We start from the raw sequence: 69,880 nt of genomic DNA on the forward strand, positions 1-69,880 counted from the left end.
TACAATAATTTCCATCCAACACTAGGAATAACAGACTTCACTCCAATCAATCTGAATTCACATAATTTCTGTAATCATAGACTTTCTCTGTCCAAAATACTCATAGCTCTCAATAAACAACAATCATAATCTTCCAATAACTCCTCATATAATTCAATCACTCAGTGCTCCAATTACATAACCAATAATTCATAAATAAATCTCTGATTTATTGCATAGATTCACTTCTCAGTATTCAGAAACTATCCATTATTCTTCAATAATAAAGAAAATAAAGAAACAAAGAGGTAGCACCAAGCTTACCCCGGCTCATGACTATCACAATCTATTACCCCAACAAACTTCTACAACTCCTATATAATTGCTCCTGATTTCCAGATTCTAACCGTAATCTTATAATTAATCACTTTTAATAACTAAATCAATCATCTGTCCTCCTAAACTGACTATTCTATGGACTATTAGTCTATTTTACCAATATCTTATAGAAACGAATTAATATCTATTCTACAAAAATCATTTAAAAATATTATTTTAATATCTAATTGATATATTTCTACATTAAATTGAGCGCGTGAGGTAAGAAGAACTTTGATGGAATTAATTTTGACTATGGAAGAGAATGTTTTTGTGTAATGAATACCTTAAATTTTCATAAAACTTCTTATAATTAGCCTTGCTTTATACTTGTTAATACTTCCATCAGCTTTAGTTTTGATTTTAAAAATCCACTTTGAATTGATTGGTTTTTTATTAGGAGATAAATTTATTATTTGTCATATATTGTTTTTGTTTAAAGAAATAATTTCAACATTGATTGTTTTTTGCCATTCTTTATTATCATCTCTTTTTATTACTTTTTGAATTGAGTGTGGAGCTTTTATGATGGTAGAAACAAGGTGGGCTTGTTCATATCAATTATAATGGCGTTTATATTCTTTTTTTCCTTGTATAGATTCTAACAACCATGTGGATGGTTTAATAATTCTTGTTGGTCAAGAATTAGAAGGAAGATTTGAATCTTGCAATATAGAAGAGATTTCATCATATTCAAGGAGTAATATCTTATTATCATTGAGTAATGATAGTTGAGAGAAGTCTTTGATGACATTAATGTGAGAAAGAGGTTGTTCTCTCATATTTTGAGAAGTGCTATATATTGGATGTTGATTAAATACATAGGTATCTTAGAGGTATAGCATTGATGATAATGACATTCTTTGATTACAAGGAATGTTTTGCTCATAGTTCTTATAGTCATTGAAGGATGCTTAAATAATTTTAAGTCTATTAAGATCTCTTCATTGTCTTTTTGTAAGTATTTTGCTTTTGAATTATATAAATTTTCATTGAAGAAAACATCTCTTGAAATGAGAATTTCCTGATTTTGTATATTCATAAATCTATAGGCTTTAGATTCTTCACAATAGCCTAGAAAGATAGCGTCTTGTAAATGAGAGTCTAACTTCTTTCTTATTTCTTTAGAAATGAATACATAAGCTTTTCATCCAAATATTCTTAGATAGGATAAATTTAGTTGGTATTTGTACTATAATTCAAATGGTGTTTTGGTACCTTATATAGGTTTAATACGACTCCTATTTTAGAGGTAAGTGGCAATCTAGACTGCTTCATCTCAAAAAAATTAGTAAGTTTGAATAAAAAAGCATTGCAAGAATTGCTCCTATTAAAGTTCTATTTTTCTTTCAAAAATACCATTTTATTTTGATATATAAGCTATAGTTTATTCTTATTTGATTCTTTTTTGTTACATAAATTTTTAAATTTATTTGATTTATATTCTCTTCTTTAATCAGATATTAAGGTTTTGATTTTGAAACTTGTTTATTTTTTCACAAATTTTTTTTATTAGATGAATTTTTCAAATGCTTCAGATTTGTATTTCATCAAATATATTTAGAAATATCTTATTAGATTATCAATAAATATGATGAAATAAGTACATGCTGAATGTTTGCCTACTTGCATAGGACCACAAATATTAGAATGTACAAGTTCTAAAAATTCAAATACTTCTTTGTGCATCTTATGTAAAAAAAATTTCTTTATGTTGTATACTTTCTATGTGAGATTGATATAAGGTAATTTTCTTTTTATTGAAGAGATTAATCTCTTTTGCCATTATTTGTATTTTTTAAAATCTTTATTGATTTATATATCCTAGTCTTAGATGCCACAAATCAGCTGTATTGAATTGTATTATTGATAGAATTGCAATTTGAAGCTTGTTTAAAATTATTATTGTAACTAATTCATATAAATCATAGTTCAATTTACAAATTCTAATGGTGTTACCAAATTTATTGATAAGTATAGTTGTTCTAGTTCTTATGCAAATTCCTCCTCATGCCTTATCCAATTGTTTGATAGAAAATAAATTCTAGGCAAGTCCTATTATATATAATACATTGGTATGATCTTCTCATCACTATTTATGAGTTTGATATCTACTTCATCATGTCCTTCTATGATGTATATTATAGTATTATCTCCTAAGTAGACAACTTCTTTATCTTCATTTTTGATGTATTTAACAAATCCTACTAATTTATGACACATATGTTGAGTTGCTCCCAATTCCACATACTACATTGAATTTGAGTTTTCTTTAATTATTAGAGCTATTACATATAATTTATTTGATTATATAATAATATTTGTTTTTTTTCTATTATTATAATTTTTAATTACTATTTTTGTTCTACAATCTTTGATTAAGTGATCAAGTTCTTTACAAAAAAAGTACTTTTTGTTAATAGAAAAATTTTTCTTTTCATATGGCTTAGAAGTACTATTCTTTTGTTATAGACTCTTTTTAAAATTCTTATTAAAATAATATTTTTTATCATTATTTTGAAATTTCTTGCCTACATATAGAATTGAATTATTATCAAATGTTAAACTCATGTTTTTCATGAATGTTTCTTCATGGATCAAATTTGTTATCAAAGATGCTAATATAATTCTAGGCTGCCTTCTCAAGGAGCTAATAAAGGATCTATAAATTAAAGGCAAACTTTTCATTAAGATCAGAATTACTTTATTATCTAGTACTGCTAATCCTACTGCCAACAATTGTTCGATATGTACTTTAAAGGTATGTATGTGTTTAATAATACTACCATCTTTTCTCATTTTAAGGTATATAATTTGTCTTTTAAATATATCTTAGTTACTACATCATGTGATTCAAATATTTTTATTAATTCTTATCATGTTGAATTTGCTAATAAACAAAATTGTATATGTGAAATAATATTGTTTTCTAGGAAATTTTTTATTATGATGAAAGACAAGGTATTCTTGTCTATCCATGGGCTTTTACTCCCTACTCCCATGGTAGGTAAAGTTAGAATTTTGATAGCAACTTTAGCTACTGTTGGTTCCACATGTAAATACTCTTCACCACTTATTATGGACCATAACTTTTTAGCCTTGAAAACTAGTGTTAATCTATATTTTCATATATTAAAATATGAATCATCAAATTTTGGGAACATGGTTGATGTCCACTTTCTATGTCATCTTCAATACTCTTGATTTGAAGTTGAATTGAAACTATTTATCAATTCATTCTTAATCAATTCAATTTTATATTTGCTCATTGTTTGTATGTTTCTATTTTTAGATTTAGAATTACTTTTCATGGTTTCAAGAACTTTAAGTTCTTTATCAACCTTTCCTATTACAATAGATTGTATTATTGTTGTTATTACAATCTAGTTTGTATTTTCAGCAATTCCTTTCTAGGTGAAGCATTTTCTAAAGCTTTGTAAGGATAAAAAAAATTTATTGCTCTGATACCATGTTAGAAACATCTTTATTGTTAATATGATCAATTCACACAATATATTGTGTGTACAAGTATGACACCAATAGTCACAACTCTTGGTGTAAGGTCAGAATTAAGTAGATAGTATTCTACACAGGAGACTAGTGTACTATACTAAATATTTCTCCCTTTTAAGTCACTGTTAGTAGTTTCAATGTAATGTATTAGGCAAGCTTGATTAGAGAAGCTGATTCATCCAGATTCTTTTCTGCAGGTGTTTGCAGATCATGCGAGTTGTCATGACCCACAGCGAGTTTCCCGAACTATAAAGTGGAGCTTGAAGCGCAATTTGTTTATTTTGGCACCACTGTGACCAGCACATTTAGAGGTCAGGGGAAGTTAACAAATGCCTCCCACTTTAGACTAGTTGCCTTGGTTTAGTTCTACAGAAGTGAGGTTATTTGCTTCCTTACAAAAGGCTCTGACACTGAATGGTGTTGAAACAGACATGTCTCAAGGAGAAATCTAATGCTGCTTCGAGGAAAGTGAGTTGAAATCTTAGGATGCTGCATTTTCTCACTCTAACGAAGAACCTGTGTATTCCAATTATGTAGGATTTCGCGGCCGATTACGACCAATAGCATCTGAGTGTCTATCATTTCTTTGTTTCTTCTTGGAAATTGTACAGTATACGCATACGTGAGAGCATTTGATCAAGCCACAAAGAAACTGAATTCTGTCGCACCCACGCTTCATCAATCAGCAGCTAAAATTGTGGCAGCCCGCACTGAGGTGCAGAGATCAGGATGATGGGCAAGCACATCAAGACACATCAAGGTTCACGAGCAATGGCCACCACAATCCATGTGGCAAAGCAGTAGAATCTCGTTGATTTATTTCACTAGTATTGCTGTCTCCTTCATTGCTAGCCAGATTCATGAGTTCTAAGATGCTCCTCTTGTGGGTGACTTGGCATGCAGTGTGGAGTACGTCTCCAACGAAGTAACTGGCTCTCAAAACAGACTCTGTCTGTGTGAGAAAGACTTGCTCACTTGTACAGTTTGGTAACTATTGGACACTGTGAGTGTTGCCCTATGTCGGTCCAAATTTTCTGCGATCCCGGTAATATCATAGAGCCCTAAGATCTCTTCTGCTACCAGCTCGAAAGAAGCAAGAGGCAAGATAATAAGTAGCTCAGCATTAACCGACATAAATCATTGATGCAGAACAACTATTCTCTGCTTCATTGGACAAAAAATGTTTTCATCTACGAAGATTGCACTCCGAAGCACGAGACTCTCCTGAAACAGTTCTGTATCAGAGTAAAATTGAAATCCTAGAGCGTTCCATGTGCTTGCAAATTCACCCACCCCCCAGCCAGCTGAAACCAATTTCCATTTTCTAATCAAACTGCTATTACCTATATAGTTGAGAGGAAAATAAAAGTTGTCAAGCTGAATTTCACCAATCTCAGTTTGACTTACAAATCGCCTCATATCCATCAATTTGAATCCGCTGGAAAATACAAGTGTGGAACGAACAGGAAGAAATCGAACAAAAGAATCGCCTTAAAATCAACTCCTGAAGCACCTGACGACTATTATCTTTCCTCCCAACCCCCACTTACTTCTCTAACTTGGCAGCACGCAGCGGGCAGAGATTCACGCAATTGAGCTGCTTTCGCACGCAGCCGAATACAGAAAACTCAGCCGACGTTTGACCACCAAGAGCGAATTGGAAGAAGGTGGAGATTCAGGCAAAGAGGATCCAACTACGAACACTGACTGTGCTGAGCGACGAGGACAACGTCTGAGGTCTGAGGACAGGGTCTGAGCGACGACGCTGGAGCTGTGCGGGACCCACGACAGCGATATTAATGGGAAAAAGCGGCTGCACGAACAGAACTGCGTCCCGAGGCTGGCTGACAGGGGCTCGCCGGGACCTGGAGACACCCACGGCCCGTGTGCGGATTCAGGATTCTGGCGAGCCCGTAGTGACGAGGAGGGCGGGAGGGAGGGTTTTTTCTTCTTCTTCTTCTTCTTCTTCTTCTGGTTTGTGTGTGTGTTTGTGCCTGCCGCGCTTGGATGCTCGGGGACGAGGTCTTGAGGAAGCGATGCCTGGCAGCATGATCTGAAGGTGAGTCTGCTCTCGTGTGGGTGTGTGTCGCTTGCTCTGCATCGCACCCAGCCATGGCCGACAAGGACGTTGCCACCGACAGAGTCATTGCTCCCACGCGGCGCCCTGATGGTAGTCTGCGCAAGGAGATTCGCATCCGCGCGGGCTACACTCCCCAGGATGAAGTCGCCATTTACCAGCCCAAGGGTGCTCAGGTGCTTGCTTCTCTTCCCCTCACTCCCCTTTTCTTCCTTTTTCCCCATTACCCATATTCGTATAAATGGTGCTCTTTCCCCAGGCGTGTGCTTCGTTCTTAACCTAGGCCGTGTTGTTCAATCTGGGATCGAACATGTGCGCCATTCTTTGTTGCCTCTTCCTTAGTGACATTGTGGGGTGCAGGGTTCTGCTTTTGATGGTTAGCGAGGTGGAAAATGGCACACATGAGAGATTGTTTTTCACTGAGTAGTTGTTTTCGTTTAGGATGCCCCTACTGCATCCCTCCGTGCCCCGTCGTCGCGGCTTCTTGAATGTGAAATTGAAGGCAAAACATGTGCTGAATGAGGGAATCAGGTGCTGAATGAAATTGTGGTAATGCAGCTTAGAAAGGGACTTGACGTCCCCCCTGGCTATGATCCCACTTCTGTAGCAAAGCCAAAGACGAAGGCGGCTAAGAAGAATGAGAAGAGGAAAGAGAAGAAGCAACAGGTAACTCTTTCATTTCATTTGTCGTTTGAATTCGTTTGATAGCCCTACTGGCTGAAATCTTCGCATTGTATTTGGTCCTTCTCAACGTAGTTATCGAGTCTCGGAACTAGCAGCGGCAACAGGTGGGAAGACGTGCTTTAAGAGGGTCGCATTGTCCCTTTTAGCAGTCACGAGAAGATAGTGGACAAGATTTGTCTATTTGATATGTAAATACATTTTCACGGAATGTTTAATCCTATCTTAAACTTAACACTAGTACTTGATTTTACATATCCCTGTCCCAGCTGATGGCACCGTCATTGATAAGTCGAAACTTATTCAAGATGATCGGTGTTACATCTTGTAGCTTTCTAACGAATGCTCATGCACTCGTGTGTGCAATCCAATGAGTGATTTTGGTCTCATTATAAACTTGAGTATTGTGTTCAATAATTTAAGTTTTACATGTTAGTTAATGTTGTGACCCCACAATTCTTCTTTTTCTCTTTCTTTTTTTCCGTGGGTATCTGGAAGGTTTCTAAGGAGATTGGAGAGAGTTTAGAGTTTTGTTAAGAGTTCGAAACTTCATTGTAACATTTGCTTGTTTTTGAAGGAGCTGTGATATTTCCTCTTTGGAAATCGCTGGTGCTACTAACCCGGCCATCCTTGCATGCAGAGTACCGATTTAATGTGAACTTAGTCATTATCCATCACTTTGTCCAGGACATCGAAGTCTGAAGCTTGATTTATATATATATATATATATATATTTTCCAACCTTCCTGTTGTTTTCAGTAGGAAACTTCTAATTCTAGTGATCTGTCAACCACACAGACTGTGAATGCACCATCTAGTCAAGAGTCTCCTGCTAGTGATGGCGTCAGCAATATCTCCGATCATCTCAGTACGTTGAAGGTTTCCACAACCGGTGAAGGGCAGCAACTTAATCCATCTGAACAAGCTGATTCTGCAAATGTAACGTTGGATAAGCGGATCCGAGCTTTGAAAAAGAAGATTCGATTGATGGAGCTTAAAGAAACTTCCTCACCAGGTACTTCATTGAGTTCTGAGCAAACCGAAAAATTAGAAGCCTGGCGTCTAGAGTTGCAAGGTCTCGAAGCTTCACTTGCTTCCGAATAGAGAGCACTAGGCTCGTGAGTGGGAGTAATATAGATGCAGTTGTAAATAGGTCAAAGTTTGGCTGCCGATTTCTAGAGTCAGAAGAGGCTCTTCAAAGGTTTACTGTCGGTCTTAGCAGACAAAATCTGATACTTTATCTGGGGTATGTTGTATTGGTTTGAAGCTCATATTCTTGCAGAAAGAATTTTTTTGATGCAACTGCGTTAGTGAAGGTGCCGCTGCAGGTTTGTTCTGAATGTTGGCTACACGGGCTTCATATATGTATATCCCCTAGTTGTGGTTGTTATTGTCTTGTGTATGATGACCTTATGTACTGAATTCATCTGGATGTACGTATATCAAATGTGCTAATACACACAGTGAGCTCCTATCGTGCCTACCTGGAGTTGACTCATCTCCGGTTATCGTCCAGACTACCTTCAAGAATGCTTAAAGCAACTATCAAATTGAATATGAACAATTTGTTCATTGGGTTGAACCTCCTTCATTTTAATGGATGGAAGCTTCGTTCTGAAGCACTCGAGCTCCCATGAGAATCTTACAACAGGGATTTCACTTGAAGATCAAATATACTAAACGCTCATACAGACGTTACAAAGGGTGGAGCTGTTCTACAAATGTCTCACTTTTTGCAGCGGTTGGTCATGACGGAGATGGTTAAATCATGGATGTCCAATGGGCCCAAGTTATTATCATCTTCCCCCACTGCATCAGTTGCCCTGCGAACAGTCACAAAAGCCCGTCGAGTTTGTGACAACGCATCAAATTGGGCACGCTCATTTCAGATCGATCAGCGATCTAGAACATGCTACAAGTACAGTGGATGTAGTTGAAGTACATGCGTTTTTTATGAAGCTGAGAAATAGCCTGGAAATTATTGATCTCTTCGTTTACTCCATTCAGAGGCATACTTCCTGCTCTTCTACAATCTACGGCAAAATTTCCAGATAGAGCACATCAATGTCGCACGAATTCGCCATGGCAGAATATTGATCTGCAACGGGGAAGTTGCAGTGTAGAATGACCTAAATCAAAGAGAGGATCCGTCTTACTCTTACATCCTCGCATCAAAAATTTATGAGTAGGAACAGGACGGCAGCGTTGAAAATTATTGAGTGTCTAAGGCTCTTAGATCCGTTCTAACCAACTTTTTAGTGGCTATCAGGCGAGTTCGACGTTTGATGGAAACGACAATGAGGTGAAGGAGAGAGAACGTGCCGAGCATATGGCCATGAGTGAATGTCTGTTTCTGGTTTGGATCACCCTCGACGCCATAATCTCCTCACTTGATTGAACTCCCCAAAATTTTGTATGAAGCTGTACAGAAAAAAGAACCCATTCAACAAGGAGTTCTTTTTGGGACCCCCAGCTCTTAGGATTTGTTTTACATATTGCGAGCTCGCGTCACTGGATGAAGAACGACATCAAGAACCCCAAACTCAAGAATCCTTGAATCTGCATGTCAGAAGCTCTTAACCTATATTCCTTCATCACTATCGAGAAACTAGTAGAGACTCATCTCCATCACCAAGTTATATTGCAACCTTCATCAGAAGCCCAACCCACTGAAGTAACCACTCTAGAACATAGAATGTCAAAACTATAAAAGCAACAACCTGCAACCTATATACATTCTGGAGGTAAATACTTGTGTCAGAAACGGGACTATGGAATTGAAATTTGTCCTAAGAAATCACGAAGTCCGTCACAAACAACTTGCAGCCTATCCTTCGCATCCATATACGCAGTGCAAAATGCATATATTAGGACTTAAGGATGCAGATGCAAGAGTTTTCTTCTCGTCCGTGATATTCTATCCAGTTCAAGGCATGGGCTCTGCGATCAAACTTGCTGGGATAACTACGAGCGAGGTACTCCGTTTCGTTATTTTAAGGGAAAGGGATATGACAGTGGCCTCTGATATGAAGACTTGATGCAAACAACAGCAATGCTAACAATCAAGCATTAACAGTAAAAAACACTCCTCGAGGCCCCCTCTTCAACAAATGCAACTATGGTGGAGACAAGTAACGAAGAACGGAACTGCATGCTTCCACACTCAGATCGAAGCTGTTGATGCTGCACCCCTGGACCTCATTGCTTGATAATGGTTAGTCGTTTCTTTGGGAACTCTTAGCATTCACACCCGATTTGCTTCCTCCCTTTGAACGAGAATGAAACACGCATCCGCTGCGGATGGACGTTCAACTCATTCATTTCGCAAGTGTTGATCACGATTTTGGGCAAGATTTGCGTATGATTTGTCCGAGTTAACGTCATATGTCTGAATTCATGGCTGGTCATCATGGTTGCCTCGCGCTTTTCTCAACTCATTGCGGGTCCTCTTCTGCCACCACTACAGTCAGCCGGCTATTCTCGTCTCCACTCGCCCCTGTAGTTCCTTGTATTCCCTATACGACTCCTCCTCGTGCCACCCTTGTATATGCCCTTGCCTGGACCCGGCCCACCACATCGCTCCTGGGAATTTGCAATCGTATGTCTCGTAGGCTCCGTTTCTTATCTCGCTCCGGCTTCAGTTTTTGTGAAGATTCTCGCAGGGTTGGTGTGATGCAATTTGTGTGAACGTGAAGGTGTGGATGATGGTTGGGAATTTAGGGTTTGGAATGTTAAGTAGTTGCGGATGGCGTTTTCTTTTGCAGTAGGGATGAACAGGAGGTTAGGTTCGGCCTTCGTAGATCTTCTGACTCGTGGAAGCGTGGAATTTGATGAGTCTTTAGATTATAATAGTTTTTTTTCCCGGATAAGAAACGATCCGATGCGGTCCGCTAGGGTGGTAAGATTTTGATGGCCCGAGGAATATTCATCATAGTTTAGATGTCAACAGCAACTTGTGTGTTTTGGAGGTGCTAAAGCCGGAATGTTTTTGGGATGCACTTGCAATTATTGGATATATTGGGGGGGGGGGGGGGGGGGGGGAGGGGATCTGCGACGCCTTGCTCTCTGGGTTAGATTGATCCCCAGCCCAACGTAAAAGTCTTCATGAGCAACTTAGTTTGAATTCAACTGTAGCTGGGCTAATCTGTGTGTCATATATTTCCCAGAGTCTATGAACATGAGGCCTCTTAAAGAAAATCAAGATGTCACCGGTGACTTGGCGGCTCGATTCGCGAAGCTCGGTGTGAAGAATTCTTCTGCCCGTTCAGAGATTTATCCTCCTATTGAACCCAACCGCACTGGTTTTCTTCAAGTGTCAGATATTCATTCGCTCTACTGGGAAGAAAGTGGTAATCCAGAGGGGCAGGTGGGTACAATCTGAACTCGCTACATGCCTCTGGTGTCCATGTTCTCTAATTTACAACTTTCCAAGTGTGGAAATGCTGTAGTTAAATGATTATGCTTTCTCTATTATGGTTTCATGAAGTATTGATTTGAGGGTACTGTATTCTGCAGCCGATCTTATTCCTGCATGGCGGACCCGGAAGTGGCACAAGTGGTGGCAACCGGCGATTTTTTGACCCAGAATTCTACCGCATCATTTTGTTTGACCAGGTAGGGTGTTCTCCTGTCTGCTATACCTTTAATGTGTATTACAAACTCTCATTGGAGTAAGAACCAAGTAATCAATGTTGAGGACTGGTATAAATGGTGCGATTTGGTTAACAGAGAGGGGCAGGCAAGAGCACTCCACATGCGTGCTTGGAGGACAATACAACATGGGCCCTGGTTAGTGACATCGAGAAACTTCGGGGGCATCTGAAGATTGAGAAATGGCAGGTGAGTAGCCTTCCTGGTTGGTAAGCTCATTTTCGTTCACTCTGGCTCTTTGTCCATATGCGGAAGTATCTTCAAGCCTCAAATATGGAACCCTACAAGATACTTCCGGCTATTGAAATTATTTTCCACATGATGAGCATTTACAGGTCTTCGGGGGGTCGTGGGGAAGCACGCTGGCTTTGACATACACACAATCGTATCCAGAGAGAGTGGGTTGCCTTCATCCTTTCATTTACTTACCATATATGCCTCCTCTGTGCAGCTTAGGTCTCACCTTTGCATGTACCATATATGAATGTTGTATGAATTCCTGTCATCAGGTCTTGTTGAAGTCTTTCTTGCTGCCAATATCAATAATTCTAATGATTTAAAAGTCCATGGTGCGGCTTCACGAACACATTGGTACTCAGGTAACTGGGGTCATCATGCGAGGGATATTCTTGTTGAGGAAAAAGGAGATCGACTGGTTCTATCAGGGAGGCGCAGCTGCAATCTATCCTGATGGTGGGGAAAAGATCCTTTTACTTCCTCCTTCAATCTTGCAGTGTAGATAATGTTCGTCTCTGCAACTTCTCTTGAATGTGAATTTGTCTTGCCACTATTTTCGATGTACATCTTAGGTACTGCTGTTTCTTTTTTCTTTTTTCTTTTTTCTTCTTCTAATCTTATTTAATTTGCGATAGTGATAGTTTTCTGATCACATGCAATGAAACTCCTTCTTGCAAGGGGGCATGCAGCTTGGGAGCCATATCGTGGCCATATTCCAGTAGAAGAACGCGGCGACTTCTTAGAAGCCTACAGTAAGCGTCTAAATAGCCCAGATGAATCAGTTCAGGTATCCCCAGTCGTACAAACTTTTGGATCGTCATTCCACATGATTATTTTTTTCATTGGTTTCAATGAGATATCTAGACCTTTGTTTGAAAAAATTCAAAATTCAAAAATTCAAAAGTGATTGGAATTGAGTTACAATTACATACACTGAATGTGTCTTGTTTTCTCAGCTTGCAGCGGCGAAGGCCTGGACTAACTGGGAGATGGCAACTTCATATTTAGTGCCAAATGATGAATCTCTGAAACGTGGTGAAAATGAGAAATTCGCCTTGGTACGTCATTTTTCACCTCGAAGTTGCTTTTCGTCCCTGACCGATTGGGTGAATAAATTACTTCCCAATACCAATCTTGCCGTAATCTTCCTGATAATCAAGCGCTGTGAATGAAGTGGTGACTATCGGTGATATCCCTCTGCGAATTCTACAACGTTTACCAAATTTTTCTTTTGACTTGGGATTTGCTGCAGGCCTTTGCACGAGTTGAAAATCATTACTTTCGGAACAAGGGTTTTTTCCGAACCGATTCTTTCCTCTTAGAGAACATCGACAAGATTCGGCACATTCCTGCTGTAATTGTTCAGGTTAGCAACGACTCCCTCCTGGTTATCTGTCGTCAGATGGTCATGCATGTCAATTTTATCTTTATCACGAAATATTGCTCTCCTAGAAATCTTCTACGAGTTTTCTATTTATTTTAATCCTAATCAGTAGCTGCATGTACAGGGGCGATATGATATGGTTTGCCCCATGGTATCGGCATGGGATCTACACAGGGCATGGCCTGAAGCAGACTTCAGAGTAAACACCTACCCTGCAAATTCTTAAGTGTATGTGATAGAGAACCGCATTCTTCTACTGATGTTGAAGTTAGCTAACAGATTGTTTTGCCACTAGTTTGTCTTGTAAAGAATTTATTGGTATATTTTGGTAAATTTCGGACCTAATTCTGTATGAGGTTACAAACAATTCATAGGATTCTCATGTTGCTAAAATTGCCTGTATGCAGCTTGTAACTTCGGCCGGCCACTCTGCGAACGAGCCCAGCATCGCTGCGGAGTTAGTCATAGCTTGCGAACTTCACAAGGCCCTCACGCAGAAGCAGCTTTGAAATTCTGCTGAGCATTCGAGAAAAGACGGGAGTAGTTGGAGCTGGTTGCTGACTAAAGATTTATGTTAATAAAAGTTGAAATCCTTTTGAACTTGTGATGTTTTATACTCTGGGGCCTGCATCGAAGCCAACACACAGGGATATGATGTTTTTATCGCCTAGCCTCATCTTTGACTTCGAAGGAAAAGTATATGAGGATTTTATTTCTTTCTCTCACCCGTTTACAATCCATGTACTTCACGCTCAGCCAAAATATTGCAAATACCAGTCCCGTTTATTAACATTCGATTCCATTTAATCGATCTATTGAAAAATAATCAAGTTATTGATATACTTCTTGATATCTGCGTTAAAAAGGGCATGGACTGTCCACTTGAGGAGGCCTGGAGATTTGAACGACTAGCTGATGGCAAGGCACGTCTCCTACGGTGCCTGAGTAGTGCTGGGGCTGCTTGTCAGCTGAGGAATTCTTTGTGTTGTCTTGAAACATGATGTCTCCAGCGACGTACTCATGCCGAGTGCCGTCGCTAGTCTTCGTAAACCTGTGGAATTCGATCGAAAAACCACCCACAAGAGCAAGTAAGAGCAATTTCAGATACTCACGAATACAACGCTTTTGCTTTCGTAGTCCCATTCAGTATATCTAGCGACGAAGGAATTGGCGTCAGGTGTTGGCACGTACCAGGATCCCGAGAGAGTGATGACAAATTGAACCTGAGGAGGGCTGTGCAGTGGCTGGTCTAATGCCACGGGCAGCTCCGTAAACACCATCTCGATCGGTTCCCCGCCGAAGTCCGTCCGCAAGTACTGCGGCAACGAAGCGTATGGCGTCAGGTTGAAACCCTGCATGTTGCATGCGGCGAAGTGGGTTTCGCCATCCTGCGACGCCCAGAGATTGTAATACGGAAACTTCTCCGGCTGGGCGGCCTGTGCTGACACGATTCCACCAGAAGAATATGTGAGAAAGATCCACGAAAGAAGAACCAACTCTGCGACAATCCGTGCTCCTCCTCCGCTCCTGAAGGCCGTCATCGATCCGGAACGATGCCACAAAACTGCTAATGTCATTCGCTGTCAAGTTGATCACACCACTGTGCTCCAAAGACGACGATTCAATGCAAAATTCTTCTAAACGACGCGAGATGTGATGCGATTCCTTGTGATAATTGCCCTATCAAGTTCTCAACTTGTAGTTTTGCTTGTGTTATGTAGATAAGCTTTGCCACTCAGACAGACGTACATTTTGTATTCTGTTACCTATGTACATATAAATATCTACCTTCATATCCTCATACGTCAACTTCTCTGACAACCTTTTCGTAGGAAGAAGTTTTAGTGTCCCTCCTTTTCTCCATCTCATTGTCAACATGTTTGTGCTTTGCTAATCGTTTTCCGGACCACGTGTTTGGTTTGTTTGTGCATGGGTTTTCATATTCAATGAGGAGCTTTTCGTTGCTATGGGGTAAAAAAATATCAAGTTGTGGAGTTTTAGTCTCGTGTTCTGGGGTGGTGTGTTTTCTTTATCTTTGAAGTATAGCTATTGAGCATGCCCCATTGATTTGTTTGTGGAGTTGGATGTACATCAACTACAAGTAAATGTTGTTTTTCATGGTTTGATCTCTATTTGGCAATACATAAGAAATTAAACTGTTGTGTTAAGTATTTTATTATTGTACTAATTCTTGATGATGAATTTTAAGAACAGCCTTTATATTTGGGAGAGAAGGTAGGAAGTTGCAACTTTCTAAACTTGGGTTTTCCTGCGATTGGGAAGTCGCTTTTGGTTGTTTTTATATTCAGAAAAATTACTCAAAGAGACGTGAGAAGAAAAAATGAGATGACGTGCTCTTGGATGGTGTTGCCCTTTAGAATTAATATTAGGTCTACCCCAAAAGAGATAGTTGTTACAAAAAGTAAACAAGTAATACCAAAATTTGCTTTCGATACCCGATGCCAATTGAAAAAGTCCCTTTTATGCTTATTTTTATTTAGTAAAATCAAGATATTATTTACCAAATTTAGTAATGTAACACAATTATTAAGAAATCTAAATTAAATGATTTATCCCATAACATAGCTTCCTCTCAATTTGAATTATATCCAAAAACTTAGACTTCTAATAGACCACTCTATTTTCCCAAATGAAGTAAAGTACGATCTTAATTATTTTACATTCAAACCATGGCCTTTCAAAATTGATTCTGAATATAAAAATCTTCTGCAAATTACATGTTTCGTAGTAATCTATTGCCTAGCCATGCATAAACACCCTATGTTGAATTTAGTATTTGCAAGCATTTCATTGTAATTTGATGCAAGATTAATGTCAATCTACGCGCACAGGCTGTAGCTATTTATTTTCTATGTGTTAGCTATTGGTGCGTTAAAGAAGCTGACGGAGTCGTATGTGGTTCGTGTCTGATTCGTGTACTAGAGCATTTCTGAGTAATTGTGTTGTTACTCTGTACCTGATTTTCGGACGATGCGATGTAAACAACAATGTTTATGAGTTGGTACTTGAATGAAGTAGAATATGATCTTTCTGTTTGTAAATCTAAATATCACAGAATATAGGGATTTTACTGACTGCAGCACTAGATTGAAAAACCAAACCTCCCTTTCTGGGTCCAGGAACTAACAAGAATTCACTAAGAAGACACTCATTTTGAAAACTCACATTCGCACGCATGATCTTAAATTCAGTGTTTTGATATTGATGTTCTGAAGAGGACTAACAGTCACAAAAAAGCGGTTGTGTTGAGTTGATGACACACCAAGGACTACGAAGCCATGCATGTGGAACTAAAATTACTTCTTTTCGGCTAGGTTTGGGGTCAGCCCCCTATAGACTCGAGTTAGAATCAATAATTTAGCCATTACGCAACTGCAGGCTATTCCGACTCATTACCTTAAACCAAGACAAGAAACTTGATACACAAATATAAAGTGTTAGACTAAACTGAGAAAATTCATAATTTGACACATTGAAATAAACCAGTTGAGTAACACGCATTGAAAGTGCCGTAAAAAAAAGAAGGATCAACAAAGGACACCCAAAAACAACTGCGAACCTCAGGTACGTGTTACAAAATTTGCATAGTGCACTGAAATTCAATGCATGTTATCAACACTCCAGACTCTAGTTGGACCTGACGTGATGCCTAGAAGAGCTGAGTACCCTTGCCCTTCTTGTCTCCTCCAATCTCGAAATGCTTGCATCGCTGCAGAATTTAATACTACGTATTAGGCCCTTCAAATTGAGGGGTGATCATTGTGAAACCGCTTGAGAGAAATGAGACGTAACACCCCAGAGAAAAGGAGAGTGAGGGGAGGAAAGGGGAGAATATGACTCAAAGAAACTTAAAAAAACGAAAATAACTCATTAAATATGAGATAGCTGATGACCAAGACTTCCAAGGTAATCCTCGTCAGAAACAGACGAGCCCTCGAAAGGACGAGAACTTACTTACCTTGATAGGATGTTGTGTCACGTGCTTGCAGGCCTGGCATTGCAACCTAAGCACAATCTTCTTCGTGGTCTTAGCCTGCACGCACAAGATTCTGGTGAGCATAGTCAAAAAGCAACATATACAATCACTAAATTAAATAGTTAAAGTATTTAACTGCATGAGATTTAGGCAGCCACTGAAAGGAGTCACAACATATTGATCCAAGACATACAACAGAGTTAAGCTAACCTTTTTATGAAAGACGGGCTTGGTCTGACCTCCATATCCGGACTGTTTCCTGTCATAACGCCTCTTTCCTGGCAGAATACAGGGCAGGGTTGATCATTAATGATGTAGTGTGCATTGCTGCTCAACTAGTAACATTACTTAGGTATTAAAGTCTAGACTGTTCAAGAAAAGTCTGAATTAAGGGCAGGATAGTCACTTCGATATCAGCAAAATCTTCGCCACGGCGCAAATCTTTCAGGTAAAAGTCCATTCAACTGTAACATGCATCGACGTACAAAAGCTACGATGTCCATCGTGATAGCAATTCAAAAACTCTTACAAGGTTCATTTTGTAAGGGAGACACCAAGACAAACACATTTCCTTGGCTAGGTCCTGTATGAGCTGAGTAACTGTCAGTACATACCTTGGACGTACAAGCTGTCCTTCCCCTTCTTGTACTGAGTCACCTTGTGAAGGGTGTGCTTCTTGCATGCCTTCCCCGGACAGAAGGACTTCTTCGTCTTCGGAACGTTCACCTATTCCATACCATCAACAAAAGTTACGAGCCCCAAACCTCAAATTCAACATGCACAATCACTCAGACAAGATAAACTAGGGCTCACGCATCCGCCATTCAATCCTATCAGATAACACCAACAATCCAACCACTAGCTCAATGCGAAACCCTAAAAAAACACTGCACACGACAGATATCAACAACTAAAATACATTCACAGTTACTATAACGAAAACACACAAAGATCTGCCTCAAAATTACAAAACCCTAACCCTAGTCTCGCCAGTTTCGGCCCAAATAGAATACCCAGTGGTGTGTAAGATCCAGTAAGGAACTCGATTGGCAACAAAAATAACATCCCAGGGAGAAACGCAACAAAATCGTACCATCGTGGCCGCGACTAGAGCGCTCCTACTGCGACGCAATGCAACGCTACGGTGACTGGAAGCGGAAAGGAGTAATAGCGTACCCTGCTGAGGGATTTGTTCTCCTCTCCGCCGCCGAAGACGGGTCACCACCGCAGGTTCCCCAGCCAGGCCCAGCCACACGCTCCATCCCAAGTCCCCAACACCGATTTCATCTGTTCAACAGCTTTCGTGGAATTAACGTTCATTCATCGCTTCAGGTTGACCCTAATAACAACACCATGTGTTTCGAATTGAACATGTCCGCCCCGAATCCTCGCGATTTGCGACGACTGTAGCTTGTGCAGTAATTGTGGGTTTTGCCATTAAACTGTGCAACCAGACGCCGCCGAGCCCGATGGCTTCTACAATTGTCAATGGAAGGCGATGTTCTTGTTGCACAATATTCTGCAGAGCTCCTTTACATGGGACTTTAGCCATTGTTTGTCCTCTCGTGGTGCGCTTCAGGAGGGTTAGTAGGTATGTTGCGATCGCAGTCTGGATGGCTACTGTCGGTATGAATGGTGGAGTCTCCCGCTTCTTGGGGATTGAACTTCAAATTTTGTTTTGGTGGAATGTGATGGTTGAAAACCCCAGTGATGGTTACATACCGTTTGAAATGAAGATGATGTTTGCACTGTCGGAGTCGTTTGCAATGCAATGGTGTCATCGTCCTGTACTTACTCTGGGGTCTGTGGTTGGACTTGCTCCTCAACTGTCGCAGAGACTGTCTTCGTGGCTGCATGCCATCCGACCGGGTAGAATTCTATCTGCGATCGCGCGTCTAATACTGCTGATTCCTTCACGATGACGAGCAATGGTATGGGTGCGAAGCATGTTCTCCTGGTCAGCGTAGTTGTATTGTTGCTAACAGGGGCGACATACTTCACCATCTCTCCACATGGGTACACTGTTTCTTTTCCCGGCCGCAAGGCCTTTCCGGGGTTTAAACTCGTAAAGAACATGGTTTCCGAAGGTAATGCTTCTTACACTTGCTCTCGATGTCAACATCTCTTTCTTGTCACCGACTGAGGTTCATTTTGTAGTTTTGTGATATTGTTGAAGTTACCCCACGTAATGGACGTTTACCAGATTATGTGTAGTAGCTACTTATCCATGAAGTGACTTTCATAGTATTTGTTATCATGAAATCATTTGATATTCGGATTTGCATACAAAAAAACAAAACAAAAAAAAAAAAATCTGAATGTCATGTCTTCATTGTTGGTAAAAGATAATGTTCAAGTGGAAGGTACGATGGACAGCACGGCAGACTCCACAGTCGTCGGAAACGTGGTGGAAGTAGTGGAGCCTGAGCAAGAAGGCACAAGTGGAATTGAAATCGTGGGACCAACAGATGCCACTGATTTCAGCATTGTGATTGTGGAATTAGAAGCTTTGACTGCAGAATCTGTCGAGTCTGAGACAGTCTCAGAGGACACAAGTGAGGGCGACCAGCAATGGAACCAGGAAGGCCAAACTGGGGCCGTGCAAGCAGAAGACAATATGGATCTTTTTCTAGAAATTCAAAAGAATGATGGGAAAGTTTCACAGCTGCAGACTGCAACCAGCACCGAAGAAACTTTAGTTGAAACGAGACCACAGAGGGTAATGTTGGAATCTGATGATTCCAGTACGCATGCTTTCATTCCCGATCCTAATCGCAGACCACAGGAATTTGTAAGCTACCTCCAAAATCTGGATTTGAAACACAGGAAAGTGGAGGCGGTCATTCAAAAGTGTATCAAAGAGGAAGGGTGTGGCACGGTTGAGTAAGGGGTTGAATCATCCACAGCAGTGTTGTCCTGGCTTGATCACAAGCCTGGCAGAAGGTTTGTTCTCATGTGCTTGCTGGAGGATGTTCGTAGGCTTCCGCATCGATGCTTGAAAGATTTTATGCGAGGTTTGCACTGTAGAAGATGATAAAGCTGCTATTCGACAACGCTGGATCGAAGACAGCAGATTTCATGTGGATATCAGCAAGAATCTGCCGCTGGGATTAGCTGCATAAACTGTCAAGCGTTAATTGAAGAAAATTGTTTCTTCTTGTGATGTGCTCACATGATGCTAAAGATTGAAATTGACATGGCCGAAAATTTGCTTGAGGACCATGACATATTTGTTTGAATTGAGAATTCATTACATATCTTGGCCCACTTTCTGTTTGTTCACTGAATAGAAATAAGATTGGTGGCTCCATAATCGTACGTGCTTTCAAAATGATTTTGGTACGTGCAATGATTCACGGCGAGTGATTAGCCTTCAACTGTTTTGAATCCGGTCAATTACTGAACACGTCCCATGCATCAGCCGATTTGAATGTGAAGATGCAAGGTTCATCTTGGGACTGGGGTAATGTTGATAGAGATAACCATAAGTTCTCGGGGATTCTTTGCATATCTTGGGAATGGGATCAAACACAATGAAAATAAGAGTAGAGGCCCGAAAGTATTATGCCGCGGCGAAAGGTCTGTAAAGCAAGACGAGTGCAGCAGTGACTGCACGAGAAAAGGAAACTAAGCTTGAACCGTTCAGATTTAGACAGAAGTAATGATTCTGCGACATACCCTACGGGTAACTACAAACGGCAACCCATTGTTCACATGACTCCTTGTCTTCCTCAGCTAAATGCTGCCAGAAAAGTTAGATGGTCATAATTTAGGGATCGGCAGGTATACCACCTATGATCGTCAAATTGAACTTATCAATACAGAAAGTTTTTTGTACAAATACCCTACCAATGTATTGAAATACGCTCAAATTCTCACGTTTTCATTACAGATGTTCCCCACTGAGCTACTCTTCATACTTCGTACCACCAACCACTTGAAAAGTTGTGCCCACTAATACTGTCCATAAAGTTCAATGCAAGGCCTAAAGTGAACTGGCAAGTAAGAAATATCTACTTCCTGGACTAAACTACTGAATGAGCCTGCAGTATCTTCCCTGGAACGCACATGCACGGACTTCGGGTTTAGTCATAAACAACTAAACGCTTGACATGAAGGCTGATTGGATTGTATTGCTCATTCGAGAGGTCAAAGTTGAGGCCGCAAATTGCTGGATCTGTTTCTTCGCATCTGCTCAAGAACAATGCCTTAGGTCAAGGAGAGATGGCAGGACCATGAATGGGCTATACTGAACCCAAGCAGGAAAACATAAATACGATCACCCCACCAAATGAGAAGTACGCACAATGGGGGATTTTAGGCGCCGTTCCGCTTCTCTCTAACAAGCTAGTCGTAAAGAGCACAAAAGCATCCATCTCCAACGGACTGACTGCCACAAGAGATAAGCGAGATAAATTACCTTTTCGACATTTAGTGAATCCGACTATGTTGGCTGCATTCAGGATTATGGCAACGCCAACTACAAGTAAGTAATCAAAGTTGAACTTGATCACAGCAACTATACCAAGCGCCACCCACACCATAGGCTGCAAAACAAAGAAACACACACTTAACTTGAATCAGAATACGGTCACCTAGAACTGACAGAATTTCATCAAAGTACTTCTGATACACAAATGCACATGTGGATTTGACCTTAGATTGAACAAATAGAGCACGGATTATTGTCATGTCTACATCCGGTAAAACAGGTTTCTAAGTCAAGTGTAGAAATGGAATAATATACTTAGGGGGTTTAAGAAACTCACTGTGAGATACAACGTCCACCAAAACAGCCAAGCATCCTTCTTGTTCAATGTCTCTAAAGTCTGCAGACAGCACCCACAATCACTCGAGTCAACATTTCGCAACTCTCGGTCGATGGCAATCTTAAACAATGCTGAACTTTTCCTTCAATTCCTTAAAACTAGCATTTCAGAATCACAGAACAGACACAATCCAGTCCCACATGCGCGTGTAAAACACTAAGCTCGTGTATTTCGGCGCAGCATCGCGTAATAACGTAGTTTCGACAGGAAACTCGAAGTATCAAATACGTCCCACAAAAACAACCAGGACATATGCGGCACCTGCGGAGGAAATAGTGAACTCAAAAGAAGCACAACAGCCAACCTGCTGGTCCAGGGACTCAAAGTGCCACACACTTTGACCTTGCTCATCCACTTCGTTCCACCACCGCAGTCCCACCAATATTCGACCACTAACATTCTTGACAGTCCAGAAATCCAACGCTATCAAGAAAACCGTGACGACAAATTGAATCACGAAGCTCTGAATAAATATGGAGCACAGAATGTAAAACACGAGTGCTGAAAACTGCATTGCAAACAGAGGCAGATGTTAGGAAAGCCTACAAAACCATTGCATAGTTCCCGTGCAGTCGACTGCATCGACCGTCAATAGAAAAAGAACCGAACAAAAGGTCCGGGACATTGCCTACCTTGAACAGAACAGTAAACAGGCATATCCCAGGATGCGCATACTGCTCTTCTGCCTGCAAAACAACATATTCAAGTGAGAAGCATTCATTAAATCATGTTACACTTATAAGCGACCCAATCGCTACACTCGAACCTGTCAGAAAAAAACTACATCACATGTATCCGCATCTAGGTAGGTGCAGTGAAGTAAGCCACAAAGGATAGACATTGTCCAAGTTATTCTGGAAGAATAATTACACTGCAAAACATGTCAAACATGCGAATAATGAGACAAATGCTCTTAACCTAGAAGTTAAATTGACTGGTAGAACAAGAGGAAGCTGCACGAACAGCACTAATTACGGTGACTTCAGTTCATTAAAAGTAACTGAAAGGAAGAGCATGGAGAGACAAAGTGAATCAAAACGATTTCACACCACATTGATTCTGCTAAAAGTACGCTCAATCACCGATGCTCCCTATTCGGCACCTGTAACGTAATATATTACAACTAAGAACTCGCACTCTCCGCACCCCACTACAGCTCAGGGTGTGTGGTTCTCAATCTAGTGTGATGCTAAAATTAGCAGAATCGACATCTACAATTTAAGGCGATGTGAACGACCCGTACATTGCGAGTAAAGACCTTCGAGGACCTAGACCATATCTGTAACGATTACGATAAACAAGGTCATTAAAAATTACGCTGTTCAACGTCAAACAGATCTTCATTTTCCTGGGAGAACTAACAAGACAAGGTAAGGCGCAAGGGCAGATCATATGAACCCTAGATGCACCCCCCGATTTGTGAACCCTGTCAATATCCTACAACCCAGAGAAGTCATTCACACAGACTAATCCAGTAGCCTGCGACACTCCACCCCCATTCATCGACACTCCGATTGTAGAGATTTCCAACACAGCTGATACGCACAACTCATCCTCAGTGTACTCGCTCTAATTCACGATTTGAGAACAAGCAGCAAGCGCCTGGCTGGGCTAAGAGAAACAACAATAAATCGAAGCCCTCAACCATTCTCCTCAGAGGAAGATACCCATCACACAAATCTGCTTAATATCAACCCACATTGTGCGATCTACAACTTCCCAATAATTCTGCGAATGTGAGATCCACTCAAGAATCGACAAGAATGAAACATCACGGCCCGCGAGTGCGCAAAACTGACCATGGTGGCAGGAGCAAGTGCGGCACAAGCGTTGGCGCCCGATCCGACTTCCGATTCCAAGGTGCAAATGGCAACAAGCAGGAGACTGTGGAGGAGGAGGAGGAGGAATCAGGGGGCGATGGCGCTGCAGAGAGATGAATCGGCGAGCAGGCGAGGAAACAAGAAATCAGAGGCGCTAAGCGAGTCGAGACATCCAGCGGCGATGAATTTGAGCCCATGGCGACGAAGCCCGTTCTGCCAGTGTGAACGCTACCTCGTTAAATTAGTCCTACGTGGCACGCTCGTACCAATAAAACATAAAATGCTCCTATACTAATCATTGGTATATATATATATATATATACAGACATAATCATCAAAAATGATATTGTTAACACTAAAATTTAACAAAGAAATTGTATACAAATAAACACTTGTATTTAAAGCTAAATGTGCAAATTATATAAAATACTTATAATAATTTTTTTTTTATATTTATAATTAGGTATTAATCTATTTTATATTTTGAAACCAATCATTTATGAATATTTTTTATTTTTATTTTTGGGTTTTTCAAAGATCAAATCAATTTTAGTTTAATATTTCATTTGATTCAATTTAAATATAATTTATTAACATCTCCTCATTGCATAATTACACATATTCCAAACCATTTCACCTTCTTCAATATCTTATTATCTATTTTCTTGTTTCTTGTTACAAACATGTATACTTGTTATTTGATTGAATATAAGTAAATAGTTTTTATTAATAGCCTTAAATCAAGTATAAGGTAGAAACATGATTAATGAATAAAACAAAATGCATTTGTAGCTTTTTAAGTTAATACAAAAATAAAATAATGACCATATTTAAGAATTTATAGTTGACACAATCAATATTTTTCTTTGAATTGTTCTTCTTTGTCAATACATGATAGAAAAAAAAAAAAAAAAAAAAAATGTAATATTAATACTTAGCCTTAGGACATTGTATTTTAAAATTGGATACATCCAAGTAAAGAGCAACAAGTAAAGATTACTATTATTTTCCAATGATAATGTTATCAAATGATCTAAAGCATATTCATCTAAAATTAACTCTAAATTGATACTCTTCTAAAATCAACCATTGAAATATCATGATCCAACACCTAGACACTTGACTAATAAATAATATCTAATTTACTATTAGATTGTAATGATGTTACATCAAAGAGACTGCCAAATTAGTTTGTAGCTTAGTGTTGGTAGTTCTTCTTCAACTAAGACAAGGATAGAATTGAAAGGAGGTCCATAGAACTAATATGATAATATAATAATTTCAGCATTTTACATTTATTGCTTCATTTGCAATAAAAATAAGAATGTCTTCTATAATGTAAACAAGTCAAAGAAATAAATATATATATATATATATATAGATAGATAGATAGAGTGAGAGAGATAAATAAATATATAAATAAATAAATAAATAAATAAACTAGAATAACAAAAGCAAAGGTAATATTAAAAAAAAATAAAAAAATAAAAAATAGCATTAATAGTCCATTATTAAGTCTACATAATGAATAAGATGAATAATTGAGTGTTATAGACATACATATTTACTCTAATAATTACCTATATGATTAAGTAGAAGCAGGTAAAAGTAGATTAATTTCATAATATCTTCTAGAGAAGCTTCATAGATGTTGCTTTGACTTTACATGTATTTGTAGTTAATTGATAGGTTAGAAACCTAGTCAACAAATTAGCCACATATCACATGTCTTAATAGCTTATGGAACAAGCTAATTATGTGGTCTACATATAGATAACTTGCCTTATAAGTTAAGACATATGTCTAACAAAGTCAAGATGTGTTGGAGGTCCTACAGCATATCGCCACATAGCTCCTAGTTAGAGAGTATATATGAAAGCAAGAGTGAAGCCTTCTTTATTCTTGTCAACGTCTTTCTAATCTTTAGTCTTGTTTCAAGATTTTCTAGTCTTCTTGTCTTTTGATAACAGTCATTCAAGTTCAATATATTACCATCTTTGAGCAATTTCTTAATCTTTTTGAGTGACATAAGAGTGTATTGGGATTTTTTTTCTTTGAGATTCATATCTTTGATATGGAATTTTGATTAAATATTTTAATTTGATGCCCAAAGGATGTGGAATTTATAAAGCCACACCCCCCTCTTACTATCTCATCATTGATTCCTTCCACTCTTATCTCTTCTCTTGTTGGCAATTTCTTGGCCCCATTTTTCATTCTAAATCTCTTGTCTCTCATCCTTATTCTATATCCCTTGTCCCTCATTCCATGTCCATGGTTCTTCATTCCTTATTTCCATCTCTTAGGCTCTATCTTCCATTCCTTATTTCCATCTCTTGGTCTCTATCCTTCATTCCTTATTTCCATTTCTTATCTTCTATCTCTCATTCCTTATTTCCATTTTTTAGTCTCTATCCCTCATTCCTTATATCCATCTCTTATTCTCAATCTTCATTTCTTATCTCCATCTCTTAATCTATATTCCTTATTTCCATTTCTTATTCTCTATCCCTCATTCATTGTCTCTTGTTCCAACTTCCCTCCCCCCTTCCTTCTTCTTCATCCCCTTTATAATCCATTGCTGATCCACGGTAGCTAAAGTCCAATAATAGTAATTATAAAAATATCTTATTATTATATTAAGGGAGATTGAAAGATAAAAGAAAAAGAAAAAACTTGCAATACTTCTACCTCTTCATAAAGAGAGTTTCATATAAAGCCTCTTACAAGGGATGGAAGGTGAGTGAGAGACAAAGAACTAGGGATAAAAAGTGGAGATTTGAGACAAGGGATGGAGACATGGAATGGACAAAATCAATAATGAGATGGCAAGAGAGGATGTAGCTTTAACAACATTATGGCGTGGCTTTTATCAAATCCTTAAATAAATATATAGAAAAATTGTGTTTGAGTATTTTCAACACTGTTTGTTCTTTTGAATTGTAAAACTCTTTTTTATATTTAAGTTTGATTGTTTTGTTAGTCACATATTCCTTTGATAACCTAATAGATTTGTTCATTTATAATTTTAGTTCATTTGAATGATTAAAAAATTTACAAAAAAAAAAAAAAAAAAAAAAAAATACTAAATTTCAGTTGCAGTATATTAATAAAATATCCTAATTAATTTGAATAGTGTCATAAAAGAGGGAATTTTAAAAATTGACTATGTTTCAAAGTTTGCATGACATTTCAAGTTCCTAATTTATTTTCATAACTTGATATGTTCTTTGGATAAGCTATTTTAAATTTTAAATAAAAAATTGAAGTTGTAAATCTCTGTATACAATCATATTTTAAGAAATTTCAGCTTTTGGTAAATTCTCATTATTGTTTTGGTTGGTGTTTGGTTATAAATACACGTAGGAGCCTCAATATTTCAACATGTGATATCACACTAGTACTATTAAACTAATTTGAAATAAAAAATGAAAAACTTTTTCTAGAAAAAAATTAAAAATATCTCCTACAAAATATTTATATTGTGATTTATTTTCTGTTTTTTATTTTTTGGTATTTTTATGTGTAGTTTTATTTTATACTTACTCAAGTGCAAAAAAGGTTAAAAAAGTATAAAGTGAAGTAAAATAACTATATTTATATTTATATTTAAATGGATAAATTAAGTAAATTCAATTTATTGTGATAAAATAAAATATATATATATATATATATATTTTTAAAAATAAACATTTATCTTATTAAAAATGACTAGAATCAAAAATTATAATTTTCTAAGAAAAAGAAGTGTAAAAATTTATCCAAAATAATGTAAATCTTATAAGATCTTACAAGTTATGTTATACTTTTAAGAACTTTGGAAAAAAACCCAATTTACCAAATAATTTAAAGTCAATAGGTTTTTATACCTATGATCTTACTTTGAAAAATCGTGATTCTAATGCATTTTATGGATTTTTTGCTTAGTGAAGAAAATCTCTCTTCTAGAAAACTTGAGCTTTGGAGAGTGTACAATTGCAAAAATGATTTTGAAATCTACCAAATCATTCTTTTATTTTTAGTCTAAATATGTCACCTCATATCTTGATTCCAGCAAATATAAAAAATCTTCAATTTTTTATTTTTTATTTTTTATAATGGTTATTCTAAGCATTTTGGATATGACTTATTAATTTTATCTCAAAACCACTTCAAATGGACCAAGTAATTATTGTAAGAAATAAAATTGCTCATAGCATGCCAAAAAAAAAGTGCTTCTATTTCATTATTTTACTTGTAGGACCTTTGAATTAATTTTCTAAGTATAAAAATGATTCAAAGAAGTGACCTTTCATCTTATCTACTAAGTATAAAGATCCCTTAATAAAAATAGTTCTATGTACTTTTGACTATTCTATATTAATAAATGCCTTATCTTATAAATCCAAAAGAAATATTTTTATAAATCTCATTAAAGAATAAAGAAGACTAATAATAACATATAATAAAATAAGATACTGATTTTAAAAAACTGATTTTTACATGTTCATTAAATCATTACCAACTTTTTACATATATTGTTTAAAATTCAATATTTATAATTAGATAGGAAAAAATATTTATTCAATTATTCGGAATAGTGCTTTCCAACCACTAGCACAACTATGCAACGTTTAGAACTCAAGAAACATGTGATAATATATTTGTATTTATATATGTATTTTTAAAATTCTGTAACATGTACAGGTCTTCACCAATTGTTACCATATATTTGACTGAATTGATACCAAATCAAACAACGGCCTGGATACTTTGCACATGTTGAATGATAACAGTTTAGATTAGTCACACTTTCGATTAACACGATAAAAGTTACCTATCTTTCGGCTTTAAAATACCCGTTTCTCTCATCCTAGAATTAGCCTACAAATATTGAATCGCATGACAGTTAAACCACAAACCATGAAAAGTTTGAGAAAATTAGTAACTTAATGTTGAACTACACTAATTCATATCTTAGAGAGGGGAAAAAAAATAAAATAAAATAAAATAAAAATAAAAATCTAACTGAACTTTTGGTGTGATGACATCCCAATACAAATTGAAATACTTAAACAATTGAAATATACTTATCTGCAGGTAACCATGTTCTGGAACCTCATAATAGCGTTGTCAACCAAAAGCTTGATGCTAATCAGCCATACTGATATCAACCAATTACCTGACACATTGCCATGTTTGAACATTCTCAACTATTACGGAGTACTGAGTAACACATTCACCACCTACGTGCCGCCAATGCAGGGATAGCATGTAGCTGAAAAAGCTGGAAGATCTCACATTCTCATTGAGCTCTCACACAAAGATAGTTGATCGTAGCAAGCGCCAGTTCAATCAAATGCATTCAACAACAATGCATCAACTCCGAAAGACAGCACAAGCCACGCCATCTACTAACCGTTCACACCACCAACATCTCATAATCACTGCCAACTGATCATTCTACAACTTAATCCCATTTTCTAAATGGCGTGCATCCTATTTCTCACATCAGGAGCATCCAGAGTCACTAAAAACTAACCTTCCATGCTAACTATATTTAAAAAAAGAAAAAGGAATGGGTGAATTACATGGTCCTAGTGCCCAACATCTCCAAGGGTATGATATAAATATACAGTTTCAGCAACAAGTTCAGCCACACTATTGAGTGTACATGGAAACTGCTTGTTGGTCGAATTGTGTAAACCAACCAGAACTGCAGTGGAGGAGATGGAACTTGTTATTGGGGCTGACCACCATGGTGGAGAATGAGAGTAGATCGGTAGAGCATCGCCAAGTAAAACAGCACCATGACAATCACCAACAAGTCGTCCAATAATCCAACCAATCCCAGCACCCCTGTCCAGCCAACGTCCAAGTCAACATCCCAAATGTCTGCTTCCTCCAAACTAGTTTACAGGAAGACCATCTCTCTCTCTCTCTCTCTCTCTCTCTCTCGCTATATATATATAGATAGATATATATATATATATATATATATATATATATATATATATTTTGGGGCCAGAAAAACTAATCAATCCGATGCTTGAATTTGTGTAAACTTAATGCTTAATAAATCTATATTCAACAGTACGTTCATCCCATTCCAAAAAAAACAACGAAACTGTTTCAAACAATGAACATTGCAAACAGAAAAAAACATACCTTCAGGAATAACATCAAGGGGAGAGAACACGTAAACAGCTAGCAAAACCAACTGCACAAAACACACAAGGGTGTAAGCATAATGTCTGCACCTTAGGAACAGAGTCAGAAAGAGAATTAAACGATCGAAGCAATCCAAACAGGAGATCGATAATCTACATAAGACATAACAAGTTCAGAAAATGAAGCCATAACATACAAAGAAAAGAATTCGTGTCCGATGAACCAGAGGAATTGCACGTTGTGGATCCATCAATTCCCCAACCATGCGCTGCAGCAGTAGAGGCATGTCTCGAACTCTCTGCAAAAATGTAGAAGTTTCAGGTTGAAAAAAGCAACAACAATTCATGACGGGGAACCATAATGATCTTCGACACATTCAAAAGTAAACCAATTCCATGAAGAGTACCCAACACAAGCTACATTCAATACTGATGTGGAAGGGATACCTGCATAAAGCTGACGGGACCACCCCCAAAAATGCGGTTGTATTTGGCGAGGTCGCGGATTACACGCTCCACTTCCGGATCTTGTTGTTGGGCTTCCGAGACATTAGTTGGGATAAGTAGGGTAATAGCTCGTCTACAAATGGGGCATTTGCAAGGTTGCAGCACGGAGCTGTGTTGCCATACTCTCAATATACATTCTCCTGAAATATTGGCAACAGTCACGTAAAAACGAGGAATTGCAGTGTGCAAAGGATACATGGGATATTATTTTAGAAAACAAACAAAAACATAAGGAAAGGAAAAGTCTTGTGTTCTACACCACAAAAAATCACAAATGACTGGAAGAGCAGAATAAACGACTAGTAGAAGACTAAGAACTATAGTTTTCGTAAACCACTTCCTTTCTTTACCTCCCAGTGGAATACATAAAGGAACAGATAATACAAGGAAATACACTGCTTTCAGACATAAGAATACACCCATGAGTCAAAACTCTCATCGAAATCAATCTTATGACAAAAAGCCTCCAAAAGACACTGCATCAATTTGAGATTTCTGCAACAGAAATTTACCACAAAACCAATGAGCACAATTGGCCTGACATGGCATTGTGAAGGAATCATGACACACAGAACAACAGTCGTTGTCTGGCGGCGAATCCATGTGGGCCGCGAAGCTATTGCTACTCGTTGTACGCTCCAATGGTGGAACCAGGTTACCAATGTCGCGAGGCCGTGTAGTCGCCACACTGCCCCAAAGGTTGCCAAACCAAATCCACACTACGCTCACTCCCTGCCTCAACAAGCTCAGTGACTGCCTGCATTACGAGGTTCGCATTCAGCTTGTAAGCATGGATTCGTTCTGTACCCCAATCAACAGCTAATACACTCCTAAAAAAACGTGTCATCAACCTAGACTAGGGAATAGTTTCGAAAAATGAAAAGTGACGAGTATCATGGAATTTTAAGACCTCTACGAATGAAGGCTCACAAACATGCACAAGTTAGAAGTCCTTCTGACATCTCTCTTTGTAGAATCATCCGAAAATCAGATCCACAAAAGCAAAGAGAAAGTACGTGATGCTAGAGTGTCTTTCAGACACAAGTGAAACATGATCCTTAAGAGTGGTCTCTGATCCGATCTCACGTCACCAGCGACGAGGTAACGCCGTCTTGGCTGCATGTCTTGATGTTGTCTCAAAAATATGCACGCCTTAACGACTTTGAGACGCCGTCTCAAACTGCAAGCCTACTATTTCAAAGCTCCTCCTGCCGTAAGGACCCTGAATTTCCATTGATAGCAGCTCAAGTATACTCCAGCACGTTTTAAGATATAAAATTCAGCATGGACCATATGCTGACCTAAGGAATTTCTTGAAAGATTGAGATGACCATTCTACGGTCGGAACAGCTCATTTTCGACTCCAACCTTCAATGACCTAGATGAGAAATGGCGTTGTAAAAGATGAAATTAAGATACTGCCTTCATTGAATCTGAAGCAGTTTGTCACAGCTCCGAGATTCGCCAAGAGTTAAATTTAAAGCGAAATTCCGAAACTCACAAAATAAACTTCGATGATAATCTGGATCGAATCTACAGTATTCTAGAATGAGAATCCAGAAACGGTATTTGGACAATTCAATATCGAAAGAACCGAATAATCTGTAACGCATCCCAAATGAACAACAAGAAGAGAGAAGTTAAATAGTTCAATGAGAAAGAATTAAGTTCACAATTCTGCCTTACGTTTGCAGGTGTTCATTCCAACAGAACGAAGAAATGTCTCAACCGTCTGGGATCTGAAGGTGGTATTCACTGACAATTAAAGAACACAACTCGAGAAGGGTTAGTCACGAGCATTGCAATTCATTTCGCAGTGTAGTGGACTCATTTTGAGAAGCACAAACAATCCCTAGAGAGATAGGTCCACAACTGTCACCATTTCCTGTGAATGAACACTCTATTTCCATCGAGCATAAAAAATTAGGGTTACCATTCGCGATGTGTAACTATACCCAGTCCCCAAGACAAATTCGTATCCGCATACCATTTTAAAGAACCATAAATACATCGCACGCAGGATAACCTTTCGTAGAGAACTTGCCCTTTATCACTATGTACAACATCGTGAGCCAGAACAGACTCACATCCGCATCATTTAAAATTAAACCCTATTTGGTAAAAAAAAATACTTCTGATCCGAGCACTCAGAACTACTGATGACCCACAAAACAAGTGCAAGGGAGTCAAGCGATGATAGAAAAGAACACCTACCCCAGAGGCGAACGGCACAAGAGGACAACGGGAGCCACAACCAGGGCAGTGTACACCAACTCATCGCCCACCCCGTCTATGATGGGCATCGTCTGCTTCTAATCGACACCCCTCCTCCTCTCCCTCCCCGATTCAGCGCCTGCTCCGGTCTCTCCCTCTCTGTCCCTTTCCAACCTCTCGATCTGCGCCCCCTCTCAATCTCCGCCCATCCCCCTTCCCGATGCACCGCCACCGTCACGGAATCCTCACGCTCGTCCCCTGCGCACCTCCGAATCTCCCAATTCATTCCACTTCCAACGCGATTATGGTATACGGCGGACCCACCAATCTCTAAAAGCTGCGCAGCACATTGCACGAGGATGGGCGAACTTGGAGCAGAGTGTGAAGAAAGTGAGTGGGTGGGTCGAGGCAACACAGGCGAGACAGAGGAGCTCAACACCTTGCTTCAGATGCTTCTTCTTCTGGCGTGGCGTGGCGGGATGGCGTGGCGATGCGAGATAGTAAGTTGCGCTGCGCTGTGTTGCGTTGGAGGGGCTGAGGTGGGCGAATGGAGATCCTGCTGCATCTGCGAGTGACGACGACGATGACGCTGCTGCTGCTTCGACGTGGTGGTTCCGATCCTTCTCCTTCTGCTTCGTCTTCTTATGATTTTTCTAATGATTTTTTCTTCTGATTCTTCTTCTTCTTCGGCTTCTTTTCCTTCTTTGGCTGCTGATGCTGCTAATTCCAACGCCGACGCTGCCGCGCAACGCGTCTGACTCTGTTTCTCTCTCTCGCTGTCCCCTCAGCTTCGCAGCGCTAGGACCCCCTCCCTCGCCGCTCCTTCGCCCACCTCCTCCTTCTTCGCGGATATAGGTCCCACGCCCTGCCCCCCTCTCCTGCTGCATAACGTAAAAGGCAAAGTAAAGGCAAAAGGTAAAAAAGTGGTGGTGGGGATGCTTTTCATTCCTCTTTGGGGAGGATGTAAAATCTTACCTGCTTTCTTTTGTACCTAGTAGACCAGGTCTTCGATTTGAAGACCCTAAAAATAATATCCACGAGTGTAATAACAGCATCTCTAGATTTATCATCTCTGAACATTTTGATTTGGAGGGTGTGGGATTATATTATAAAAATAAGGATGATTTAGGGTTTGTTGCAACAATTATTAAATGTTATTTATTTAATTCTAATTTATTTTATTTTGTGTGGTGATCATCATATAATGATTTTAAATGTATGATAAATTTAAATTAAATTATTTTTTGGATGTATATCATTGTAGAATACGTAAATATTAATTAAACAAGTAGAGGTAAGTAGAAATGAATGTATGTCAAGTAGATAATATTTTCTTCAAGAAATATTTAAAAATATTATATATACAAATTTTAAAACATAAATTCTCCTAAATGTACCACAAGGCTATTAAAAACTTGTCATTTTTATTTTTATTTTTTTTCTAAAAAATGTACAGTAGTAGGAAGCTGGAAGCTACAACTTGGATATATAGACCATAAGTCTTGTTATCTTCAAGCAGCTTCGACAAGCTCTTTTTGATATTTAATATACGAGGCAAGACTAAGATTAGTCTTATTTTTTTTAATATTATAGTCTTAGTTCTCCTACTTTCTTTTTGTATGGGCATAAGTATTTAAGTTCATTTTCATCCATAAATACTTAAGTTCATTTTCATCTTATACCATTATATCTTTTATATTAATTTTTTCTATTTTCAATGATATATAAGTATATTATATTTTAAATTTTTTTAAAGATTTATATCTTTGATACGTACAATTTAGAATAATATTAGTGAATATAAATAAATAAATAAATAAAATACTAAATTAAACTAGAACTATAAACTATTTTGACTTTGACTTCTTTCTACAAATATGTTGGCAAAACATTCAATAAAACATCAAAAGAATTATAGTAAATACAATTTTTAAAGAGATATTATTGAATATTTTTGAATCTTTAATTTAAAAACTTAACAAAAACCATGCAAATAAAAATAAAAATAAAAATAAAAATTTGTTATTTATGATCAAAAAAATATTATATATAAATAAATTTAAAATTATAAATAACTTATAATAAAATCTCTAATATTAAAATTAAATAATATATTATTTCTAAATTTTAAATTAATAAAGTATATGTAAGGTAATAGAATAAGTATATTTAAGAGATAGAATATTATTTAATAAAAAATAATAAACATTATTAACTTAATGATATTATAATTACTATAAAAAATCTTAGTAATTATTTTAAATTACTAACTTAAAATATATGAAAAATAATTGAGATATAGCCTACATATATTTAATAACATATATAACTTCTTAATTAAATTTCTTTTATTATCTTCTCAAGAAAGTTTTATCAAACTAAATTTTTAAAATCTTTTAAAAGAATTGAAAAAAATATATATGATATTTTTATTTTAATGAATAGCTTAGCTAGTACAAGAATAAAAACTTATAATTTAAATATTTTACTTTTAAATTTTTAAATATAAGTACCAAATTAAAGCTATTATTACCTATTGAAAAAGATATATATATATATATATATATATATATATATATATATATATATATTGTAATAATTATCTAGGTAATATGAATAGATAGAAGTAGGTAAAAATATATTAATTTCATAATATCTTTTAGAGTAGCTTTCTAAAAGCTTCATAGATGTGATTTCATCTTTATATATGCCTATGGGTGATTGATAGGTTAAAAACTTGACCAACAAGTTAGCCAAGTATTGCTCATATTAGTAGATTATAATATAAGTTAATGATGTAGTGTACATATAAGAAACTTATATTGCAATTTAAGACATGTGTTTCACAAATTGGACATGTATTGGAGGTACTATAGAACATTGCCATGTAGCTCTTAAATAGATAATATATATAAAAGCAAGAATAAAGCCTTCTTTATTCTTATCAATTCTTTTATTGTTGTTAGTCTAGTTTCAAAGGTCTCTCATTTTCTTGTCTTTTGGCAATAGCCATTATAGTTTTATTTTTAATATATATATTTTCTTATTTCTATTTTTTTGTCATTTTTATGAAAAAAAGTCTTACTTATTTATTTGTCTTCATTGATTTCTTATCCTTGATAGATTGACAAGAGTACACTTACAATATCAAAACTTTGTCTCTTTAAGATTAAGAGTAGATTATTTTCTTTTCTTAATAAGACATAAGTATAATAGAAGTTGTGGATTACCCACTTATAAACTAATTTTATTCTTAGATTTTTTTTGTTTTCTAATCCTTTCTTCTACTTATCTTAAGAGATATTAGACATATTTTTTATTGTATAATCATGATGGAACTTTTTATAATGAAGAATACAATAGTACAAATGCAAGAGCAATTAATAGAGTTAATACTTGCTTTACATCAATTTAATTTACTACCATAAGAAGTAACAAGATTAGCATATAGTGAAGATAAAGAGATGATTGAAGCAACTTCAATATTTATACCAAATCATGTTATTTTTTTATGATGGAACACTATTCAAATATTAAAAAACTAAGATTTTCCTTGCCCAAGGAGTTTAATGGCACAAGATCAAAATTTTGAAGATTCATTAATCAAATACAACTAGCAATTGAACTTCAACTCTAAAGCTATTCAACTTTAGAATAAAAAATCAAGTTTATTAATACACTTCTTTTAAGTTGTATATTATTATGATTTTTGTCTCTTCTTGAATGCTAAGATTTAATATTAAATATTTTAGAACTTTTTTTAATATAATTTTGATTCATATATGGAGAACATGATGCAATTTATTTTATTACAAAGAAAATCTATATTTTGTGATAAGGCAATTGATCTGTAATGTTGTATATTTAATAGTTTTGATAACTTATAATTAATATCAAGTGAGTTAATGTTGTATTTATTAGCTAATTTTTTAGTGGATTATAATATGAGGTAAAGAAATTGATTCTTAATTTACCTAACCTTCAAATATTAAATCAAGTAATTGACTTTGTTGTAAAGAGTAACAACCAATTTTTTAAATTTTGATCGAAGAGTTTCACAAATAGACCTTAATGTTATTTTAATTTAATAGCAATCCTAATGTATTTTGAATACATATATTTGAAAATAGAGGATATGCAAATTAATACAATATGTTTCAAACTTCTTACTAAGCAAGAAAAGACTTATCATTGTTAGGAAGGATTATATCTATATAATGGAAAACCTAAATAAACTGCTCAATATTATCTAAAAAAATAATACAACCACAAAATAAAGAGTATGGTTGTTAAAGAAGAAAATTTATTCAAAAATGAGTTTATTCAGCTACAAAGGAGACCATGCAATTAGAACCTTATATAGTATCAAGTGAAGGTCTTATTCTCTCTTTAAAATTTCTTCTTTTTTTTAAAAAAAGATGTTAATTTAGAATCTAAATATCACAAAGCCTTTGCCTTGCTAGATTCAAGAGCCTCAACTTATTGCTTAGATGAAGAATTTATTAAAAGACATAGTATACTATTAATAAAAAAACTAAACTTCTTCAAGTAGAAATCATAGATAGGCATTTATTGTCTTCTAAAAATATTACTCATGAAATCTTTTCTATAAAAGTAGTAATTAATGGTCAAAGTAGCTTTATAATATTTAATATCATTAGATATTTTTCTAATCTAGTCATTTTAGATTTATTACAACTAAAAAAAATATAATCTTTAAATAGATTAGATTTCTTGTAGTCTTAATTTTTTTGAAAGTATAACTAAGAATGTTATTAATCAAGTAAAAATTCATAAATTTAGTATAACCAAATTCATAATTTTAGGTATAAGATTTTTTTTATATATTATAAAAAAATAATCATCTTATGTTATTTATAGTATACTTATTTCTAATAGTAAAAAAACTTTAAGTAGCATTTCAAGCCAATATCAAGATGTTTTTAAGAAAAAGAATGTAAAACCCCTTGCAAAACATCATTCCTATAGTTGCTCAATTGACCTCGAAGCAAGAGCTCAATTGCTATTTGGACCAATCTACAATTTATTACAAAATAAGTTCATTGAACTTAATAAGTATATTGAAGAAAATCTAGTCAAGAATTTTATATGCAATTTCAAATCTCCAATATGAATTTCAATCTTATTAGTAAAATAAAAGAAAAGAAAAGATGGATTATTAAGGATGTATGTTGATTGTCAAGGATTCAATAAGATTACCATCAAGAATAGGTATCCTCTACCTTTAATATCTAAACTTCTTGATCAATTGAAACAAGTTAAGATCTCTATAAAAATAGATCTATGAGAAGCACACAATCTAATATGCATTAAAAAAAGAGATGAATAAAAGTTTGCATTTTAAATCAAGTATGGAAATTTTAAATACAATGTCATGCCTTTTAAACTTATAAATGTACCACCATCTTTTTAATATTTAATAAATGATATCTTTAAAGATTTTTTGGATGATTTTATTGTTTGTTATCTAAATGATGTCATATTATATTAAAACTACTTGAGAATGTACTAGACACTTAATCAAGGACATGAATCTTAAAGAAAGAAATTCTCAATATACTCTTGCATTACTCAAAAAAACTAAAAAATCACTTAAAGATGATATAGTATTAAACTAGAATGGCTATTACTAAATACAAGAAGACTAAAAAGTTTTGAAATAAGACTTAGGACCAAAAAGGCATTGACAAGAGTGAAGAAGGCTTCATTCTTTCCTCCATATTAACTCTTAACTATGTGGTGGTGTCTTATAGGACCTCCAAAATATGTTGACTTTATAAGACATGTATCTTAATTTGCAAAGCAAGTTTTTAATATGTGTGCCACATAATTAGCTTACTTTGTAAGCTATCAAGACGTGATAAACTTATTGATCAAGTTTCTAATCTTGTAATCAATTACAAATACATGTAAGGTCAAAGCAATATCTTTGAAGCTTTTAAGAAAGCTTGTTTAAAAAATATTATGAAATAAATTTATTTTTATTAATTTTTATTTAATCATATAGATAAATATTATATATATATATATATATATATATATATATATTCATGACATTATTTTTTCTTCTAGAGATGAGTTCTACAAAGAACAATCATCATATGTTGAAGAAATCTAAGATGTGGCGAATTATGTTTGCCACATACTCTAATCTTTGTTCTCTTTGAAGATTGTTGATAGGTCGTCTTAGCCATCAATAGTGTCTCATATCAAGGTAGAAAGACTACCTTATTATTTAATCATTGTTAAAGCTTTTGTAACTCCCTTCAAATAAAATATTTGAAACTTTGTCAGGAGTTGTTCCAACCCCTAATAAAATTATCAAATATCGGGAGTCTTTTTCAATGTCATGATATCAAATATGTTGTATCTTACCATATATTTGAAGAAAGACGTGTTGTTCTTGAGGATCTTCATTTCAATTATATCATCTGAAAGGTTGTGATAGTTACAATGTTTTATTTGATAAATCAACAAGTGACAACACTTAAGTTGAATTTGCTGGTTGTTGGTTTTCTATCTTTTTAGTATCTTAAATATATAAAAGTATTAAATAAGAGTAGAAGGTAGAATGTTATCTTTCCTAAATCTTGTTTCTTTTATAGCAAAGATTTATTATTCTTCATCTTGATTTTGATAGATTTCATCAATAAAAAACCTCAATCTTTTTTATTATATTTACAAGATTCTTTTTTGGCTCCTATGTGCATTTATTAGTATCATATTTGCACCAATTAGCAAGATATTCTAATCTATTTTGGTGCCACCTAGAATCTAAGACTTTTTCTATCTAAAATTCTTAAGTATTATTTATTTTTATAGGAGGAGGTGGCATTTGACTTCTTCTTGAGATATTCATTGTTTTATATAGCTTAAAAAGAGATACATGGAATATGAAATGGATCTTCATTGAATCCAATAGATATAATCAATAAGAAACAAGATTGACTTATTCACTTATAAAAAAAAAGGTCAAAGCCTACAATAGTCCAACTTATTATAAAGACAAGTAGTCTTAATATTACGACAAAGTAGCCATACCTTGCCACTTACATTGAATTGTAGTTGTTCCTTGTGATAGGCATCCATATTAATTTGATGTTATTTTTGAGTTTCTTTTAATTGTACCTTCATTATTGTATGTAATTTTGACAAATGATTTGCCAAATCTTTTGCTACAAGATTATCAACTTTAAAAAGTCAAAAGTATCAAGTCACATAAGATAATCATAATTAGCAAAGAAATTTTTTTGTTGACTAGAAGAGTGTATTAAATTAGTGTATGCAAAATTTTCCAATGACAAAAGAGTTGTCTAAACATTTTAATGATAATTGATAGTACATCTCAAATACTGTATCAAAACTTAATTTATCCATTCCATTTGTACATCAGTTTGAGGATGAAAAGCCAAAGAGAGCTTTAAATCTACTTCTAATATCTTGATTTTTTTTTCTAAAATCTTCATATGATTTGAATTCTCTTATGTAATATAATATTCTACAGCAATCTATAATAACAATAGATATTGTTAAGAGAAAGCTTAGCCGTTTTTTTATTTGTCATAGATTTTATATATAATATAAAATATGCCATCTTGGTAAAATAATCTATTATCTCAAATATAGAATCATACGACCCTGAAATTAGAAGATCTATGATAAAATCCATAGAAATAGAAGACAATGGTTGTTTTAGAATAAGTAATGATTGAAAAAGTCTATAAGGTAGATGACGAGGAGTTTTGGATCTTGAATAAATATCACATAAGTATACAAAGTTTTTAATTACCTTCCACATTTGATGCTACTAAAAATATCTAGATATTAGCTCCAAAGTCTTATTATATCCAAAATATTTGGCTATTGAAAATTCATCATAATCTTGAAGAATATGTCATTGTGCTTTACCTTGTGGAATGCATAATTGTCCTTCAAAGTATAGTAGATTATTTTTAAACTATAACTTAGAAGTATCATAAAACTTAAAAGAATTATTCTTGATATTATGAACAAAAGGATCAGAAGACATACTTGATTGAATTTGCTTGACAAAGGTTGAATCAACAATCAATGTTGATTTTATTATTTGAAGATGAAAATGCTCCAACTTCAAGAGAATTATTTTGTATTAATCAAAAGTTACATTTTTTTCTTTTGATACAAGATAAGAATGTCTATAAAAGGCATATGATAAATCTTGTTGCTTTTTGAATCTATAGGTGATTTTGAAATCAAATCTTAATAAAGACATACTCCAACAAGCTTAGCGACGATTCAAAATACATGTTGACATGAAATATTTGAAATTCTTGTAATTTGTATATATAATAATTGAACTAGAAGTGCCTTTTAGATAATGATGCCATTCTTAAAATGAATCTATAATTGTAAGAAGATCTTTGTTGTAGATCTTGTAGTTAATTTTAATTTTTGAAAATTTCTTGAAATAAAAAGTAACTAAGTAGAGCTTATTATCTACTCCTATTTGTGATAAAATAATACCTATAATAAAATTTGATATGTCTATTTTTATGAAGAATGCCTTAAAAAAATCAACTAGATAGAAAATTGGTTCAAAAATAAATGTTTCTTTTAAGGCTTTGAAAGATATTTTTGCTTCTTTACTCTACTCAAGTTTATCTTTATATATTAGACATGTAAAAAGAGCTATAATTTGAAAAAAAATCTTTATAAAGATTTAATAATAATTAGCAAATTTCAAAAATATTACACATCTTTAACCATTTTTTGGACCTTCCAATCTATGATAGTTTGGACCTTCTTAGGATTCATCATTAATCTTTTATTAGAAATGATGTATTTTAGAAAATCAACTTGAATAGTATGGAATACATACTTTTTTATCTTTGCATATAATCTTGTATCTTCAAGTTTTTGTAACATATGACAAATACAAAGCTCATGTTCTTTTGTGTTTTTAGAGTAGATTAGAATGTTATCTAAATAATAGAAAATAAAATTATTAAGAAACTTACAAAAGACATCATTCATGGGATATCAAAAAGTAGCTGGTGCATTTGTGAGTCCAAAAGGCATGACATTATATTTAAAATGTCCATATCTAATTCAAAAAGTAATCTTCTACTCATCTCCTTTTCTAATACAGACTAGGTTATATGCTCCTTGTAGATCTATTTTTGTGTAGATCTTTGCTTGATTGAGTTGGTTAAAAAGTCTTAAAATCAAAAATAGGGAATACATATTTTTTATGGTGATCTTATGAAGTCCTTGATAATATATGTACATCTACAAAGATCTATCTTTTTTCTTCACAAATAAGATAAGAACTCTTATTGGAGATTTTAAGTGGTGTATGAAGTTTTTAGCCAAGTTCTCGTCAATGTACTCTTTTAGTATAGTGGATTCATTTTGCAATAAGTTGTAGATTGGTCCAAATTATAGTTGAGCTTTTTTTTTTTGTATTTCAATCAAACAATCATAAGATTGATGCTTTAAAAATATATATATATATATATATATATATATATATATATATTTTTTTTTCAAAAATATCATATAAATCTTAATACTAGGTATGAATACTATTTGACTTCTCTCCACCATCACAAATGGGTGTGGCATATATAACAAAAGATAGTCCTTCTTTTGCTACATGCATAAAAATTCTTGTACCTATGAGTAAGGATTTGGATGTACTAAGCTTATCTATTTCTACTTCACTATCAAAACTTTGAATTAAATTACAAGAAAAAATAAAGTTATAAAAAATCCAATCTATTTGAAGGTTATATGTTTCTAACTACAATAATCCTAAAATAATTGGATTAGAGAGAGATCTTATCATATTAAATATTACTATACTATTTTGATCTTTAATTGTTACATCTAAATGAATAGTTTTATGAGTAATATTTCTAGAAGACAACAAACGACTATCTATGACTTTTGTATTTACAAGTTTAGTTTTCTTAACTTAAGATATTTCTTGTTTTTTGTCAAAGCTTTTATCTATAAAACAAGCTAAAGCTCCTAAATCTAATAACGCAAAGATATTGTGATTTTTAGGTCCTAAACTCACATCTATTGTAAAATAAGATGAATGATTTGAGGAGAGAATATGACCTTTATTAGGTGTTGCATATGATTCCAGCCGCATGGTCCTTATTATAATTAAAAAAAGTTATTTTTTGATACATTGTTTTATTTAAAAATTATACTCGTCATTTTGTAATTGTGTTGCTTTTTTAGATAATGTTGAGTAGTATATTTAGCTTCTCTATAATATAAACATAATTCCTTTTGACAATTTTATATCTTTTCTTGCTTAGTAAGCAATTTAAAACATACCATATCAATTTGTATTGATTCGAGCCTTGATAAATAAGTTTTTAAAACTTGGAAGTTGCCATCATTACTTAACTTGTTTTTCTAATCAAATCTTTGTTCTTGACTAGTTAATAATAAGATAACTTTTTTGCTATGGAATAGAATGGCTGAGAGGATCTATTAACTATCTTCAAACATAGAAAGTTCAAAGTATGTGATAAATACAATTTGTTGCATTTTTTACATGTGATCACTATTTCTTGTAGAACTCATCCTTAGAAGGGGAGATAATGACACAAATACACATATTTACTTCAATAGTTATTTAGATATTATGAATAGATAAAAATAGATTAATTAGATAATATATTCCTAGAAGCTTCATTGATATGATTTCACTTTTATACATGTTTTTAGATAATTGATAGGTTAAAAATTTGGACAACAAGTTAGCTACATATTATATATATTAATAACTTGTAATACAAGCTAACAATATGACATACATATAGGAAACTTATCTTACAAGTTAAAATATGTATCTTATAAATTAGACATTTGTTAGAAGTCCTATAGAACGTCGCCACATAGACACTAGTTAGATAGTATATATGAAAGCAAGAGTGAAGCCTTCTTCACTCTTGTCAATACCTTTTTAGTCTTTAGTCTTATTTCAAGATTTTTTAGTATTTTTTGTTTTTGGCAATAGCCATTTTAGTCTAATATTACACCAATATTGAGTATTTTTCTAGTCTTTTTAAATAATATAAGAGTATATTGATTTTTAGTTCCTTAAGATTTATGTTGTTAATATTCAATGACATAAGGTCAATTAAAGATATGAAAATAATGGTCAAGAGTAGATAAGAGAGAAACTCACACTAGTGTTATTAAAAATGGATGTTCAACTCGAATTTCGATGATGAAAGTAGACTACTTAAAGCTTGCGTAGTTACCATATTATATAGTCATGAACAAGTATAGAGAGTATAATAGTAATAGAAATAATAAAGCTTGAAGTAGAGTAGCATTGGACCAAAGGCTATGTATTTTTAAAGTGTATAAAATAAATAAATTTTATTATTGAAGTAGTATACATGCTAGTAGTTTTAGACAATTTATAAAGTTTTGTCTCATATTTGCTTATTACCTTGAAATCTTGAGTAAAAATTTATTGAATATATTTTAAAAAAATCATACATCTTTATTTTAAATATAATAAATAATTTATTAATTTTTAAAAAATATTTTTAGAAAAATATAATTTATATTTATGTAAGCATATAAAAATAAAAAAATATTTTTCACTTAGAAGTATGATTGTAGATAAATTACTAAAAGTAGTTTAAATTTAAAATAATAATGTATTAAGATTTTTTAAATATTCCAAATTTTTATAGAAAAAACCTTAATTAATATATATTTAAATAAAATAATTTAATATATTATTATATTATAAAATAAATAGATAACAATAGAATGATTAGTTTTTTCCCATAAAATCTGTCTTTCTTCATTTTCTTGTATAATTATTTACCTTGAAAATTTGATGGTATTGGTTTTTTTTTTTATTCATAGAAGAATTTTCGTGTACAAAATTATTTAGAAGATTGAGGATTTTATCAATTATATACTTAGAACCAGTAATTACTTTAGATAGGTAGATTCTAGTAGGTATCTTCAGCTCTAAATACTTTAATTTTAAGTTTTATAATCTATGAAATAGAAGATATTTTGATCTTTTAGACCAACTAAAATGACCAAGTAAAAAGACCAAGTTTGGACTAATTTGTAAAATTAATTTTTTTTATAGCAATAAGAGAAGAATAATATATTATTACACTCATAAAATTATTTTTTAAAGAAAATAATAGTAAAAAATAAGAAGACTTGGAAATTATTAATAGGTATTAAGTTTTTAATACAAAAGATGGCTTCTAAATTATTTTTTTTGATAGTTATTCTATTAAAAAAAAGAGATTACCAAGCTACAAAAAAAAAAAAAAATTACAAAATCAAATTAAAAAAAAACTACAAGTATTAGAAAGATTAGATTTCTAATTACTTATTATAAAGAAAATTAAAATTTTATAAAAAATATATATTTTAACTCCAATAATCAGGACACTAGAGATGATTATTTGATTTTAATTATAAATAGAATAAATAGATTTTCAAAATAGATTTCTAGGTATAAAACCTCCAAAAACTAAGTTTGTTGATTAGTGGTATTAATAAATTAGAACCTTAAAGTATTAAATATTATATATTAATAATAGGTTCCTAAACTTCTATTATTTTTTCATGTAAATACCATATATATTATTAGTGGTATATAATAAATTATAAAACATAAAATGACATTAGATTAAAGTTAAAACTTAAGAATTTACAATATATACTTGATTTTATTTGAAATTTATAAAAAAAATTGAAAGCTAATATGACTATGAAAATTAAATAAAGTAAAGCTTTTCCAAGAAAATTCTATACACAAATTCAATATAGTATATAGAAAACTAAATATCAATAAAATATACTACTAAAATCATATAAAATTCAGCTTTATATAATTCATTTTCTATTACTAATTTTTTTAAAATATAATTTTTTAAATAATTAATACTTTAAAAATAATATAATAAATAAAAATAATTAGATTTATATATTTTTATAGTATAAAATATAAAATATTTCTATAGAATATCTATTTTAAAAATTTAAAATTTAAATAGAAATACCAATAAAATAAATATTTGTGATAAATGACAATTTACAATTGTTGCTGAAAAATTTATATCATGTTCTTTATAGACATGTATCAATTTCTTTCAAAAATATATCTACATTGTCAAAAATTAGGTCTTATAATTTAATAATATCACATATTATATATATATATATATATATATATATATTTATAATTCTACTTAGATTTTTTTTATAATATATTCAGAACTAGCAAAAATCCATGTCTTTTGTTATAAGAGTCTAAAGTTTCTAATACTCCTTGCTTTTCTTTCTTCATGGCTAGTGAGAGCAATTTCTTTTAGACTATAAGGCCTAAAAAATCCCTCCATTTTCATACTCTTATGTTCCTTTCTTTATAGCCAATAAGGAGACTTCTTTGTCTTTGAACTAAGTTAATTCATATAATAGATAGGTTTATAAATTAATATATTTTTTCCTTGACTAGATTTAATTTTTTATAAACAACATACAAAAAATAAAATTGACTGCATCCTTGATTTATTGGTTATAAGAATAAAATTTATATAAAATCTACTTCTTTATATTTAATGTAGTTATTATAAAACAACAATCTTTACCAAAACATCTCCATCGCTATTACAAACATATCCACGTTGCAATTCAAAGCCATTGTGGTAAAGTAGTAGTCAAAGTGAAGCATTTGTAACTTGTTTTTGAAAATTCTAATACAAAGATTTAACATTGTAAACATATCTATAAAAGGCTGTAATGTCGTTTCTATTGAGAAATTCCACTCACTTAGAAATTCTACTAAAAATCACGTTAGAATCAAGTAAATACAATGCAAAAACATTCAAATACTCACTTTTTTGCTCGACAACATGTTGTCACTTTCCTCATAGAGGTGACGTGTCATGTGTCCATCTAACCTTGAGTTGGGGAAGAATGAGTGCTTTGCCTCCCAGTTTTCTTAAAGGTGTGTTGCACTAAGCCCTCACAAGGATCAATATCCACAATTGCCATATTACCACCAATGCTCAGTTGTCTTACTCGACGAGATACTCTCATCCACATGTGTCACTTTCCTCATAGAGGTGACATGTCATCAATCCAAACTATTGTCTCTTCAACTCAGAGTCATTATTTGGACTATCTTTAGTGTGGACTAATGAAATACTCTCCTTTCTATGTTCTCCCACAAGGCTACCCTAACACTTCACTACTCAAGTGACATATAGATAGGATCTTGTGTGCCATAGAGGCACTTAGGACCTAAAGTACTTAAGGTCCTCGTGACCTTCTTCATGCCCCCACATAAAGGTTTTCTTGGTTTGAGAGAGGTGGCCCTCTTATCTACTCTTTTCCTACCTCACCACAAGCCACCCTTAGACATTGAGTAATTCTTAGTTCATAGTCTATTTTTGCTAGTGCAAAGGTCTACCTTTTCAGATCTTTATACCCTTTTCCACTTTGAGGAGGTCAATGTCCTTATTGACGATGGTGGCTATTTGATTACAGAATATCTTTTGAAGAGTGAAATTCATTCCCAATTCTTCTTTGAGTGCACTCAGTACAATTTGATACTTTCTTCCTCCAAATAGCATGAGAGCTCTCTTTCTTGCTTGGTCCATGTTTTATCCTTGATATTCCAAGTTGATCATAATATTCACATTTAGATGGGACTCTATCCCTTCTCACGTTTCTTGTACAATTTGCCTCCAATTTTCTTACAATTTTCTTCAAGAAGCAACCTTAGAAATTTGCAACTCTAGTTGTAAGTTGCAAGAGCTTGCATTCCTCTAAGACTTATTTTAGTTTTTAAACCCTTTAACTGAGACCAACCTCACCTTACTACTCTTCCTTACAATATGGAAGTGATTTGCAGTCATCCGATAAGAAATTTATTTAGGAAAAACTGACCATTTAGGCTTGGTCACTTAGGACAATGTATCCGTTTCATACAAGCTTCTTAGAGGTTGGTCTTTATAGAATCCTCTTGGGCTAGAATCTTTTTAATGTTACTTATCTCCTTGAAAAACTTACACCTTCATCATGATGCTAATGTCTTGAATTTGTTTGAAGCTTCGAAGCTTCTTCCACTTCCTTTCTTTTTCCCAACAGAGTAGGTATTTGAATTTCCTCGGCTCTACTTTATAAGCTCAATTTCTTGTATTACATAGAATTTCTTCTACGACCCTCCTCGTCCTACTAGGAGTAAAGATGTTCTCATCTTTTAGTTCACTGTAGAGCACTTTCTATTGTGAGTTGACACCATCAATTCTTCAAGTGCTTTTGTGTGGATCTTCCTTATCTATACTCTTCTACTTTCTTATTGAAAGTAATCACCAACCCCTACGCATGTCTCAGATTATGTTCATTAATCCATTGAAACTTGAGTGGCATGTAACCTTTAAAGGTGCATAGATATTGCATTCTCCTGACATCAGTTTGTTTCTTGTCAAATATTGCTAATATTTGACCCATGGTTTGGTTCCATATGTCTTCTTAAGGTGGAACTTGAGCCTTCTCTTTGTAAAACCTCTTCTCATCAGCCACAAATTTCTTGAGAACACTAATATGAAAAATTGGATGTCATTTCAGTCTTTTTGGGATGTCTAATACATAGACATTTTTGTGCAATATTCACTCAATTACATAGGATCCTATCCATTTTTGAATCCACTTGGGAGTGAAGTATATAAAACAAGTGAGATTGTTTATGTTCAACCAGACTTGATCCCCTTTTTTTTATTGCACATCTCTTCTATGTTTATCGGCCTGCTTCTTATATCTGTTCGAAGCTGCCTCCAATCTCACTCTAGTAGTATTTATGATGGCTTTTCTTTGCGCCATTTATTTTATTCCTTCTATCAAATAAAATTCCAAAGTCAGTTTATGACTTTGCTTGATTCCAATCAAGTCAATCAACTTGAGTGCATCAAAACCGTGAGTCACTTGAAATAATGTATTACCTAGAGACTTGTTTTGGATTGTATTACAACTAAATTCTGCTATGGGCAATCACTTGACCCAATCTTTATAGTTGCTTACTACATAATATCTTAAATACATCAAAAGAATTCCATTAATCCTTTCTATTTGGCCATCCCTTTGTGGATGCCACACCGTTGTGAGAATGTTCTTAGATCGCAACTTTTTCATAACAGGTTGTTAGAATTACATCATAAAATAAATATCCTTATTGTTGACAATTGATATCAACATGCCATATGACAAAATACATAAATCAAAGAAGAGATCCATCATCAAGTGCGGCGTTGTCTCTAATTCTTCTTTGGATTCCTTTAAAAACATCTCCATGGCTGTAAACCTCGTTCTCTTGTTCAATCTATCAACTATGACTAAAATGGCATTGGCTTCACCATGCTTTGGTAAATCCATTATGAAATCCAAAAAAATCTCTCTATATAGTAAAGACAGAATAAATAGTGGTTCCAATAGACCTACCTTAGCTTGTGTTCACTACTTGTTTCTTTGATACACTAAACATCTTCTTACATATTGCTCCACATCTTCTTTCAAAGAAGACGAATAGTAAGATCATGCCATGTCTTTTGTTGTAGTCTTCACATCTTTGTGTTCCAAGTATAGAGCGTCATGTATCTTTAATATTTGTTTTCTTTTTCATTTGTCCTTTAGGATGTAAAGCCACATTTATTTGAACCAAACAAGTCCATTTCTAATCTAGGAGACTTCTGTAAGTCTCTTTTGTTTCTTTATAGATTTGTTCATAGCAAATATTCTATTGATTTTTAGTGCATCATCATCTACTTTGTAGGCTTCCTTGACACCTTTGATGAGAGAAGATTCATCACAATAAATGATCGTACTGAGCATCATTGTGTCATGGAGCTTCACTCCCATGAATTCTTCTTTTCTGCTTAGTGTGTCTAGCACTAAATTATCCATATCCAGTTTGTGGATGAGCTCAACATCCATCAAGACAATCACATCATACCATCTCAGTTTCTTTAGAGATGTATGCATTTTGGAAGTAAGATACTTGAGAGAAATGTTGTTGGTATAGACTTTGGTCTTCTTACTATCTAGGTAGTACCTCTAAGCTTTTAAGTAGTGGATGACCACAAACATTTTTTTCTTGTGCATTGGCCATCTCAATTGGCTTCCTCTTAACTTCTTACTCTCGAATGCCATGAGTCTTCTTTCTTGCATCAAAATCCCACCAATAGCAAAATTGCTCACATCCATGTGAACCTTGAAGTCTTTATTGAACTATGGATAATATATTACTAAATTAGAAATCAATACCTCTTTATTTTCTTGAAAGGACTTATTGCAATTCGAATCCTATCTTATAGACTTACTATTATTTTTCAAGAGGCTTGCCAAAGGTCCAACAATCTTTGAAAAATCCCTTATGAACTTCCAATAGTAGTTTGCTAATTCCAAGAAAGACCTTACACCCTTCTGAATCTTAGGTATCTCCCAAATCTGAATTGCTTAGATTTTCTTTGGATCTGGCTTTATCTCTTTGCTATTGATGATGTATCCGAGAAACTCTAACTCTTCCAAGTAGATGATGCTCTTCTCTCTGTTGGCATATAGCTAGTTTTCTCCCAATTTTGTCAATACAATTTGTAAGTGTTTCTTGTAATTTGCTTCATTCTTAGAAAACACCAAAAAATCATCAATATATACAACCATGAACTCATTACTTTCTTTGTGAAAAATGAAATTAATTAATGTGGTAAAAGTTGTTGGAGCATTATACAACCCGAAAGGCATCACAACAAATTCATAAGATCCATACTTGATCTTGCATGCCATTTTTTCAATGTCGTCTTGAGCAATCCTTATTTGGTAGTATCCACTCTTAAGATCAATCTTGTTGAACCATTTACTACTGCTCAGCGTGTCCAACAAGTCATCTATTCACAATAGCGGGTAATTGTTCTTCACAATGATCTTATTCAGAGCTTGATAATCAATACATATCTTTTTCTTCTCATCATTTTTACTCACAAAGAGAACTAGGGCTTCGAATAGGGATTTATTTGGTTTGATGTATCTTTTTTTCAAGAGTTCATTCAGTTATTTTTTGAGCTCCTTTAGTTCAAGCTAGTTCAATTGATAAGGCGCCTTGCTTGGAGGTTGTGATCTAAGAACTAACTCAATCTTATGGTCCACTACCATATTTGATGGTAACTCTTCTAGCAACTTTGCCATCAAGTCATTGCCAAATTCAAATGCTAACTTTTGCACCAATTTAGGAGGAAATAGAGTAGTCGTTCTTCACTCCACTTTATTAACAGCTTTGACACTTACAATATCAAAATCAAGATCATTGCTTCTAAAGTGAAGGAGAAATTATTCTCTTTCTACCTCATATTGAGTGATAATTGTAATCTTTGATTTGTATAATATTAGGCGATTTGTGAAGAGTAGGTTTACAACTTTTCCTTCTGCTTCCATCATCACTACTCACATTTTTGGTTTCCATCACAGCTTTATTCTATAGTACCTCAAAAATATATTTTCTAGTACTACATCTATTCTATTGAGGTGGAAGATGGTGAAGTCTTCTTGAAACTTCTTGCTTCTTCATTGGAACTTCACATTTTTTGCGACTTAGCAAGATATCTCCCTTCTTTGGACAAATGATATCTTCACTTCTTTAGTTGTTTCTTGAGCTAGTTCCAACCTCTTAGCGCACTCCGGGCTCATGAACAAGTTGGTTGCCCATGTATCAATCAACATGGCTACTTCAATGTTTTCAACCTTGGAATTCAAATAAATGAATTTCTTATGCAAACTAGTGAGGGTGAACTTTTCTTTGAAGCCTCCTTCTTTCATCAAAACTTGCATACTGAGACTCAATACTTGGAAATTCTAATCTATTTCAGTTTTGCATTGTGGAGGGTAATTATAAAGTACACTCACTTTCTTTACAACCTCCTTATTCCTGCAATTGTTAGCATAGTGCCCCTTCTATTGGCACTTGAAATATGTCACCGATGTCTTTACTTTTGCATACTTTGAACTGCTCCTTTGGTTTTTTTTGCCTTGGACTTAGAAAAGTAAGGAATCACTTCTTCAAATTTCCTCTTGAAAAATAGGGATCTTTTGTGGAAGGGTTTTGCTCCTCCGTAAGGGCTAGTTTTATCTTCCTATGTTCAAGTCATAGTGCTCAACTCATTATGATCCGGCCCTTATTCTTCTATTTTTAGTTAAAATGTCTACATAAAGGCATCATTAATGTTAATAGGGATCATTTTCTTCTTTGAGTATCTTCTTTTAATTGCTATGCTCAATCTATTATTAAAAAAAAAGTAGCAAGCATTTCTCATAATCAAACTAAGTATATACCAACCTATTTGAGTAGAGAAGTTTTACTTGCTTCTTATTTGAGCTTAAATAATTACAGTCCTTTTACAAAGTTTTGCCACTTGCTCTCAAACCTACCTATCAACTTTTTGCAGACTATGCTCCAAGTGGTTTCTTTGGTGTAATTTGGATTGGCTTTGATCTCTTCATCAAACCAATCTAGCGCACTCCCCTCAAATAGAACTAATAGTATCCTAATCTTATCTACATTGTCTTCAATGTCGTTAGCTAAGTGTCAATGCTCCACTTCTTTGACGAACCTCCTTGTGGTTCTTTTGTGCTCCGTTGTTGTGTTGTGGATCGGCTACCATGTGAAAATAATAGGCTTATATATTTAATATATAATACACTAGATAACATAGTGAAAGCCAGGTTAATGAATTTTTATTGGTTATAGGATGTGGATAGATTACTACCTCAAAAAGAGATTGTTTAAAAGAGCTTCTATTAGAATTTATGTAACTTTATTTTCTTTTGATAGTGACTTTGAAGTTGATCTTATTAGTAGTAACTTTTAAATATTTAGAGTCACCTTTGTTAGATATTGGTGACCCTTAAAGTCTTATTTTATTTCTTTTATATGATGTTTAGGACATATGTTGTGTAAATCTTATAAAAAAAAGAGTTGGAGAGGGATTTTGGTAGCAAAAAAGGTAGTTAAGGGAGCCATATAAATGAACGGATATGGATGATATAAATCTCCATTCCTGTTGGTCAAAAATCATGACCAATGGACTTCAAGAAGGCTGCCTAAGGCCATATTAGAGATTAGGGTTACAATTTCGAGCCATTCAAGCTTTTGGAGGCTAGGTTTGGCAAGTTCAGATTTTTGGCTATGGTTTTGGTATAAATTTAGAGTCAATTGGAGTTTATATGAAGGAGATATAGGCACTCAAAGTCGAGATGTTGATTTGTACCTATTGTCACTCTTTTGGATATAACATACACATACAGAAAGAAACAGAGGATTGGCAACTCGGGTTGGAGAGAGCACTTTCTTGGCTATAGTTTTGGCATACTATTTGATGGATTTCAAGTTGGAATAAAGGAGATATTGGAGGTTGAAATCAGTGTTCACAAATCTAGAAGTAGTAAGTAACTTGATTCACTAATGGTTGTGTTTTGAACTATATCTTGAGCAATTTGATGAGATTTTGGCTCAAAATTTCTAAGAATGTATGCAATCATGTTAATAAAAATTTATATACAAATTTTGTGGCATTTGGATTTTGGATATTTGAGATAGAAGAAAAATATTTTTTGGGTGCTTGTAGATTAGGGTTTAGAGCATGAGTTAGGATTTCAAAGATGCCAGAAGATTGGTAATAGATTTATGATTTATTTTTTTGTAGTAAAGCTTAAAGATAGGATCAATATTAAATAGAAATTTGAGAAAAATTGAATGGTTGGATTAAGAAATATCAATTTCCAAAGTTCAAGGTAAAAACAACTTTTACAAAAAAAAAATGTTTTGAAGGATTTTATTATAATTTGAGCTTTCATGCAAGATAAAGGGATTTTTGGAAGATAAGACATCACATATAAGCCAAAGCTAAACTCTCTATAGTTAGGTACCTAATGTATTCCCAAATTGTAAATCATACCATATAACATCGTCCTTCGCTACTTTCTTGGCTAATCTGTCTTCGCTTGATAGGAACTCAAGTGATTCTTTTGGCTCTCCAAAGCATCTCTTTTCTCACATTCTCTCTCACCAACGAGTAGATTAGAAGTTGATTTACTTCCATCTTTTTCTCAAACTTGCTATTCTTTTCTTCTATCATCTTCAAAACGATCTTCTTGACTTTGAGTAGAGAGACAACTTCTAATCTATCCGTCTACAAATCCATCGAGTGATTCAAAGTTTTGGACATGGTTTTCTTTTGTGATCTAGAATTCTTCTCTTCTTGATCACTTTCCTCCTCCTCACTAAGAAGATTTGAAGGATCCATTTCAATCGCAAGCCCTTCTGCAATTTCCTTCGATTCCATTTGAGTTTCCTCACCTCTTACTTCTAAGGGTTCTTTTCTTCGAGCGTGGACTTCTTCTTGACCAATCTTTGCTTTGATCTGGGATCTTGACCTGCTTGTAACGATTGCAAGTTGGTATTGATGACCTCTTCACCTTCTACCCGTTGGGTCGAAGTTTTTGTGGTCTTTCTTTCTATTCTTTATAGCTTCACTCACTCCAGGATATTCAAAAAAAAAATTTCCATGCACTTGTTGCCAATTCCAGTCTTAGACAATTTGATACCACATATAATGTCTCTTCTATTGAGAAACTCCACTCACCTAGAAATCTGATGAGAAGTTATGTTAGAATCAAGTAAACACAATGCAAAAACATTCAAATACTCACTCTCTTGCTCTATAGCCTCCTTAATCTATCCAACCCTTAGTTGGGGAAGAATGAGCGCTTTGCCTCCAAGCTCCACTAAAAGAGTGTTGCATTGAGCCCTCACAAAGGTCAATATCCACAACAACCATGGCATCACTGAAGCTCGGCTGTCTTACCCTACAAGACACTCTCCTTGACCCACATCGCTTCTCATAGAAATGATGCATTGCCAATCTAGACTATTGCCTCTTCAACTCAGAGTCATCATTTGGGCTATCTCTAGGGTGGATTAAGGAGACGCTCCTCTCCATGTTCTCCCCTAAGGCTAACATATCACTTCACTACTCAAGTGACCTACAGTTACGGTCTCATGTGCCATAGACGCACCGCCTGAGCCAAGGTACTTAAGGTCCCCGTGACCTCCTTCACGCCCCCGCATGAAGGTTTCCTTGGGTCGAGGGAGGTGGCCTCCCATCCACTCCTTTACCACCTTGCCACTAGCCACCCTTCTGCATTGAGCAGCTCTTGGCTAGCAGTCCGTTTTCGCCTGTGCAAGGGTCTGCCTTTTCAGACACTTACAAGGGTTTGTACAAGAGACAAACATGAAGAATGTGTGGAAAAACTCAGACTGATGCTACCCAATTCACATCAAAAACGGAATTGGGGTAATTAAAGCTGGCCAGTTTTATTGACGGAACAATGCCGTTTCACAATTCAGCATACTCAACTAGGGAATGAGAACAGCATGAAAAATGAATGCCACCAGACACTTAACACAGAGAAAGAAAGCTTCACTCCAGGGATGTCAGAACAATCTATTGTCCGGAGTAAGAGGTAGAATGAAACAATATTTGTACAGATTCTATCAAAAACCAATGGAATTCTCATACTCTCACAAACTATATTCAAATGTGATCCTCATTGCCTCGCTTGTACATATGCCTGTACTGCAGGATGGGTATTCACAGACACAAGTTCCAACCTACATCTGCTGTCTTGTTACTGCAATGTGATCTATACAATCAAGTCTTATTTCCACATAGCTGCACACAGTTGTGATGTTTCACTGCTAAGTGATGGATACCTCGACTAGAACAGTTGTCATCAATGCTGCACCAGTGTCGACATCACCTGCTGGAAAGATGAACTACGAAAGGCCTCACATCGTCTGAAGAAGACACACAGAAGGAATACTTACTGGGAAGAGCAGGATCACTCACTGTAAGCTCCTCTGAGCCCGGTACATCGTTGTAAAAGTGCCGCTCGTCGGGGAAGCTGATCTCGGGCCTCGATGTGTCCATTGGACCCACCCCAATCTCTCGTAAGGTTTGCACCACTTGCCTCATGAATGGCCTCTCTTCGTTCCGGATTCTTGCACACCACAACGACAGCTCCACCAACTTCGCAAATTCTTGCGTGTCGAAATCCCCCTGTAAGTTTGGATCCGGCAGTGTCTCTAAGTTTTCAGACACCCAAGCGTCTGCAACCTGCCATTCGCCGAGTTCAGGAATTAGTTAGGACTGAAGACCACCACTTGTTGTGAGGTTTGGAAGACTTTGTGGGTAGGACCCAAGCTAAAATCAATGCTACACTTGAATAAACTTAGTGTTTATACCAGTGCGTTTTATTCTGCAAAGACGTCAACATAAATGACTTACTCTATGAACAATGCCCATTTGATTGCACCCTGTCAAAACCTCCATAAGAACGATTCCATACGCATACACATCACTTTTCGCTGTAAGCACGCCCTTCTCGTGGTACCTGCAAACCATGAATGAGGTCAGAGCAACATCAAAAATCAACTACCTGTGACCTTTATGGCAGACTCCAGCTCGCAATGCTACACTTGAATATGAGAAAAGCCCTCCAATGGCATCTAGTCCTCCACTAACTAGCATGCGGATCATCTTATCAAGATTGGAGATGTTAGCAACGAGACCTACTCTGGATCAAGGTAACCTGGAGTGCCTTTCACAATCGTTGTTATGTGGGTGGCTTCTTCCTGATCTAAGGTCCGAATTTTCGAAAGCCCAAAATCGGCCACTTTTGCAACCAGCTTGTTTGTGAGGAGAATGTTGTTGCTTTTGACATCCCTGTGAATGATGGATGGGCAGCATTTATCATGGAGATATTCAAGCCCTTCATAACATCACGACCAAGTCATCAATACACGGAAAAGATTCAAGACTTATACAGCAGAAATTGTCCTCATCACCAAAGTTACCGTCCTGGTTAACCCAGCGCTTGTAGAACAGTCTTAGTGGTGTACCTTCTGCAACTTGAAGGATGATACTTGTTCTCTGTTTCCAGGTCAGGGGGTTCTCCTTAGCGTCGTTGCCTGCAGGCAACAACCAGGACACAACAACATTAGATTGGCACCAATCCACCTTGGAAGTGACGATTCAGTGAAAATGAATGGACTTTTTCTGGCGGGTCTGATGATTCGGGCAATCACCTTGCAGCCTTTGTCGCAGGTCACCACCGCCCAGATATTCGTATACAAGTATCTGCTGGTTGTGTGAACACCTATACCCCAAAAGAGAAACCAGGTACTTGTGATGCACTGTAGATAGCAGCTCAATCTGTGAAAAACCCATTCATCCAGCTACATCATGTTAGCGAGACTGCCAGGGCTGAACAAACTTGAGAAGCAGTGGATCATCATTTTAAGAATTCCAACATGCAAAACCGACCTCATTGTAGAACTCTTGCTTGCTTTGACATGAAGTTGATGACAAGACCTTTGCCGCTATCTCCTGCCCATCTTCCAGCTTCCCGTAGAACACATCGCCGAAGCCACCCTGACCAATTTTATTCCCAAAGTTGTCTGTTGCCTGCTTGATCCTGCTCTCAGTATACAAAGTTTGCGAGAATCCAGCTGTTTTCATTTTCCGCTGGAATGCCCTATCCACAGGGTCGAGTAACCCTACAAGGACAGGCACCACCACAATTATCCACAAGATATCACAAAGTGGATACTACGGTCATAATTTGGCAGACAGTCTGAATAGCAAGAAGAAAACTGTCACTCTTGGGCAAAGTATGCGTACTTTTTCGTGCATAGAAATACCAGAACGCGACGCCCACCACAATCAGCGAAAAGAACCCACTGAGCACACCAACCACGATTGGCCACCAACTGATCGCGGTTGAGGTTTTTTCATTGCTGGTCGAGATTATGCTGCTCCACAACCTGTTTTTGGAATCGAACATATCGAGCACAACTAACTCTGCTCCACCGTCCGAGAGCAGCTTCAGAACCCAGCTCACAGTATTGTTTCCTATCGGGCTGGTACTCCAGTACACAGTATCCATTTGATTGTTTAGAATCTGAAGTTTTCCATCGTCCTTCAGCATCAACCGACAACTCGAAGGAACCAGTGATGTGTTGGAAATTACAGGTTCCCAAATCACCTGCTTCGATGTTTTATTCTCAGTATGTATCTCCAGAAACTGAAGTTTGCAATCTCTTCCGAGAGAGAGGTTAAATTTGCCGTCTCCTGTCACCAAATTCGACCCTTGATTGATATAATATTCTGCCGGCAAGTAGGGGTAATCATCGAGAGATACATTCGGTTTCCATGCGGACTCTGGTGGAAACGGGTACTGCAGGTTGAGGGTGGAGAAGTTTGAAATAGTCGGCGAAATCGAAATCTGTGATAAGTTACTTGGCATGTCAAGATTCTCCCCGTTGCCTCCATACATATTGAGTTTGCCATAGACGGCATCAAGAGCCAAAAATCGGTGTGAACTCCTTACGAATCCGTTTGAAGCTGTTTGTGAAGACCAAACTGCGGTTGTACTGGTACCATTGTACGTATAGACCACAAGGTTTCCATCGAATTGCATATCGAGTTAGCAGCCCCATGTAGATTGAGGGCCCTTGGGAACGTTCTCCGTCCAATTTGTGGTGCCAATAACCTTAGTGCCAGAATACAAATAGAGCAAGCAATCTGGCTGCATCACAAGAGAGTAATTAGAAGCAAAGAGGTAGCTGCCAGCAGGCATTTTCATGCGATTGATGGCATCCGGCCCACTGACCATAACGCTCACAGACAACACTCTTGGGGTCCATAACACACAAACTGCTAAGAAAAGTGAAATTAGAGCTACAATATAATTCATCCTGCTTCCTCCTTCCGTCTGCAGAAAAGCATGCATAAGATGACCACCGCATGCCAAGCCACCAGTGCAGTGAATGAGCGTGCGGAAGGACATAGTCTAAACTCGCAATCTCTTAGCTGATTCAGATCCAAGCGAAGTGAAACCAGCTAAATGATGAAATGAGCCAGAGTAGCTAGATCTTCACACCATGGGGAGTTATTTTTCTTTTTTTTTATCAAACTAAAGCTGGTCTGCTGACTTAGCATCAGAAGGGGGACTCATAAGTTGGATAAAGGGAGAGAGAAGTTAGCGAGGACTTGGCCATGAGGAAGTCACAGGAGTGAAAGATATGCATGGAAGAAAAAGATAAAGACGTTGGTGCTAAAGGGCGTACCCAACGATTTCCGCAAATAGATCGGCACCTCTCACTGAGAAGAGATCCATCATAATGGAATACTTTTCAACTTGGGGCACTATTGCAAATGCTAAGGTACAGGTCAGAGACGACACAAGAGCAATTCACCTGGACGTTGTCAATGAGATGGGAATGATTCAACCTGAATTCTGAAAGGGCCTAGAACACAAAAAAAACTATTGAGTGAACGACCTTGCAGTCAACCTTCATGAGTAAACCATCGACGTTTGGAGAGAGTCCATCGGTGTGCTGATTGTTCCTTCATACCCGGAATCAACGCTGCGACGTTGATGGAGTATTTTTTATTTTTTTTAGATGTGCGCAACTTTCCGCCGTGGATGTTGCAACGTACCGCATGTAAGTTAGATCGAAGTATTATATCTCAACGTTCAATTACCGACTTTATTGAAACAGCTGTACACACATAGATTCTTCATAAACAATTGGACCCGATTCCTTCATTACCTTAGTTAGTCACAAATTATTTCATCATGTGATTGGGGAGTCACTTCGGCAGCATTTGCAACCATGCAGACAAGAAAAAGTTGAGTCCTGCTACAGCGCGGCCTCAAATGTGACGGGGCATCGTTTAGCAGCGATTTGTTGCTCTCTTCTCGTTCCCCTCTTTTCCCAAGCCAGAGCGGAATGTTTTCATCGGTTTTGGACTTGGAGATAGGAAGTCGGAGACGCTGATGCGCATTGTCTCAGCTCCCAATACACGAGACGTGTTCTGAATTACTGACGAAACGGTTTGACTTATCACATAAGAACTTCCGATGCTTATAATTTTTTAGAATTGTATTGTCATGCATATAGAGCTCTCATGAGGATCCGATTACGGCAACAAGTCCACTCGCATCGTTCGCTACGATCTCTCTCTCTCCTTTTCACTTCCTTTCGTGGGTCCTATGCAGAAGAATTCAAAACTTGCATCCTCCTAAGCTCCGAAGAGGTTCTGCTAACTACTGGAGATTCCGATGATCATCGAAGAATGAACATGAACGGTTACATCTCTGCCTTCATAGATTCGACGGTGGGAGCAATTAATCCCACTTGAACCCTCATCGACATCCACAGTCTTGTTCTAAATCTATCTTCTGGTGTGGGTTTCATTCTGTTGTCATTCTGCAACACGTCGAAGTGGGTTCTGAAACTTCATTTCTACTAAACGGTTTGGTTTTCACAACTTCCGTGAACCGCGTCAAGTTGCCACGCACAGATGCGGCTCTCAAGGTGCCTGAAAGAGGAACAGTCTCAGTTATTTACGCTTAGGACAGAGTGCAAACTTCCCCATCGTGTGGACATCTCACCACATTTCCATGTAAGCTTCGTCATGTCTTTAGTAACTTGTATGTAACTAGTAAAAGATTGACTTCTCCCTTGTATAAAAGAGATTAGAGTAAGAAAGTTGAGGATTGATTTTCAGTTGTACGGACATTCATCATGCAATAAAGATTGAGTTTAGCTTGTATTGATTTGCTGTAGACTGCTGTAAAACAATAGGTTATGGGCCCAAATCAAGTTGCTGTGCTTTAGAAGCTGCATGATTTTTTCATCGATTCCTATTTCTTTGTTTTATGTAGACAGCATGAGTAATTTAGTTCTTTGCAAATTTTAAAAGGACGTAGCTTGGTTCTTGATTTTCTTGATTTTCTTGTTTTTCCATCGGTAAGATTCTTCTCTTCTTATCTTACAATACAATGTCCATCGACAAAGACCTCATTGGCAATCAACTTTTTAATGGAACTGAATTCCATATTTGGAAGTAGCAGATAAGAAATTTATTTTGTGCCGAAGGATACATTACTTAGACAGACGGCTCTGCAGAATATGATTCAGATGACAAAGATTGGAAAGAATAAGATTATAATGCTTACACATTTCTTATTTCTTCTATAGAACGAGAATCTCTAGCTCCACTTACCAGTTGCGCTACTGCACAAGAAGTTAGAGATCGTCTGCTTGAAGAGCATGAATTTAAGTCTAGTGAGAATATTTTGTTAAAGTAAAAGTAGAAAATGTTACCTTGTATAGGATATTATCTTAAGTAAGTTATTACTAGTCAAAGGTTTGACTCTTCGTATATGGTAAGGGCATCCAATGGATATAGGACGAAGTCATGGATTAAGAGTCAAAGTCAAAAGGATAAAGTATTAACAAGGGAATATTCCAAGACTAAGTATGAGTCATTAGTGTGTGTCATAGGATACCCTCGTAGTTCGTGAGATGCCAAAGGATCCTAAGAGCAAGTGTGTAAGACGTAAGAGTAATTAGTATTGGACATAGGATACTCTTCGGACTCATGAGATGCCAAAAGGATCCTAGGGCCATGTATATAAAAGTCAAAGAGTGGACATTGTCATTTAGGGCAGCAACTACCACCTATAAGTAATGGGTGTTGGAAGTGAGAGACATCTTACTCCATACTCTCTTTGTGTGTAACCTTGTTGATGCTAAGTGTTGTGTCTTCTAAGTACTTGTTTTCTTAATAGCTTATGGGCCCATTCACCTTTACTTGTGAGTTTTGAAGTACTTTGAAGTCTTTCTTATTATAAGGAATAGATCTTATGGTTATTGCTGAAGTTTGAGTTTGTTATCTTCTAATCCTTCTTATGCATCTAGTTGTTGATATAATTTTACTCTTATTTATTGTTAAGTGTACTTATAGTCTTTGTTGTTGTTAGACTCCCTATAATGATGTTTTAGAACTTTAGTATTTTATTTCTTTGGTGAGATTTATCATTGGTGTTCTAACTTTGTGCTTTCATGTATTTAACTTCTTAAGAGATTGTTCTATTTTCACAAGAAGTTTTTTTTGTGAGGTTAGAAGTATTTTGTGAGAAAAGAGGGGTGATTGAAGAATGGCAAAGCTTATACAAGAAGTTCAGATAGAATGTAAGACTTGTGAGAAGTCTTATATGTGAAGTTGAGAGTGATGCAAGAGTGAAATCACTTGTTTATTTACAAAGAGGGCATTCTGGGTTTCTATGGCAGCAACACCTTCTTGTTGATTTTGAGAGTTCTATATCTTCTTTTCTTGATTTTCTTTCACACATCCCTTCCTTAGACATGGCTTCAAGTGAGGGTGAGAGCTTGAGAGCGATTAAAAAGTTTAGGAGTGACAACTTTTACCATTGGAAGAAGAAAATGGAGCTTTTGTTGGCTTCATTGGACCTTTGGGATATTGTTGATGAAAGTGAAGACCCTCCAAGTGACAATGTTGATATCAAAGTGAAGAAGGAGTACAAACATCGTGAAAGGAAGGCTTTTGGGATGATTGCAACAAACCTTGATGATGCCAACTTTTCACATGTTATAGCTTGCAATGGACCAACAGAAGCATAGAAGACTCTTTGCAACATCTATGAGAGTAGAAACCTTGCCAACATCCTTTTGACAAGAAGGAAGTTCTTGACAATAAAGATGGAAGAAGGAAATGACCTCATGGCTCATGTTAACAAGGTAAAAGCACTTGCTAACCAATTAGCAGTTGTTGACAAACTAGTTGATGATAAGGACATTATGTTGACATTGCTCATGAGCCTTCTCGAATCCTACAACTACCTCATTGTGGCATTGGAATCCATCAAAATGAAGGAACTTACTATGAACTATGTCACGTCAAGACTTGCGCATGAAGTGACCAAGAAGAAAGAAAAGGAGCTTGTAAGTGATGATTCGGCTCTATTTTCAAGACAAAGCAAAGGTAGCTATTCTCACCAATGTGATAATTCAAAAAGCAATATGAGGAATTGCTATATTTGTGGGAAACCAGGTCATTTTGCTAGAAATTGCTACAAGGCCAAGAAAGGAGATAGGGAGAATGCAAACAATGCTAGTGATACTTTTGGTGGAGATGAGTATGCTTTCATGGCAAAGGAAGGAGCCTCCATGGCTGCCATGTCAAAGTGGATTATAGATTCAAGTGCTACTAAGCACATGATACCATACAAGTGTTCATTTGACACTTATGAAGAAATTCCAGTAACAAAAGTGTGGTTGGGAGACAATGGCATGGTACAAGCCATTGGAATTGGCTCAATTATAGTGGAGATTGTTGTGAAGGACCAAATGAAGAGGATCAGATTGAAAGAAGTCCTACATGTGCCAAAAATGAAGAAGAACCTCCTTTCGGTGAGCAAACTTATATCACATGGTTGTAAGGTTCAATTTGACATGAATGGATGTTTTTTCAAGACATTATATGGCCAACATGTTGTCAAAGGCCTTAGAGATGGAAATCTCTACTTCATCAATTACAAAAAGGTGAATGGAGTTGAAGTGGCGGCATTTGCTGATTTTCCACAAGTTCAAGACAAGTTTGGAATTTGGCATCAACGACTTGGTCATTTGAATGCCAAATGTATGAAGGAGCTTCAATCCATGGTAAGTGGCTTGGATCTTAGTCAATTTAGCCACATTGCTATGACACTTACTTGTGAAGGATATATACAAGGCAAACAAGAAAAGGCTTCATTTTCAAGTTGACTTGCAACACGTGCAACAAAATTGTTGGAGATTATGCACTCAGATGTTTGTAGACCAATGAAGACACCATCAATTGGAGGAGTAAGGTACTTTATTAGATTCATTGATGATTTCTCAAGAAAGGTGTGGATTTACATTGTTAAAGCTAAGAGTGAATGTTTCTGAAAGTTTAAAGAATTTAAGGCTCTTATAAAGAAACAATGTGAGTGCAAGATCAAAGTGTTGAGAATGGACAATGGAGGTGAATACATGTCAAAGCATTTTGATGACTTCATGAAGATTCAAGGTATTGCAAGACAAACCTCTACTCCTTACACTCCACAACAAAATGGAGTTGTTGAAAGAGCAAATTATACCATTGTGGAGATGGCAAGGAGTATGCTTCATACACAAAACCTTGGGCATGAATATTGGGCGAAAGCTATGGTAAATACAGTGTACACAAAGAATAGGTGCCTTGTAAGTGCACTTACATCAATGACTCCATAAGAAGCTTGGAGTGGGAAGAAACCTTATATTTCACACATGAGGATTTTTGGATGCATTGCTTATGCAAAGGTACCAGATTGTATGAGGTCCAAACTTGATGCAAAAGGTACAAAATATGTATTTGTTGGATATTATGAAGGTACCAAAGCATATAGGCTAATGTATTTAGAAACCAAGAAGATCATCAAAAGTTGTGATGTAGAGTTTTTGGAGCATAAGAGTGCTTTTGAGCACTTAGAAGAGTGTCCAAGTGGGAGTAAAGGTGTGTTTGTGGATACATCTTCAAGTTCAGCAAAGAAAGAAGAAGAAGAAGATGATGATGACAATGAAGATGGAGGAAATAGAAGTCAAGATCAAGTGCCAAAGAAGGTAAATCATAGTGTGCCTTCAATTGCTAGAACCAACAATGAAGACAATGAAGATATTGAAGGTGATGATGATGATGAAGAATATCAACCTTTAAGTGAGAAAAGACAAGCATTGAGGAAGAAGAAGGATGGAATGCAAGAAGAAGGGTCTTCTTCAAATGAAAGGAGATATCCTTTGAGAGAAAGAAAACCACGTGGTGAATGGTGGAAGGACAACATCTTTTCTCAAGTAAGTGAAGAACATGCCAATGTTATACTTCTTGCTGATCCGTTGAGTTTATGTGATGCAATGAAGTCCACGGATGCATTGAAGTGGGAGAATGCTATGGAAGAAGAATACAAATCACTCATGGACAATGGAACATGGGAATTGACTCAACTTCTACCAAATCGATCTTCAATTGGTTGTAAGTAGGTGTTTACAACCAAAAGGGATGCAATGGGCAATATTGTGAGATACAAGTCTAGATTGGTTGCCAAAGGCTACTCACAAGTTGCTAGTGTAGATTTTAATGAGACATTTTCTCTCTTGGCAAAATTCACCACTATTAGAACCATTGTGGCAATTGGGGCAACAATGGATTTGGAAATGCATCAAATAGATGTGAAGACGGCTTTCTTGAATGGAAGTTTGAAAGAAGACATCTATATGGATCAACCTCAAGGATTTGTTGAAGAAGGCAAACAACACCTTGTTTATAAGTTAAAGAAATCCTTGTATGGGCTAAAGCAATCACCAAGGGCATGGTACCAATGCATTGTTACATTCTTTGTGAATGAAGGATTTGTAAGGAGTGAGGCTCATCATTCCTTATATGTGATGCAATCAAATGAGTTCATATTGATTGTCATCCTTTATGTTGATGATTTGATCATCTTAACTAATACATTGAAGATGATGGATTGGTTGAAGATAAATTTAAAAAAGGAGTATGAAATGAGTGATTTGGGAGAGCTTCACTATTGTTTAAGAGTAGAGTTTGTAAGAGATCGTGCTAAGAACACCATTACAATGAGCCAAAGCAAGTACATTGAAGAAGTATTGAAACGATTCAACATGGAGCAGTGTAAGCCTATTGGAACACCATTGGAGGCAAATTTGAAGTTGATGAAGCTCACAGATGAAGAGTTTGCTGAAGTTGAAGGTCAAATACAAGGTGTTCAATACAAGGCAGTAGTAGGCTCACTTATGTATGCAATGGTTGGCACAAGGGTGGATCTTGCATATGCGGTGAGTGTTGTGAGTCAACACATGTCAAAGGCTGGACCAATCCATTGGAAAACCATCAAAAGGATCATGAAGTACTTAAAAAGTACTTTGAACTTCAAATTATGCCTTGGAGGTGATAACATTAGTTTGCATGGTTATTGTGATGCGAATTAGGCTGAAGATGCAAATGATAGAAGGTCAACAATGGGGTATGTATTCTTTGTTGGAGTGGGAGCAATTTCATGGAATTGCATGAGACAACCAACAATTGCAAGGTCAATAATGGAGGCGGAGTATATGGCAGCAAGCCATGGTGTAATGGAGGCAATATGGTTAAGACAACTTTTGGAGGACATTGGAGATGTGCAAATGGAAGCAACTCCAATGAAGTGTGACAATCAAGGATGTCTTGCATTTGCAAAGAATCCAAAGCATCATTCAAGGATCAAGCACATTGATATTCAACATTACTTTATAAGAGAGAAGATTGAAATGGAAGTGATTGATATGAAGTATTGTGCAACGGAGGACATGCTTGCTGATTTGTTGACAAAGGCATTAGTAAAGGATAGACACCACATGTTAACAAAGGCATTAGGCTTAAAAGGCATTTGACCAATAGCAAAGTGGGAGTATTAAAGTAAAAGTAAAAAATATTATCTTATATAGGATATTACCTTAGGTAAGTTGTTACTGGTCAAAGGTTTGACTCTTGGTATATCGTAAGGGCATCCAATGGATATAAGACGAAGTCATGGACCAAGAGTCAAAGTCAAAAGGATAAAGTATTAACAAGGAAATATTCCAAGATTAAATATGAGTCATTAGTGTGTGTCATAAGATACCCTTGTAGTTCGTGAAATGCCAAAGGATCCTAAGAGCATGTGTGTAAGACGTAAGAGTAATTAGTATTGGACATAGGATACTCTTGGGACTCGTGAGATGCCAAAAGGATCCTAGCGCCATGTGTATAAAAGTCAAAGAGTGGACGTTGTCTTTTAGGGCAGCAACTACCACCTATAAGTAATAGGTGTTGGAAAAGAGAGACATCTTACTCCATACTCTGTTTGTGTGCAACCTTGCTGATGCTAAGTGTTGTGTCTTCTAAGTACTTGTTTTCTTAATATATCCATGAGTTACATCAAAAAAAATTGATGCTAAACTTGAAACTGGTCAATCCATGTCAAATTTCATTGCAAAACTCAAACCCATTATGAGTGAGCTTTGTGAACTTGGAGATACTTCTTTTTCAGAAAATTTCATGATATCATAACTCACGGCTAATCTGCCAGCTGGCTTCGATAATTTCATCACTACTTAGGAAAGCACCTCTAGAGACGATCGAACCTTACCTAATCTGAAACTTCGATTACTTAAAAAAGAAACAAAGATTCTAAGCAGAATTCAACAAGAAGCTTCTCCTGAAACTAAGCCTTATATGCAAGCCGAGGACGTAATTCAAACAATGGGAATAATACACGTTACTCTTCCTACAATAATTTTCATCCCCACAGGCTATATCCAGGTACGTCTTCTAATTTTTTTAATTCTTTTCCATTTTCTCAACCTTCCAATTATCATTCTCCAGCTTATGCTCCTCGTTTACCATCTCCTCGGCTACCTTCACAATATTTTGACCTCTTCTATCATCAGCGGAAAGCAGTCTACCCTCTCTTGTTTGTTTACAAAAATTTTGTAACCTCGAAATTGCTGAAATGAAAAGGCGTACTCGATGTAATCAGTGCGGGCTTCTTGACCATTAGTGACAAGAATGTGAGTAACATCTCAATAATTTTTACTCTAGATCAAACTTGCAACAATCGCCAGCCTCTACGCAAGAATCTCTTGCTGAATCATATGATTCACCGAAACAACTTTTATATCAAGATCATTTCTATTCGCCTGTCGACATTCAATCAACATCTACTTCTTATGACGAATCACATCAACAACCTGAGCATTTGAATTTTTATGAATCGGATTTGCACTACTCTCAATTTTCTACAGATGTTACTCGCGCTTATATAGCTCCTACTTCACAAGATTTTTCCAACGACTGGATCGCAGATAGTGGAGCAACTGAGCATATGACTAATAAATTACAATGGTTTGTGAAATACACTCCACTTCCACGTAATGCTATATGGCAGGTTGAGACTCCAGCAGATCACGAATGTTACGTCACTAGCACCGGTAACATCAAGATTCTTGCTCAACTGCCTACTCAAATAGAAGTGCATCTTCTTCAAAACATTCTTTATATACCTGATTATGGGAGCAACCTTTTCAGTCTCACTAAGGTTGCCCGACAGAACAAGGTCTTCACACTTTGTAAGGATAATTCCTGTGAATTAATTCAAAATAACACTCTGATCATGACGGGCCACAGGATCTAGGGCTCTTACATTCTTCTTTTGCTAGCTACTGTTTCTTACGCTTACTCTTTCGGCAATACATCATCCTTCGACGAGTTACAAGACCTCCATACGTGGCATCTTCGTCTTGGTCACCTTCATTACAACATGATTAAAAGAATGGCGTTAAATGGCTCTATTAGTGGCCTTCGACTCAAGCAAACTGAACCACCAAAGTATGCAAAGCCATTTATCGAGATACTGGGCATAGAGTACTTACCCTACAAACCGATAAGGCTGGAGAGTTTTGCAGTCAAAAATTCACTCACTACCTACACACCGAAGGCATCAAACATGAGCTCACGATACCCTATACACCAAACAAAATATGGTTTCAGAACGAGACAATTGTACTATAATGGAGGCCGTTCGAAGCACTATTCACTATGCCAGTTTAGATCCAGCTTTTTGGGCCGAGGCCGTCGACAATATTGTTTACACACTTATTCTCGCCTTCTTCCCACTGTTACACCCTTTGCAGCATACACAGGGAAGAAGCCATCTCTCGCTCACATGCGTCCTTTTGGCTGAAGGTCTTCGTTCATATTCCTACTCAATTAAGCAAGAAATTAGATCCTAAAAGCCAACCAGGCGTGTTTCTAGGATACTCTGATGAATCGAAAGGGTACCGCATCTGGGATTTAGCTCGCCAACAAGTAATTCTCAGTCGTGATTTTATATTTTATGAATACATTTATATTACTCTAACGACATCCTCTACTCCAAAAAGCACAACTATTGTACCAATACAAGAACCGTTCACAACTTCAAAACGCCGCTCTCTGATGAAAATCAGCAATAATATCAATTTATCTTCTCCATCCACTTTTGATCATATAAAACCAGATTTTTCGAATCCTCATCAGATTCTACTTGCGACATTCATTGATTCTGAAGACACTTCGACTTCTTCCCGAACATATCGAGATCACAGTCTTCATCTCTCTTCTGTCGATGCTACTATTCATGATTTAGATTCTTCTGACAGCAACTGTCATCCACATGCACAACACAATCCAAAATCTCAAGAACAACCCTCCTCTCTCGTTGTCGATCTTCCAAGTACTCGAAAACCTTCCAATAGATTCGGTTATTCTCAATCTGACTGGAGATATGCTACTGCGAAACTCTGTTTTAATTCTACCCTCTGCTTTGACTTCACATTTTGCATCAACTTCAAATTTTGTATAGAATTCCACTCCTTTGACAACTTCGACAGATCCAGAATCATCAACTTCTCACCTTCTAGCAGTACCACAAACGTATCAGGAGGCGCTTGCTTCCCCGTATTACGAACATTGGAAAAATGCCATGCACGGGGAGTTCGATTCTTTGTTAGACAACAATACTTGGGAGTTAATTGATTTATCCTTTGGTCGTAAACCTGTAATACTACATACTCTAAGTACATTGCATGCTATATGGTAGCCAAAAAAATCATCTGGTGTCGTCGACTGCAACATGAGATTGGTTTCCCTTACTCTTTACTCCGATTCTTAGAGTACTCCGATTCTTAGAGTACTCCGATTCTTAGAGTGCTATTCGACTGGCTCTAAATTCAGAATTTCATTAAATTCTATAAGTACAAAGCACTTTTATATCAAATACCATATGCTCAGTAAACAAGTAAAGAATCACATTTTTAAAATCGCATATATTTCTACAAGTAACTGACATTTTCACAAAAGTACTAACACATGATAAATTACAATCCTTACTCTCAATTCTTCATGATACCTCTCCATTCAAGTATAAATATTACTTCTACATTCAATGCAGAAGTCATTCTTTAGTGGAAGTTTAGTAACTAGTATATGACTAGTAAAAGATATTGAAGAAAAGAAGTCTAAAAGCTACAAACACTTAGCATCAACAAGGTTTGTATACAAAGAGAAGTGTAGAGTAAGATAACTCTTACTTCCAACACCCTTTATTTATAGGTGGTGGTTGTTAACCAATGAGGCAACTTCCATCCTTTTGATATTACATCCATTTTTACTTCATCCAACTTAACCTTAGGTTCTTTCTTAACATAGTCGCCACTAACAAATCCTAGCTACTACTGTAGTAACTTCATTTAACTCTTTGCTACCTTTTGACTATTAGCAATATACTATGCTTAATCTCTATGGAATTGTAACTAAGCAAGTACTTCTGCTGATCTTCAACACTCCCACTTTGTTAATTTTCAAAAAGCTTTCAATAATAATCTCTATATCAACTCGTGATG

At 35.8% G+C, this 69,880-nt stretch overlaps 8 protein-coding genes across 20 annotated transcripts; 3 read left to right on the forward strand and 5 right to left on the reverse strand.

Moving 5' to 3' along the window:
* Positions 1–5,833: 5,833 nt before the first annotated feature.
* Positions 5,834–7,930, forward strand: LOC112281490 (partner of Y14 and mago). The gene is made up of 3 exons (XM_024518075.3): positions 5,834–6,123; positions 6,506–6,613; positions 7,427–7,930. The coding sequence occupies exons 1-3, from the start codon at positions 5,983–5,985 to the stop codon at positions 7,730–7,732; spliced, it is 555 nt and encodes a 184-aa protein (XP_024373843.1). The 5' UTR covers positions 5,834–5,982; the 3' UTR covers positions 7,733–7,930.
* Positions 7,931–9,531: 1,601 nt separating this feature from the next.
* LOC112281485 (proline iminopeptidase) lies at positions 9,532–13,501 on the forward strand. 9 transcript variants are annotated; one of them, XM_024518069.3, is made up of 11 exons: positions 9,532–9,842; positions 10,795–10,994; positions 11,144–11,242; positions 11,357–11,467; positions 11,614–11,676; positions 11,878–11,971; positions 12,205–12,302; positions 12,472–12,573; positions 12,768–12,881; positions 13,024–13,098; positions 13,307–13,501. In XM_024518069.3, the coding sequence occupies exons 1-11, from the start codon at positions 9,809–9,811 to the stop codon at positions 13,406–13,408; spliced, it is 1,092 nt and encodes a 363-aa protein (XP_024373837.1). In that variant the 5' UTR covers positions 9,532–9,808; the 3' UTR covers positions 13,409–13,501. The 9 variants fall into 9 exon arrangements, with proteins under 9 accessions (XP_024373837.1, XP_024373835.1, XP_090106185.1 ...); XM_024518067.3 differs by lacking the exon at positions 9,532–9,842 and adding an exon at positions 9,843–10,226; XM_090250059.1 differs by lacking the exon at positions 9,532–9,842 and adding an exon at positions 9,868–10,226 and having other exon boundaries at positions 13,024–13,127.
* Positions 12,962–14,694, reverse strand: LOC112281488 (uncharacterized). Of its 2 annotated transcripts, XM_024518074.3 has the most exons (3): positions 14,091–14,694; positions 13,743–13,950; positions 12,962–13,524 (listed from the first exon to the last, which is right to left on the reverse strand). In XM_024518074.3, the coding sequence occupies exons 1-2, from the start codon at positions 14,474–14,476 to the stop codon at positions 13,758–13,760; spliced, it is 579 nt and encodes a 192-aa protein (XP_024373842.1). In that variant the 5' UTR covers positions 14,477–14,694; the 3' UTR covers positions 12,962–13,524; positions 13,743–13,757. The 2 variants fall into 2 exon arrangements, with proteins under 2 accessions (XP_024373842.1, XP_024373841.1); XM_024518073.3 differs by lacking the exon at positions 12,962–13,524 and having other exon boundaries at positions 13,578–13,950.
* Positions 14,695–16,469: 1,775 nt separating this feature from the next.
* LOC112281492 (uncharacterized) lies at positions 16,470–18,448 on the reverse strand. The gene is made up of 6 exons (XM_024518077.3): positions 18,268–18,448; positions 17,990–18,183; positions 17,511–17,622; positions 17,107–17,174; positions 16,879–16,953; positions 16,470–16,629 (listed from the first exon to the last, which is right to left on the reverse strand). The coding sequence occupies exons 1-6, from the start codon at positions 18,446–18,448 to the stop codon at positions 16,570–16,572; spliced, it is 690 nt and encodes a 229-aa protein (XP_024373845.2). The 3' UTR covers positions 16,470–16,569.
* LOC112281487 (uncharacterized) lies at positions 18,159–20,153 on the forward strand. Its single transcript, XM_024518071.3, has 3 exons — positions 18,159–18,487; positions 18,732–18,983; positions 19,242–20,153. The coding sequence occupies exons 2-3, from the start codon at positions 18,815–18,817 to the stop codon at positions 19,781–19,783; spliced, it is 711 nt and encodes a 236-aa protein (XP_024373839.1). The 5' UTR covers positions 18,159–18,487; positions 18,732–18,814; the 3' UTR covers positions 19,784–20,153.
* Positions 20,154–20,655: 502 nt separating this feature from the next.
* Positions 20,656–23,695, reverse strand: LOC112281491 (Golgi apparatus membrane protein-like protein ECHIDNA). The gene is made up of 6 exons (XM_024518076.3): positions 23,525–23,695; positions 22,358–22,411; positions 22,030–22,233; positions 21,666–21,725; positions 21,317–21,443; positions 20,656–21,087 (listed from the first exon to the last, which is right to left on the reverse strand). Exons 1-6 carry the CDS (start codon positions 23,525–23,527, stop codon positions 20,996–20,998), a joined length of 540 nt encoding a protein of 179 aa, XP_024373844.1. The 5' UTR covers positions 23,528–23,695; the 3' UTR covers positions 20,656–20,995.
* Positions 23,696–28,304: 4,609 nt separating this feature from the next.
* On the reverse strand, positions 28,305–33,031 carry LOC112281480 (uncharacterized). 2 transcript variants are annotated; one of them, XR_016502718.1, is made up of 7 exons: positions 32,416–33,031; positions 30,714–30,958; positions 30,142–30,341; positions 29,892–29,993; positions 29,693–29,744; positions 29,116–29,383; positions 28,305–28,706 (listed from the first exon to the last, which is right to left on the reverse strand). XR_016502718.1 is itself a non-coding variant. In XM_024518056.3 (6 exons), exons 1-6 carry the CDS (start codon positions 32,502–32,504, stop codon positions 29,265–29,267), a joined length of 807 nt encoding a protein of 268 aa, XP_024373824.1. In that variant the 5' UTR covers positions 32,505–33,031; the 3' UTR covers positions 28,800–29,264. The 2 variants fall into 2 exon arrangements, 1 of the variants encoding a protein (XP_024373824.1); XM_024518056.3 differs by lacking the exon at positions 28,305–28,706 and having other exon boundaries at positions 28,800–29,383.
* A 21,036-nt stretch (positions 33,032–54,067) lies between these two features.
* On the reverse strand, positions 54,068–58,437 carry LOC112281117 (putative LRR receptor-like serine/threonine-protein kinase At1g51880). Of its 3 annotated transcripts, none has more exons than XM_024517314.3 (8): positions 57,213–58,437; positions 56,856–57,088; positions 56,618–56,744; positions 56,432–56,500; positions 56,106–56,301; positions 55,818–55,923; positions 55,380–55,646; positions 54,068–54,706 (listed from the first exon to the last, which is right to left on the reverse strand). In XM_024517314.3, the coding sequence occupies exons 1-8, from the start codon at positions 58,009–58,011 to the stop codon at positions 54,689–54,691; spliced, it is 1,815 nt and encodes a 604-aa protein (XP_024373082.1). In that variant the 5' UTR covers positions 58,012–58,437; the 3' UTR covers positions 54,068–54,688. The 3 variants fall into 3 exon arrangements, with proteins under 3 accessions (XP_024373082.1, XP_024373080.1, XP_024373079.1); XM_024517312.3 differs by having other exon boundaries at positions 55,358–55,646; positions 57,213–58,427; XM_024517311.3 differs by lacking the exon at positions 54,068–54,706 and having other exon boundaries at positions 54,820–55,646; positions 57,213–58,427.
* Between the last annotated feature and the right edge of the window lie 11,443 nt (positions 58,438–69,880).

This window comes from Physcomitrium patens, chromosome 4 (assembly GCF_059467195.1).
Source record: "Physcomitrium patens ecotype Gransden chromosome 4, ASM5946719v1, whole genome shotgun sequence".
Taxonomy (NCBI): Eukaryota; Viridiplantae; Streptophyta; class Bryopsida; order Funariales; family Funariaceae; genus Physcomitrium; species Physcomitrium patens.

Bases quoted from the DNA above. Each gene is read 5' to 3' on its own strand.
- LOC112281117 (XM_024517311.3), bottom strand. From the start codon at position 58,011: ATGCAATTCGATGGAAACCTTGTGGTCTATACGTACAATGGTACCAGT. The intron at 55,924-56,105 runs GTAGGTCTCGTT...CATGGTTTGCAG, and splicing joins CCAGGTTACCTTGATCCAGA to GTACCACGAGAAGGGCGTGC. The intron at 55,647-55,817 runs GTAAGTCATTTA...GGCGAATGGCAG, and splicing joins AAATGGGCATTGTTCATAGA to GTTGCAGACGCTTGGGTGTC.
- LOC112281491 (XM_024518076.3), bottom strand. The intron at 22,234-22,357 runs GTAGGCAATGTC...TTTGCAATGCAG, and splicing joins TGTTTACTGTTCTGTTCAAG to TTTTCAGCACTCGTGTTTTA. The intron at 21,444-21,665 runs GTGAGTTTCTTA...TTTGTTTTGCAG, and splicing joins GGTGGACGTTGTATCTCACA to CCTATGGTGTGGGTGGCGCT.
- LOC112281485 (XM_024518066.3), top strand. From the start codon at position 10,013: ATGTCTGAATTCATGGCTGGTCATCATGGTTGCCTCGCGCTTTTCTCA. The intron at 10,236-10,794 runs GTAGGCTCCGTT...TATATTTCCCAG, and splicing joins AATTTGCAATCGTATGTCTC to AGTCTATGAACATGAGGCCT. The intron at 11,677-11,877 runs GTGGGTTGCCTT...ATTGGTACTCAG, and splicing joins CACAATCGTATCCAGAGAGA to GTAACTGGGGTCATCATGCG.
- LOC112281487 (XM_024518071.3), top strand. From the start codon at position 18,815: ATGACGAGCAATGGTATGGGTGCGAAGCATGTTCTCCTGGTCAGCGTA. The intron at 18,984-19,241 runs GTAATGCTTCTT...TGTTGGTAAAAG, and splicing joins AAAGAACATGGTTTCCGAAG to ATAATGTTCAAGTGGAAGGT.
- LOC112281492 (XM_024518077.3), bottom strand. From the start codon at position 18,448: ATGGCTAAAGTCCCATGTAAAGGAGCTCTGCAGAATATTGTGCAACAA. The intron at 17,623-17,989 runs GTACGATTTTGT...GGTATGGAATAG, and splicing joins CTCTAGTCGCGGCCACGATG to GTGAACGTTCCGAAGACGAA. The intron at 16,954-17,106 runs GTTAGCTTAACT...TTGTGCGTGCAG, and splicing joins AGCCCGTCTTTCATAAAAAG to GCTAAGACCACGAAGAAGAT.
- LOC112281480 (XM_024518056.3), bottom strand. From the start codon at position 32,504: ATGCCCATCATAGACGGGGTGGGCGATGAGTTGGTGTACACTGCCCTG. The intron at 30,959-32,415 runs GTAGGTGTTCTT...CTCGTAATGCAG, and splicing joins TTGTGCCGTTCGCCTCTGGG to GCAGTCACTGAGCTTGTTGA. The intron at 30,342-30,713 runs GTAAATTTCTGT...CCAATATTTCAG, and splicing joins TTGTGCTCATTGGTTTTGTG to GAGAATGTATATTGAGAGTA.
- LOC112281488 (XM_024518074.3), bottom strand. From the start codon at position 14,476: ATGACATTAGCAGTTTTGTGGCATCGTTCCGGATCGATGACGGCCTTC. The intron at 13,951-14,090 runs GTACGTGCCAAC...CGAATTCCACAG, and splicing joins ATCACTCTCTCGGGATCCTG to GTTTACGAAGACTAGCGACG.
- LOC112281490 (XM_024518075.3), top strand. From the start codon at position 5,983: ATGGCCGACAAGGACGTTGCCACCGACAGAGTCATTGCTCCCACGCGG. The intron at 6,124-6,505 runs GTGCTTGCTTCT...GTGGTAATGCAG, and splicing joins ACCAGCCCAAGGGTGCTCAG to CTTAGAAAGGGACTTGACGT. The intron at 6,614-7,426 runs GTAACTCTTTCA...TCAACCACACAG, and splicing joins GGAAAGAGAAGAAGCAACAG to ACTGTGAATGCACCATCTAG.